The 71,207-nt window shown below is 45.0% G+C and overlaps 4 protein-coding genes across 6 annotated transcripts in view; 3 read left to right on the top strand and 1 right to left on the bottom strand.

The window, feature by feature from the left end:
• The window catches only part of LOC106843495 (olfactory receptor 2H1), a 939-nt gene extending 437 nt beyond the window's left edge, over positions 1-502 (top strand). Inside the window, exon 1 of the mRNA XM_014860528.3 lies at positions 1-502. This exon is cut by the window's left edge and continues 437 nt beyond it. Coding sequence (XP_014716014.3) covers positions 1-502 — 502 coding nt within the window.
• A 15,517-nt stretch (positions 503-16,019) lies between these two features.
• LOC106843494 (olfactory receptor 2H1) lies at positions 16,020-16,973 on the top strand. The gene has a single exon (XM_014860527.2). It carries the CDS (start codon positions 16,020-16,022, stop codon positions 16,971-16,973), a length of 954 nt encoding a protein of 317 aa, XP_014716013.2.
• A 17,434-nt stretch (positions 16,974-34,407) lies between these two features.
• LOC106843493 (olfactory receptor 2H1-like) lies at positions 34,408-35,361 on the top strand. The gene has a single exon (XM_014860526.3). The coding sequence runs from the start codon at positions 34,408-34,410 to the stop codon at positions 35,359-35,361; it is 954 nt and encodes a 317-aa protein (XP_014716012.3).
• A 6,221-nt stretch (positions 35,362-41,582) lies between these two features.
• Positions 41,583-69,967, bottom strand: GABBR1 (gamma-aminobutyric acid type B receptor subunit 1). 3 transcript variants are annotated; one of them, XR_011505124.1, is made up of 24 exons: positions 69,636-69,967; positions 69,111-69,195; positions 68,201-68,404; positions 67,253-67,438; positions 65,885-65,905; positions 64,254-64,414; positions 60,710-60,844; positions 60,133-60,303; positions 58,918-59,019; positions 58,424-58,489; positions 57,782-57,973; positions 52,025-52,267; positions 51,332-51,395; positions 49,991-50,068; positions 48,492-48,642; positions 47,865-47,997; positions 46,402-46,518; positions 46,202-46,309; positions 45,677-45,770; positions 44,789-44,916; positions 44,466-44,530; positions 44,102-44,230; positions 43,739-43,882; positions 41,583-43,075 (listed from the first exon to the last, which is right to left on the bottom strand). XR_011505124.1 is itself a non-coding variant. In XM_044776200.2 (23 exons), the coding sequence occupies exons 2-23, from the start codon at positions 69,193-69,195 to the stop codon at positions 42,902-42,904; spliced, it is 2,886 nt and encodes a 961-aa protein (XP_044632135.2). In that variant the 5' UTR covers positions 69,636-69,961; the 3' UTR covers positions 41,583-42,901. The 3 variants fall into 3 exon arrangements, 2 of the variants coding, with proteins under 2 accessions (XP_044632135.2, XP_044632136.1); XM_044776200.2 differs by lacking the exon at positions 44,466-44,530 and having other exon boundaries at positions 69,636-69,961; XM_044776201.2 differs by lacking the exons at positions 44,466-44,530; positions 67,253-67,438 and having other exon boundaries at positions 69,636-69,960.
• Between the last annotated feature and the right edge of the window lie 1,240 nt (positions 69,968-71,207).

The raw sequence follows: 71,207 nt of genomic DNA, 5'->3' as shown, positions 1-71,207 counted from the left end.
CTGGGTTATGGGTCTTGTCCAATCAATAGTACAGACACCACCCACCCTCCGCCTGCCCTTTTGCCCCCACCGGAAGATAGATGACTTTTTATGTGAAGTCCCTTCTCTAATTAGACTATCCTGTGGAGATACCACCTTTAATGAAATCCAGTTAGCTGTGTCCAGTGTCATTATCGTGGTTGTGCCCCTAAGCCTCATCCTTGTCTCTTACTGTGCCATTGCCCGTGCAGTACTAAGGATTAATTCTGCAAAAGGGAGGAAGAAGACTTTTGGGACCTGCTCCTCCCATCTCATGGTTGTCACTATCTTCTACAGTTCAGTCATTGCTGTCTACCTCCAGCCTAAAAATCCCTATGCCCAGAAGAGAGGCAAGTTCTTTGGTCTCTTCTATGCAGTAGGAACTCCTTCACTTAACCCTCTCATATACACCCTGAGGAACAAGGAAGTAAAGAGGGCATTCAGGAGGTTGCTGGGGAAGGATGAGGACTCCAGAGAGAGCTGAAGGAGAAAGCTTCTTAATGTGCTTTCTAAATTATGAAGAGTTTCTTCATGATTTATAAGAGGGGTGAGTTCCTCCATCCACTACTTTTTCCACACACACCTGAGCCACTGCAGTGTATCTCTATGTAGCAATGTGGTATTTAAGAGAGAGAGAGAAACTGAATTAAGAGGAAGTAGGTATCTCTACAAGAAACCTTAAATTCAAACATTGTCAAGCCTGACCATTCTCATTATTTCTTCTGTTATCCTTCCTGTTTTTACTGTCTTGCCTTCTATAGATTCTCTAACTCTGTCATGCTCATTTTTGGCTATATAATCTCTGTCCAAGTGTTATGTCAGTATAGGGAGATAGCTCCATCATGATACTCTGGAGTCCTTACACATATCTACATACATCACACAAGCAAAGGCTTGAAGCACAGCTAATCTGAGACTTGGAAGGATGCCTTTTGATCCTCCTGGAACATGAGAGAATGGTAGACTTGTTAGGACCTGCCTCAAAGCCGTCTCTTACTCTCCTTCTTATATCCTCCAGGAGGCTGTCAGGAGACAATTCCTTATTACCTCCCAGATTTTGATGGGTTATGAGGCTTCTACTCTATACCCCTTAGGATATTAATACAGCATACCAAATCCAGGAACATAAAAAAAGAATTATACTATGACCAAGTAGGATTTATCCCAGGGATGCAAGGTTGGTTTAACATCTGGAAATCAATTAATGTAATTCTTCTTATCAACAAATTGAAAAATAAAAATCACATGATTATCTCAATAGATGCAGAGAAAACATTTGACAAAATCCAAAACCCTTTAGTGATAAAAACATTCAAAACAAAACTTGGCATAAAAGAGAACTTCAACTTGATAAAGGGTGTCTACAAAACCCCCCTAAACAGCTAACATCATACTTAATAGTGAAAGTCTAGATGCTTGCCCCTAAGATCAGGAACAAGAGGAGGATGATGTCTATTTCACTACTTCTATTCAACATTGTACTGCAGGTTTTAGCCAAGAAAATTAGATAAGAAAAAGAAATAAACCATAGAGATTGGAAAGGAAGAACTTAAAATATCTCTGTTTGCAGATGATATGATCTTGTATACAGAAAACCTTACGGAATTATCTTAAAAATGATAAGAACTAATAAATGAGTTTAGCGAAGTTGCCAGATATAAGATGAATATACAATTACCAATTTTGTTTCTATACATTTGCAATGAACAATCCAAAAATAAAATTAATAAATAGTATCAAAAAGAATAAAATAGTTAGCAATAAATTTAACAAAATAAGTACAAAACTTATACCCTGAAAATTAACAAATATTGTCAAAAGAATTGAAGATCTAAATAAATGGAAAAACATCCCATGTTGATGGATCAAAAGGCTTACTATTGTTAAGATGACAGTATACTCCAAACTGATCTATAGATTCAACACAATCTAGATCAGAAAACCACCTGACTTCTTTGTACAAATTGATAGGCTGATTCTAAACATCATGTGGAATTGCAAGGTACCCAAAAGAAGAGTAATGTAAGATTTGTACTTCCCAATTTTAAAACATACTACAAACCAAAAGCAATCAAGACAAAGTGGTTCTGGGACAAGGATAGACCCATAGGTCGGTAGAATAGAACTGAGAGTCCAAAATTAAACCCATATGTCTATGGTCAAGTGACAAAGTTGCTAACAAGGTTGCTAATACCAAGGGAGCCAAGATCATTCAATGGGGAAAGAAAAGCGTCTTCAACGAATGGTGCTGTGACAACTAGATAGCCACATGCAAAAAAATGAAGTTGGACCCTTACCTCACATGACATACAAAAATTATCAAAATGAATCAAAAATCTAAATATTAAAAAAACTACAAAATTTGTAGAATAAAACACAGGGGTAAATTTTCATGACCTGAATTTGGCAAATGTTCACTAGATATGACACCAAAATCACGAGCAACAATAGAAAAATAGATAAATAGCACTTCATCAAACTTTAAAACTTTTGTACTTCAAAGGACACCATCAAGAAAGTGAAAAGAGGGGGCCAGCCCGGTGGCACAGCGATTAAGTTCGCACCTTCCACTTTGGCGGCCTGTGGTTCACCACTTCAGATCCCGGGTGGGGACCTGTGTGCTGCTTGTCAAGCCATGCTGTGGCAGGTGTCCCACATATAAAGTAGAGGCAGATGGGCACAGATGTTAGCTCAGGGCCAGTCTTCCTCAGCAAAAAGAGGAGGATTGGCGGCAGATGTTAGCTCAGGGCTAATCGTCCTCAAAAAAAAAAAAGAAAGTGAAAAGAAAACAAAGAATGAGAGAAAATATTTGCAAATCAAATATTTAATAAGGGACTTGTATCTAAAATGTATAAAGAACTCTTACAACCCAATAATAAAAAGACAACCCAATTTTTTAAATGGTCAATAAGCATGAAAAAAATGCTCAATATGATTAGTCATCAAGGAAGTGCGAATGAAAACCACATGAGATGCCACTCACGCTAATGTGAGTGGAAACCACATTTTTCACTAATTTGAAAAAAGAAGGAAAGAAGGAAGGAAGGAAAAGAAAGTGCTGGCAAGGATGTGAGGAATTTAAAATGTTACAACTGCTTGGAAAACAGTTTGGCACTTCCTCAAAAGGTTAAATATAGAGTTACCATATGATCTAGCAATTTCACTCCTGGGTTTATACCCAAGAGAATTAAAAACATATGTCCATACAAAACTTGCACATGAATATTCATAGCAGCATTATTCATAATAGTCAAAAAGTGGAAATAACCCAAAAGTCCATCAACTGATGAATCGATAAACAAAATGTGCTATATCCACAAAATGGAAGATTATTCAGTCATAAAAGGAATGAACTTCTGATTCATGCTATGACACGAATGAATCTTGAAAACATTATGCTAAGTGAAAGAAGCCAGACATGAAAGGCCACATATTGTATGATTCCATTTATATGAAATTGCCAGAATAGGTAAATCCATAGAGACAGAAAATAGATCAATGATTGTTAGGTACTGGAGGTTGGAAGATAAGCGGAGTGACTACTAATGACAATGAGGTTTTTCTTTGGGCTAATAAAAATATTCTGGATTTATACAGTCATGTTGGTTGCACAGCTTTGTAAATATGCAAAAACCAAAAAATTGTACACTTTAAATGGGTGACTTTTACAGTGTGCAAAATAAGAAAGTTTTAGAGATCTGTTGCACAACGAAGTGCATATAGTTATCACAACTGACCGAAATACTTAAAAATGCTTAAGATGGTAAATTTTGTTATGTGTTTTTTACCACAAAAATAAATAAATAAAGTTCAGGCTCAGATGATTTCACAGGCAAGTTCTACCAAATGTTTAAGGAAGAAATAACACCAATTCCACAACTCTCTTCCAGAAAATAGAAGAGGAAAGGAGCTGTCCAACTCATTTTATGAGGCCAGCATTGTCCTGATACCAAAACCTGAAAAACACAGTACAAGGAAAGAAAACTACATACCAATATTCTACGTGAAAAATAGACACAAAAATCTACAAAAAAATTTTAGTAAGTCAAATTCAGCAATATATTCAAAAAGGTAATACAGCATGACCAAGTAGGCTACAGGGAATGCAAGCTTAGTTCAGTACTCAAAACTCAATCAATGTAATCCTTCATATAAATGATTAAAGAAGAAAAATCACATAAACATATCAATAGACGCAGAAAAAGCACTTAACAGAATTCAATATATATTCATAACAAACAAAAAAATCTCACTAAACTAGGAATAGAATGAAACTTTCTTCTCTTGATTAAAGGCATCTGTAAAACACCTACAGTTAACATCATACTTAATGGTGAAAACCTGAAAGTTCTTCCCCTAAGATCAGGAACAAGCAAAGATGTCCACTCTCACCAGTCCTATTCAACATCATACTGGAAGTTTTAGCTAGTGCAATAAGGCAAGAAAATGAAACAAAAGGCAGCAGCATTTGTATAGTTTTTTACAAGCTGATTCCAAAATTTATGTGGAAAGAGAAAGGAACTAGAATAGCCAAAGAGATAAAGCTGGAGGACTCACACTAACTAATTTTTAAAATCACTATGAAGCTGCAGTAATCAAGATATTGTAAGTATTGGTTAAAAGTACATACAAGACCAAAAGCCAATGGATTTTTGACAAAATTTTTAAATTGACTCAATAGAAAAAAACAGTCCTTTGAAGAAATTGTATTGAAACAATTGGATATCCATATGCAAATAAATTAACCTCCACCTAACATTCATCTCTTATACCAAAAAAACAACTCAAAATGGATCACAGATTTAGATCTAAAATGTAAAAATATAGAACTTTTAGAAGAAAATATAGGAGAAGAATCTTTGTGGTTTGGGATTAAGCAAAGAATTCTTAGACAAACTCCAAAACCATGACCCATAAAAGAAAATATTGATAAATTAGACTTTATAAATTTAAAAATTTTTGCTCTGGAAGAAACAGTTACAAAATGGGGCTGGCCCCGTGGCTGAGTGGTTAAGTTCGCATGCTCTGCTGCAGGTGGCCCAGTGTTTCATCGGTTCGAATCCTAAGCACGGACATGGCACTGCCCATCAAACCACGCTGAGGGAGCGTCCCACATGCCACTACTAGAGGGACCCACAATGAAGAATATGCAACTATGTACCGGGGGGCTTTGGGGAGAAAAAGGAAAAAAATAAAATCTTTAAAAAAAAAAAACAGTTATAAAATGACAAGACAATTTATACCTGGGAGAAAATACTCACAAATCACATATCTGACTGTCATAAACTGAATGTTTGTGTCCTCCCCCACTTTTTTATATGTTGAAGTTCTAACTCCCAATGTAGAGGCATTAGGAGATGAGGCCTCTAAGGAAGTAATTAAGGTTAAATGAGATCAAAGAATTAGTGTCCATATAAGAAGAAACATCAGAGAGCTCACTCTCTCTCCATGTACCAAGGAAAGGCCATATGAGCACAGAGCGAGAAGGCAGCTATCTACAAGCCAGGAAGAGAACTCTCACCAGAAACCAACAATGCTGGCACTCTGATCTCAGATTTCCAGCCTTTAGAATTGTGAGAAAATAAATTTCTGTTAAGATACTCAGTTTGTAGTATTCTATTATGACAGTTTGAGCTAAGATACTGACAAAGGACTTGTACCCAAAATTTACAAGGAACTCTCAAAACTCAACGGTAAGAAAACAAACTTCCCAATTAAAAAAACTAGGCAAAAAAATTTAACAGACAATTCACCAAAGAGGATACAGGGATGGAAAAAAGAACATGAAAAAAAAAAACAGAAGAAAAACTTGAAAAGATGCTCAGCATCATTAACTATTAGGGTAATGTAGATTAAAACCAAGAGATACCACCTCACACCTATTACAACAGCTAATATTTTTAAATATGAAAAACTTGACATTGGCAAGTGTGAGTAAGGATGCAGAGCAACTGGAACTCTCACCCATTGCTGGTTGGAATGCAAAATGGTGCAGCGATTCTGGAACACGATGTGGCACTTTCTTAAAAGTTTAAATACACCCTTACAATATGTTTTCAATCCTACACTCCAGAAAAATGAAAACTTGAGTTCACACAAAAACTTATACACAAATGTTTATGGTATCTCTATTCATAACCACCAAAAACTAAAACGAGACCAAATGTCTTTCAATAGGTAAATAGATCAACAAATTGTGGTATGTCCAATACAATCAAATACTACTCAACAATAAAGAGAAACAAACTGCTGATACATTCATTGAGTATTCAATGAATACTCAATACACATTGAATATAATACAGATGAGTCTCAAAAGCATTACGGTGAGTGAAAGTAGCCAGACGCAGAAAGTTACATACTGTATGATCCCATTTGTATGACATTCTGTAAAAGGCAATATTATAGCGATGGAGGACAGTTTTGTGATTGCCAGGAGTTAGTGGTGGAAGAAGGATATGACCACAAAGGGAGTGATTGGGAACAGGACAGAAAGAATGAGGGAATGGGAACAGGGTATTAGGGATGAAGGGGGGGACATTTTCCTGCATATACATTTTTGTATAGCTCTGACTCTTCAAACCATAGTAATGTTTTACATACTCAAAAAAAAACCAATTAATTAGTTAATTGATTAATTAAATCAATGAGAATGGAATTTCCAGGAGACAAACATGAATCTAACTGTATTACAAATGAACATAGCCACACTGAATAGGATAAAGAAATGAACGAACCTAAGTAACTTTGGAAAACAGTATTTTGACTGGATACTAGGAGGTCAAAGACAAAAGGTACTGTTCACAAACATCGCAATCTAATTAGAAAACTTGGTTTTCACAGAATATGGGTTAGCAATTCTAAAATTACTTTATTTACAACCTAGGATTTATCAAATAATTAAATATATTGTGAATAATGAGATCCATGTTTCTCACTGTGAGAGAAAAGAGCTATGAATATAAATTGATGAGACTACAGTAAAGCTTGTGATGTTAAACTGGAATTGGAGGCATCAGTGTGAACTCATAGTTTTTAGTACATATATAGATGGACATAGATATAGATATAGCAATAATATATATACAAATGGATAAAATATATGTACATATGATGTATTGTATGTATACATTCTAGCTGTCCACTGAAAAACCTGGAAGCAATGACACCCCAGTAACAGTAAGCATACCTAGCCCCCAGATCTTGCTTTCTAAATGCCATTCTCCAAGAAAAGGAACCAAGAGTCCTTGGAGAGATAGTTGATCTCGGAGATAGGAAAGGGACAATAAAAAATAAGTCTGAAATATGGTATGGTGCCAGAAAGTAAGTCAGTCCTCAAAAAATGATGGAGATATGTCCAAAATTCACAGAAATCAACTTAAAGGAGTTCCCAATCATCAAATATCAGACTATGTGTGTAACAAAATAAATGAGAATGGTGAAGACAGAATAAATGAATATCCAGGAGTCAGTACTGATACGCATTAGCAAAATAAACAACAGTGAATAAGAGGAAAGGAAAAATTTTTCCCTACAGTAGAATTGACAATAATAAATATAGAAGGAATGGTGTAAATACAAATTTATCATTAGGCAAACATCCCAGAAATAATTGTTGCAGTCACGAATCACCTGCAGATGCTACAATGAGTGGGCAAAAGTAAACTGAGAATAAGATTTGCATAATCTCAATGTATCTCCTACAGGATACTTATTTATTACAAATAATAACTTTACAGTGGAGAACTGTGACAGGAACCACCTTAACTCAGTGACCAAAGTGATCATCTTCAGTTATAAGACATATAAAAATCATGTATGTCCTGATTTGATATACTGAGAAGGGCAGAACTAGTAATAGAAAGGAACTTTCTCAATCTGATACAATGTATCTACAAAAAAACCCACAAGCCAGCATCATACTTAATGGAGAAATATTAGAAAACTGCCCCACAAGATCAGGAAGAATCAAGGTCTTGGCCAGTGAAATAAACAAAGCAGAAATAAGACACATAAAGATTTGAAAGAAAAAAGCAAAAGTATCTTATTCACAGATGAAATGACTGTTTATATAGAAAATCATAATTGTTTGCAGAAAACACCCTAATGAATCTATAAACACCTATTAGCATAATAAGTACATTTAGCAAGATTGCAAGATATGAGGTCAAAATAGAAAAAAAAATCCATTGTATTTTATATACCAGTGGCAAACGACTGGAAAATGAAACATTTCAATGCAATATGCAATAATATCAAAAATAAAGCTTAAGAATAAATTTAAACAAGACGTGCAAGCCCATTACACTGAAAACTATAAAACATTGGTGAGAGAATTTAAAGAAGCAGTTTTAAAAAATGGAAAGATAACTTTGTTCACGATTAGAAGTCTTAATATTAAGATGTCAAATTGATATTTGCAAATTGATACCTGCAAATTGATCTACAGATTCATTGCCATACTTATAAAATTACAGCAGGCTTTTTGCAGAAATGTGTAGGGTGATTCTAAAATTTATATGGAAATTCAAAAGTCTAAAAGGAGGGGCTGGCCCCGTGGCCGAGTGGTTAAGTTCGCGCGCTCCGCTGCAGGTGGCCCAGTGTTTTGTTGGTTCGAATCCTGCGTGCAGACATGGCACTGCTCATCCAGCCATTCTGAGGCAGCGTCCCACATGCCACAACTAGAAAGACCCACAACGAAGAATATACAACTATGTACCGGGGGGCTTTGGGGAGAAAAAGGAAAAAAATTAAAAAAAAATCTTTAAAAGAAAAAACAAAAAAAAACAAAAGTTTAAAAGGAGCCTAACAACCCTGAAAAGGAAGAACAAAGAACTCAGACTACTGCATTTCAAGACTTCCTATAAGGCTATTGCTTTCAAGACAGTGGTACTGGCCCGTGAACAGACAAAAACAACAGCAAAGAGAAGACTAGGACTTGGGTGAGGTGAGTGAGACACTTGCCTCAGGTGCAAAATTTAGAGGCATGTCAAAAAACAGTAATCAAGATAAATAATAATTTAATGCAATATCTTAAAAAAAGGAAATCAATGCAAAAAAATCCATGATTAACAAGATAGCAAAATTTTAAATAAAAACAGAATCTTGCATTTACACAATCCTACTTCACATGCCTCACCCTAACCTCGCTACTATGGGAACAGAATAAAGATTCCAAAAATAGATCCACACATTCAATAGTCAATTGAATTTCATTAAAAATGTTAAGGTAATTTAACAAGAAAATTAGTCTTTTCAACAAATGCTGTTGCAGCTACTAGATACGTGTATGAAACAAAAAATAAGCCTTAACTCCTATCTTACAACATACACAAAAATTAATTTGACATAGATTATAGAAGTAAACGTAAAATAGATAAATATGAAACTTCCAAAAGAAAACACAAGAATATCTTGTGACCATAAGGTAGGTAAAGATTTCTTAGATAAGACAAGAAAAGCATTACCCCTTGATAAACCGGAGTTTATCAAAATTGAAAAAGTCTTCTCTTTAAAAGACACTGTTAAGAAAATGAAAATGCAAGGCACAGTCTGAGAGAAAATTTTACATATTTATATGTGTGCAGGTATATGCATATCTGCATTTATACATATATCCCACAAATTAATACCTACAACTTATAATAAGACAAATATCAGTGAAAAATGACAAAAGACTTGAATTAAAAACATCTAAGCCTGCTGGTGGAAATGCAAACTCATGCAGCCACTGTGGAAAACAGTATGGAGAGTTCTCAAACAATTAAAAATAGAAATACCGTTTGATCTAGCTATCTCACTACTGGGTATTTATCAAAAGAATGTGAAATCAATAGTTCAAAGAGATTTATGCACCCCTATGTTCATCACAGCATTATTCACACTAGCCAAGACATGGAAACAACCCAAGTGCCCATCAACAGATGAATGGATAAAAATGATGTGGTATATATATATATATATATATACATACATACATACATACATACACAATGGAATACTACTCAGCCAGAAAAAAGAGAAAATCATCCCATTTACAACAACATGAAGGGACCTTGAGAGTATTATGCTAAGCAAAATAAGTCAGACAGAGAAAGACAAATACTGTATGATTTCACTCATATGTGTAAGATAAACAAACACATAGATAAGGACAACAGATTAGTGGCCACCAGAGGAGAACAGGGTGGGGGGAGGGTGAATGGTATAAAGGGGCACATCTGTATGGTGATGGATAAAAACTAGACTATTGGTGGTGAGCACGATGCAATCTATACAGAAACTGAAACATAATAATGTACACCTGAAATTTACACAATGTTATAAGCCAATATGACCTCAAAAAAATAAATGAAATGAAATAAAAAATTTTTTAAATGTTTTCAAGATCCTCAAAAAAAAAAACCATGTAAGGACCAATAGACATGTGACAAGATGCTCAACATTATTAATCATCACAGAGCAAATCAAAACTACCATGAGAGAGAACTTCATATCCAACAGAAGGCCTAAAGCCAAAATACTTGGTGTTACGTAATACCGTGTATTACTGAGGACGTGGAACAAGTGGAACTCTCATACACTGCTGAGAGTTCAAATGGCACAACCACTTTGGGAAACAGTTCAGCGGTTTCTTATGACCATACACTTATCATCTAACCCTAAAATCCCACTCCTAAGTGTCCACATAAAGAACTGTGTGCAAATGTTATAGCAGCTTTTTTCATAGCAGCCAAAAACTGGAAACAACCTGAATGTCCATCAACAGGCGAACAAGATAAACAAATTGTGGTATATTCATACAATGGAACACTGTTAGCAATAAAAAGGAGCAGACTACTAATATATGACACACCATGAATAAATTTCAACAACATGCTGAGCAAAAGAAGCCAGAAACAAAGAGTACATATTATCTGATTACATTTACATAAAGTTTCCACGACAGGAAACACTAACCTAGCATGCCAGAGATCAGATAATTGGTTGCCTGGGAGAGAGCATGGGAGAAATTCCTAGAGTAATGGAAATGCCCTGTATCTTCAATGGAGTGGTGGTTATCCAGGCATACACACTCGTCAAAACTTATTGAACTATGTACTCAAACTGTGCGCATTTTATTATATGTTAATTGTACTTCAATTAAGTTGCTTTATAAAAAGAAATGAGCTACTGATACATGAAAGACATGGATGAATCTCAAAAGAATTATGCTGAGGGAAAGAAGCCTAACAGGAGGGAGTACATATTATATTATTCCATTTGTATGAAGTTCTAGAAAAGGCAAAACTGGACTATGGTGATAGAAATCATAATAGCAGTTACCTCTGGGCAGCAGTGGCTGGGCAAGCATCAAAGAAATAGGCAAGGCGAAGGTTGTAGGGTGATAGAAGTATTCTGCATCTTGATTGAGGTCATCAAGATTCATCACACTATAGGGGCTGGCCCTGTGGCCTGGTGGTTAAGCTCGTGCGCTCTGCTGCAGGTGGCCCAGTGTTTCATTGGTTCGAATCCTGGGCGTGGACATGGCGCTGCTCATCAAACCATGCTGAGGTGGCATCTCTCATGCCACAACTAGAAGGACCCACAACTAAGAATATACAACTACGCACCGGGGGGAGCGGGGAGAAAAAGGAAAAACATAAAATCTTTAAAAAAAATCATCACACTATACATTTAAAATTTGTGCATTATATTTTATGTAAATTATCTCTCCATTTCAACAAAGAGAGAAGAAACAAAAAATAATGGAGTATCAAATGGGTTCAAAAGAGGCTTGAGAGGAAAGGATGGAACCTTCATGAGGTGGTAGCAAGAAGAAAACAATACCCTCATGCTCCCCAATGACACAGGGGACCTTGCATTTAACACAAGGGGCACTGTCGCTGTCCCGTTTCCTCAGGATCCTCCCCTCCCTTCTTAACCATCAGGAGTGCCAGTGGCTAATTAATTGTCTGTGGGCTGTGCGGCCCCAGAGTCTTGGCAGAATTAATGAGCTGTTTCTCTCTATGGGATGGGAGCCTTGGGATCCCTCCCTCCGTCACCTCACCACAACCCCGTTTCTACATCCAGTGCCACTAATAGAGAGGCTAACTTCCTGGACGGAGGAGGAGAGGTTGTTGGCAAAGAGTTACCTCTGGCCTCACATGTCCAGCACAGTGATAGAAGTGGGATATGGTTAGTGCACAGCGCTAGAGCCAGCCCACCTGGGCTCAAGTCTCAGCTCTGGCTACATTATTCTAAGCAAGTTATTCAACCTGCTTGTGTTTCAGAGTCTTCATCTGAAAACAAAGATAGAATATAGTAATAGTATCCAGCTCATGTGGTTGTTGTGAAGTGCTTTGAAAAGTGTGGAAGCAGCATTAGCAATCACCACTGTTACCACAGACCTGACCTCCAGTGCCTTCAGGAGGGCCATCTCTCCTCAATGAACTTTTAGTTCTCAGTGTGAGGATCAAGTGGAGAACCAGTCCAGAAGCTCCTAGTCATGCAGAAGCTCTGGCAGCAAGGCAATGAGGAGATTCTGACTTGATTGTGGGTAAGTTACAAGTTTATTCTTCTCCCACAGCCCATCCATTTAAACATATCGTCAATAGTGGAGCACAAGATTTGGAATCAAACAGGATCTAGAATCCTGCCCTTGATCCTTATTAGCTGTGCAGCCTTGGACAAGTTACATAACCTCTCTGAGATTGTTTCTTCTTCTGTAAAGGAAGAATAATACAAACTACTTTGAAGGTGGTGAAAATATCCATGAGAATCAGCCATTCAGGAAATGTTTAGCACAGTGCCTGGTATAGAGGAAGCACTCAATAGATGATAACTGCTAAAAGAATAACCTGATTATCATTACTGGATTGGAAAGCAGAATTCATATCTCTTTCCCCTGTAGCACCTAGTACACAACTAGCTCTTTGGTGATCAATAAAGAAATAAATGCATCCAGGAATATGGAATGAATGGGAAGGGAGTAAAGTAGTGCTTGAATTTTGTTAGTGTCAGAGGAAAAAAACAGACAAGAGAAAAAAGGTGAGAGAAAAGATGTTCTCAAACGCTGAGAACAAGAGAGAACAAAAACAGAGTTAGAGGACAATGTACATTCAAGAGACTGAGAACATAGACAGATGGAAATTTACCCAGAGAATAAGAGAGGAAGGAATGCAGAAAGGGTGTTAGGACGACAGCTGACACATGAATAAGAAGCAGTTGACTATTTTTTAGCGACGCAAAGGATGTGATGTTGTAAGACAACATAGGAATGAGTTATGCAAAATAATAATAATCAGAATAATAGTGATCGCCTCTTCAAGGGAAAGAAGTGGGTGTGATCAGGCAGAGGCATAGAGAAGCCTTCTAAGATTTAAATAGTCTTTTGTTCAAATACTTGGTATAAAAAATTAAAGAAAAAAATAGTTATCCCTCAGAGCGAGAAGGAGCAATGAGAGGAAGTAAAGGAAAAGAGAGAGACAAAAAGAGGTAGTCTGGACAAATAAAGAGACACGATGGGCTTTTAAACAAAAAGAAGAGACTCTGTAATGGCGAGATACTGCCGTCTTAGTGTCTCTCCAGTCATCTCCCCGTCAACTTGCCTGGTTCCTATCTCTCAATTGCCAGAGTGGCTGCCACCACTGAACAGGCCTCCTGTGCTCCACCTCTTCTCTCTTTCACAACAATAGTCACCTCCTTCAGGAAGCATTCCTTGGTTCACCCACCCACACTGCTCCTTTTCTCTAAAGATCTCTGTCTCTCACCCACCCAATATTTTGCTTTATTTGCCTTCGATTCTTAGGATCTTCTGATAACGTTCGTGTACTCGCCAGGGTTTTTTAAGAACATGAACCCATTTTCCCTTCTAGCCTATGAGCTTCTCAGGCATGGACTGACCACATTGTCTAATATTTTGAGCAGATTCTTGAGTTCAGTGGCTTAAACAGGCTGCTGAAGACACCAGAGCTAGACGTGAAATCTAAGTACAATATGTGAATCTTGACTGGATCCTATATGAAAAAAATATTCTTACAAAAGACATTATTGGGACGGCTGACAAAATTAGAATATGGACTGTACGTTAGAGAATAGTATTGTATCAATGTTAAGTTTCCTGAATTTGATTACCATAGAGAATTATTTAAGAGATCATCTTTCTCAGGAAATACATACTGAAATATTGAAGGATTTAAGAGGCATGACGTATACAACCCACCTTGAAATGTCTCTGAATAAAAATTATTATATACTGGGGCCAGCCCTGGTGGCCTTGTGGTTAAGTCTGGCCCTCTCTGCTTTGGCGGCCGGGGTTTGGTTCCCAGGTGGGGACCTACACTACTCGTCTGTCAGTGGCAATGCTGGGGTGGCAGCTCACACACAAAAAGAAGAGGAAGATTGACAACAGATGTTAGCTCAGGGCAAATCTTCCTCAGCAAGAATATATATATATATATATACTTATATTATTATATGTGAACATGTTGAAGGAAACTGATAATGCAAACGAATAAAAATACTGAAAATTGGTGACTATTGATAAAGTTTATATAGGAGTCCTTAAAACGACTCCTGCACTTTTTCTGTAAGTTTAAACTTATTTTAAAATAAAAAATGTTTCTAGACTTTTGGTGGTGAACGTGATGCAGCCTATTCAGAAGTTGAAGTATGATAATGTACACCTTAAATTTATATAATTTTATAAACCAATGTGACCTCAATAAAATTTTAAGAAGTTCCCCTATATATATATATATATAAATAAACAAAAAAGGAAAAGAAACTAGGGTGTGGTGGTTCCCAACCTCTGCCTGGTGGCCACTCCCCTCTTTCCTTTCTGGAATTCAATTCCTGTAAATGATAAAATCTTATTTAAAAAAATAAACAAATAAAAAGTTTTTAATCACATAGGAGTGAAGTTAACCAAGCATTGTGCAAAATCAAAACTCTATTTAAACGTCCCAAACTCAAATGTATTTCAGCCTTTCATTTCGAAGCCTCAATTCTTCAGGAATTTTTGCTGTATAGAACCAGATAAAAATCGTTTTTTGACTGACACTATATTTTTTCTTATTTTCCACATTACACGAAATGGAAAGTTGAGGTTAGGGATTTTCTTTTTTTAAATTTTTTTTTTCTCCTCAAGTCCCCCCATTGCATAGTTGTATATTTTAGCTGTGGGTCCTTTCAGTTGTGGCATGTGGGATGCCGCCTCAGTGGTGCCATGTCCTCACCCAGGATCCGAACCTGCGAATCCTGGGCCATGGAAGCCCAGCACGTGAACTTAACCACTCGGTCATGGGGGCCAGACCCTGAGGTTCGGGATTTTCATTTGCAGGTTTCTTTTAAGTTTGATAAATCATAATCATTTTTTTAAAGACCACGATCTGTCAGTCGATCTCTCTGAGGACTGGGTCACTACATATAGGAAAGAAATCTCCGCAGTCTACAATTCTGTCTCTAGGTGAATCCCCTGCAAAAGTGTAAAGTAGGTGGAACGTGAATGATTCTAGGAAAGTCATGCCCACCACTAGAAAGTAAGATCAGTTCTACAGAAATGTTTATGATAAAGAAGTTCACTCAACACGCATTTCTTTGTAATTCCTCCACACATAACAAAGGGAAAATTCAATAGTAGCACAGTGTTCAAAATATAATAGGTATACTCAGTAAATGTTTGCTGAATAATCAAAATTAATTAGTTAATCCATGTTCTACATCAGCCTCCTTTACACTCAACCAGTAAGTAGGGAGTACCAGTGTGAGGCTCCATCTGTTTTCCAGCACACCCATGGTTTCCTCACACCCACTATACAATGTCTGACCAGGAGGAACAGGGTGAGAGAAGGAGCTGCTGGATGATGATGTGCCTAGAGAGAGAGGTTGAGTGAGAGGAAGAGGACGGGAAACATCCACGTGCTATAACCTGACAAGTCCCAGGGTGAGTTTTGATAAGATAGGTTGGAACACACTGCTCTGACATCTCTCATCCCTGTAGGTCCAAACAGGAGCAGGCCATGGTCAACCAAAGCTCCCCAGTGGGCTTCCTCCTTCTGGGCTTCTCTGAATACCCAGGACTTGAAAGAACCCTCTTCATCATTGTCTTAACTTCCTACCTCCTGTCTCTGGTGGGCAACACACTCATCATCCTGCTGTCTGTGCTGGACCCCAGGCTCCACTCTCCTATGTACTTTTTCCTCTCCAACCTCTCCTTCCTGGATCTCTGCATCACTACCAGTTTTGTCCCCCAGATGCTGGTCAACCTCTGGGGCCCAAAGAAGACCATCAGCTTCCTTGGCTGCTCTGTCCAGCTCTTCACCTTCCTGTTCCTGGGGACCACTGAGTGCATCCTCCTGACAGTGATGGCCTTTGACCGCTACGTGGCTGTCTGCCAGCCCCTCCACTATACTGTCATCATCCACTCCCGCCTGTGTTGGCAACTGGCATCTGTGGCCTGGGTAATGGGTCTGATCCAATCAGTAGTCCAGACACCACCCACCCTCCGCCTGCCCTTCTGCCCCCACCGGCAGATAGATGACTTTGTATGTGAGGTCCCTTCTCTAATTCGACTCTCTTGTGGAGACACCACCTTTAATGAGATCCAGTTAGCTGTGTCCAGTGTCATCTTCCTGGTCATGCCACTCACCCTCATTCTTATCTCTTATGGTGTCATTGCGCAGGCAGTGCTGAGGATTAACTCTGCCATAGCATGGAGAAAGGCTTCTGGGACCTGCTCCTCCCATCTCCTTGTGGTCACTCTCTTCTATAGCTTAGTCATTTCTGTCTACCTCCAGCCCAAAAATCCCTATGCTCAGAAGAGGGGCAAGTTCTTTGGTCTCTTCTATGCAGTGGGCACTCCTTCACTTAACCCTCTCATATACACCCTGAGGAACAAGGAAGTCAAGAGGGCGTTCAGGAGGTTGCTGGGGAAGGACAGGGACTCTAGGGAAAGTGGAGGGAGAGCTGCTTGATGTGCTTTCAAACTGAGAGGAGATTCTTTAAGCTTTTGTGCACAAGTTTGAGCTCCCTAGTCCACTGCCTTCCCTACACCCATCTAAGCCACTACAATAGGTCACAGTGTGTGTGTGTGTGTGTGTGTGTGTGTGTGTGTGTGAGAAAGAGAGAGAGAGAGAGACAGGGAGACAGAGACAGAGAGACTAAGACTCAAGTAAGAGGAGGTAAGTATCTAATTCACAGCTGACATTCAAAAACAGTATTATAACTGCTAATTTTCAGTATTTAATCTCTATATGAATATTTTCTTTTCCATTCTGTTTTTAACTATCTTAATCTCTATAATAGATTCTCCAACTCCACCATGCTCTTTTCTGGTTATATAATCTCTCTCCAACTGGCCACATGATCACTACCTCTTTATCATTATTTTTGGTTCCTACCATGTCTTCTTTTTTTCTTTATCAGGTGCTTTCTCGCCACTTGCTTGAGGAGGGCTGAGAGGGAGCTGATGTTCAGAGAATTTAATGATTTCACCCAAGAACACACAGCAATGTGTTAGATCAAACCTGAGATGCTTAATCTGGCAACTCCTGAAGTGCACACTGTTGCTTTCACACCATCATCAAATATACATCCTTGGGATTTATATCCAAATGCTTAGCAGGCAGAAAGCTTTACTACTTCAGTCTTAGTAGTTCCCTACCATGCAGCTTTCTAGGGATCACAGCACTCATCCCTTCTCAATTCCTGAAGACCTCTTACCATGTACAGAGTTGATTTTCCTCTCCCCTCTCTCAACCTCTTCATAGACAGTGACCATTGGGAATCACAAGTCCACTCTTCAGCTGCTACACAGTGGATAACAGCTATCCTGCATCCATCTTCCAATGAGATTCTGGGATCTGACCCACCTCCAATGGCCAGGCACAAAAATGAAATCAGGTTGCAGGTGACAAAGCTCTGCAGTGGAGTGTGGATGAAAGAAGAGCCTAGAAAGGAATAACGGAGCATAAGTACAAGCTTCAGCTTCTACGAACTCTTATTCCCTTCTCAACATTTATCTACACCCATTACCTTCTTAGATCCTCACATGAATGGAATGGAGAATTAATGGGGGATAGAAAGGAAACCTGCTCAAATTGAACTGTTGTCTCCTCTTTCCATAACCGTCTCCCCTCAATAGCCCACCGAGTCTTGATAACAATGCCGGCTTCACAGAGGGAGAGCAGAGAATCTTGACCTTGAGGCTCATTGGAAGAGGAATCAGGAATGATGTTTATCTACCGACGCTTCTCTAATCTTTATCTCTACCTGAACTTCTCCTGCATTCCGGTCACCACATCTGGTCAATTTATCTTATTAACAGCTTTTACATTCGTCCATTTCTCTCCATTCCCACTGCTTCTACTTTACTTGGGTACTGAATGTTACTCATTTTTACTGTAATAGCCTCATCATTGGTGTATCAGTCAGGATAGAGTAGCTTATGCTACAATAACAATATCAAAATCTCAGTGACTTAAACAACATAAGTTTATTTCCTGCTGGTGCTATATGCCACATTCCCAGACACCCAAGTGGCTCTGCCATTTCTTTCTCACTCCAGTATGCAGACCGACAGAACAGCCACCATTTTTAACACTGCTAGTTGCTGGGACAGAAGGAAAGAATAAGTGTGACAAATGGCAAACCAGCCTTAAAGCTTCCATCCAGAAGTGACATGACACCTCGCTTCACCTTTCATTTACCAAAGCTAGTCTTATGGCAACATTTAACTTTAACAGGAAAAAGAAACCTACAATGAGCCAAGACAGAGAACCAGAAATATTTGATGGATGATATGAATGACTACTAACCACATCCCTGCCTCCAGTCTTGCCCAGTTCCAATTGCTTCTCCATACTGACACCAGAGTAATTGTTCTAAAATACAAATTTGACCATATTAGTTCCTTAGCTAAAAATAATAAATGGATCTCCCTGTTATTAAACATAGATCCCAAACTCCTAGATCAGGCCGCTACTTTCCTGACTTGACCAGCCCCATCTGCCATGACTCAGCCACCTGGAATCATGAAAGTTCACTGAACCACCTGCAAGTCCTTGAACCACATCAAGCCTTGAATCACCTCTAGCCTTTGAACACACTATTTCCTCTGCTTGGGAGATTCTTCCCACCAACTCTCCACCACCACCAAAACAAGAAACATGGATTTGTAAGAACTCATTCTGAACATCACCTCCTCCAAGGAGCCGTACCTAACCCTCTTCCACCCAGCTGTAGGGTAGGTGCTCCTCTCTCTTCTCCCAAGAGCTCCCTTGCAAGCACTTCTCATGAAGTAAGAGAATCCTTTTTTTTTTTTTTTTTGGTGAGGAAGATTGGCCCTGAGCTAACATCTGTTGCAAATCTTCCTCTTTTTGCTTGAGGAAGATTGTAGGTGAGCTAACATCTGTGCCGGTCTTCCTCTATTTTGTATGTGGTATGCTGCCACAGCATGGCTTGACGAGTGGTGTGTAGGTCCATGCCTAGGATCCAAACCCACGAAACCCAGGCCACCAAAGCAGAGAGCATGAACTTAACCACTATGCCACCTGACTGGCCCCTAGAATCATCTTTTAATTATATACCTCCCCAGCAGCCAATAGGATCTTAAGTGTTGGGATTTTGTTAAACTTATCTTTATATTCTCAATGCCTGGCACAGTATCTGGTATAGCAAGTACTTAATGAATATTTATTGTATGTATAAATGAATCCATGAGTGAATAAACAACTAAATGAAGCCAGAAAAATGAAAGTAACAATTAGTGAGCATCTGTTCCATCCTACTGTAGAAGATATTTTCAAGTATGTTGCCTCATTTAGTCCTCCCAATATTCTTATGGGGTAAGTATCAATATCCATGTCATGTGTGTGTGTGTGTGTGTGTTACAGGAGAGATGTATGTTGGAAGAAGGTAGGCAGGCAGACAGGCAAAGAAAAGTAGAGAAGAGGGAACTTCAAGGAAGCTTTATATAAGTGAGAGCAAGAGAGGTTTCGGGTCTAAATGTAGGCAGGAGTATCCCTGGATGGCAGGCCTTGCCTGGATCCCTCCACCATATGCTTTTCCCCTACTTTGCAGAGGTGAGAAAACAGCCCAATAGTGCAGGAGTCACAGCCTGAAAGAAGATTGCAGCCTGATGGAAAGGTAGACCAGGGCCGTCCTCCCAGGAGTGTGCGTGTTCCAGGGCTCCATCATCATGTACCTGTAGATGATACTAACACCCATCAGCTGATGCCCACCAAATCCTACAGCCACTCTCTGGACTTCCAGGGTCTCAACAGTTGGGCAAAGCAAAGACCAAAGCAGTGAGAGCTCTACTCCCAGGCAGAATGCATTCACTCTTTTGTTTTCTGTATTCTGATGCTTGGACATTTGGGGTCTTGCTGACCTGGAGAGACTGCCCCCTCACCCAGGGCTAGCTCATTCCTAAAGATAGTAAAAAGATCGCCCTGAGCACACTTTCCAAATGCAAACCAACCAATTCAGAGCTCATACTTCCAACTACCTCCTTCTTCAAGCTGTCACACTCCAGGCTACTGTCCACCTACTCTAATTTCTTTGGAGTCAAGTGCCAGGCAACTAGTGACAGTCCCTATGCCTCAGAGTCCACTGAAACTATTCAAACCAGACAGTCTTAAACCTGCTTACCCTGCCTCACCCATTGCTTCCCGCTGAAACCATAATAAAAGGTCTAGCCCATAGTTCCTTCCTCCTCTCTCTGCCTGTGAAAAACTTTGGTGCTTCATCCTATGGCCTTGCATGGCATGGTATACCACTTCCCCTGAGGATCTGTGGGTAGTAAACTACCTTTTCAATGGCAATCATTTTCTGATCTATTAGCCTTACTGAGGCTCAAATTTTTTTCTATTATTAATACACTATACTTTAAAACAGAGTCTTAGAGGTTGGTCAATTACCACTTCCAGTCAGTTAAAGTAAGCTTCCTTCTCCCTTACGAGCTTCACAGATCAGAAATAGAAATCCTCACCCCCAAACTCACTGAACATCATGTTGTTCCTGACTGGTCAGACATGGGGGTGGCAACAGAGAATCCACCCACGGGAGTTGGGGATTTTCAGCAGGCAGCTACTGCAGTAGGAAGCCTGGCATCCTTCCAGGAAAAAATTCACTCAGGGTTTCCCTTCCAGTAAAGACCTAAGTTCAGAGAAATGGTGCCCTTTAAAGAACATGAACAACAAATCAGGACTCTGGTCATTCCTCTCTTTTCTGCCCCCCTTCCTATGGGAAATAACCTCCTTGTCCAAGGCAAGGGAAAGAATTGTCCCACACTCCCTGGGTATCCTCATTCCTGATCAAAAAAAGGATTTTTTTCTTGGGAGTTTCACTTTCTCGCCTCTGAATATAATATCAGAATGGATTCTCTTGCTCCGTGTCATAACAAATTTTCTCAGAGACAGAATAGTCTCACCTTATTTGTCCTCTGGCAAAATTGGTAAATCAGACTAGGAGCAGAATTAGGCTGTGGTAATTCTGATAGGTTGAGGAGATGGAGTAAGTGGCACAGAAGTCCATGAACCTCCCATCTTGCCCCAGGCTGCTGGGGTGGCCCTGATCAAGTCAGTCCACCTGATGAGGATTTTTAGGCTGCTTAATTTTAAAACTTCAGATGAGAAGCAGGCTCCGAGGATTGGAATTTTGCTTGCCCTTTTGAGAGACATTTGCACTTGTGAAGGAAGGGAGGATGACCTTGTAGGGACCTGAAATTGGCCACCCCAGGATATGTCTCTTTGGCATCAGGATTGTTTTGGGCTGATTGCTTTCGATGGGCTGGGACAGGGATGGAGGCTCTGGGGAATGGAACTTGCCCTTGTTGGGACACATTTACATTTGTAAGGTAAATCTCTATCTGTAAAAGGTGCCTCCCTCTCTGTACCAGGAAGAAGAGGAGAGATGACCTTGTCCCTAGAAACTCTTAATGGGGAAGGCAAGAACTTAAGTTGGTTGCTGTCTGGCAATCTCATGTAACTGGTTTAGGGTGGTGGCGTCTAACCTTTCTAACCTTTACTTAATCCGATTTGATTCTTGTCTAAAAGTCATGGGATCACCCAATGAACAGACCCCACCTGCACTGATGCCATTTTAACTTCTTTTTCATGTTCTTTCCTTTGTCTTGTAAAGAGATGACTCACATACCTATGCCTTAAATTTAGTCCTAACCCTCAACTCCGGGCAGCAGCAGGAGCTCTGACTGCCCGTGGGTCCTGTCCCCACGCACCAGCTCTGCCTGCCCATGGGTCCTGTCCCCATGCCAGCGGGGGCAGCAGCAGCAGCAGCAGCAGCAGCAGGAGCTCTGACTGCCCGTGGGTCCTGTCCCCACACACCAGCTCTGCCTGCCCATGGGCCCTGTCCCCATGCCAGCGGGGGCAGCAGAAGCGGCAGCAGCGGAAGATCTGACTGCCCATGGGTCCTGTCCCCATGCTACACTATTCTCTAAATAAAAGAGCACTACTGCCAGATCTTAAGAGTCTAAGAAATCTTTCTTTCGACTCCTCGGCTCACCGACCCCGCATCACACCCATCGAGTCCTGCCTGGTGAAGAGGCCTCCTTCCCTCTAGGATTAAAGTCTCATGAGAGAATGTGTGAAAGTGCTTTGAGAATGAATAACACTTTGGAAATGCAAGCCAAGCTCAATCCAAAACCTACTTTGGATTCCTATTTACCGATGGTTAGAGTAGAAATTCAACGGAGGCGGAATGGCTGAGTGAGAGGTTTGGCAAATCCTCTCTGCAAAAGTGATCAATGTATCTGGACAAAACTAAAACAGGGGCCAGACAAGTGGCTGAGTGGTTAAGTTTGCATGCTGTGCTTCGGTGGCCCAGGGTTTCACAGGTTCGGATCCTGGGCATGGACATGGCACTGCTCATCAGGCCAGGCTGAGGCAGCATCCCACATAGCACAACTAGAAGGACCTACAACTAGAATATACAACTATGTACTGGCAGGCTTTGGGGAGAAGGAAAAAAAGAAAAAGTGGGCAACAGATGTTAGCTCAGGTGTCAATCTTTAAAAAGAAAAAAATTAAAACAACCATTTCAGAATACTAGGAACTAACAAAAGGCATATAAAAAATTGAGAAGAGTTCATTCAAGGTAATCTACTGAACCTCAGTAGCAACGTGGAATCTGAGACATTTTAGCCTGAGGCTGTTCCCACCCACTCTCCAGTTCCTTGGGATGGGAGTAGGAACAGCTCAGGGCAAGCGAGAAGGATCAGTAGCTCTGCTGAGGGCGGGGCTGGCTTTATTTGGAGTAGAGCACAGAAAATTCCATAGCTGGAACATTATCAAAAACAATAACAATCTCAGTGGCAAAATGTTAGGAAAGGCCAACATCACAGTTGGTCTGAGGTTGCAACATTGATTGGGGCAAGCAATAGACCAGCAGACCAGTCAGAAATTTAATTGGGAGGTCCAAGTAACAACACAACCAAAGTGAGCCTGGATAAGACTCTCCCTATCTATTGTGGTCTGGAATGCCATGAACACGTGCAACACTGCACATATGCAGAAGGCCCTAGTGTGTTATTTGTCCCTGAATAAATATGAGGCCTTGAAAATGCAGAAAATAAAAGCCAGTGCAAACTTGTAAACTGCTTGAACTTTAAAAGAATTTCCCAAGTCACACACAGATCCATCAACAAAGGGTGGAAACCTTACTAGCTCAAAATGTTTAAGCATAATCTCTTACCAATCACTGGCTGACCAGTAAGCTAGCTTTCCCAGGGGATATCTGTAGGAAGTCAAGCTCAAAGATAAAAACAAGAACTAAGACGATAGTGGTCCCACACAGCAAGGAAAATAGATTGCACAGAATTTGTCCATGAAAATAACTAAACAAGTAAATAAACAAATAAAAAACAGCAATAATCACACCACTTAAGGGGTGATCAAAATTGGGAGTTGCTACAATATGTTTTTAACAAATTATCTTTTTGAAAAATGATTATGAAATATGCAAAGAAACGGAAAAGTGTGACCCATACACAATGGGGGGTGGGGTGAGGAGAAGCTGTCAATAAAAACTGTCTCTGGAGGGGCCGAGACGTCAGATTTGGCAGAAAAGACCTCAATCTAAAGCTCAATGATAAGAACCTAAAGGTTAGTACAAAACAAGTTATTGTATGAAACTGAGTTCTATTACTCAGTACTTTGTTACCACAAAGACCATTACCTCATTACTTAGTAAAGATAAAATTTGGCATACTATTACTCACCTGCAACACATTGATTATAAAGGATAGAAAAAAGCTGAATAACATGCTTTTTATATATCTCTATGTATGTGATAAAACTGTTAAAACAAAAACCAAGAGGGGCCAACCCCATGGCCGAGAGGTTAATTTCACGTGCTCCAGCTTTGGCCGCCCAGGGTTTCCCTGGTTCAGATCCTGGGCACGGACCTAGCACTGCTCATCAAGCCATGCTGAGGAGGCATCTCATACAGCAGAACTAGAAGGACCTACAACTAGCATATACAACTATGTACTGGGGGGCTTGGGGGAAAAGGAAAAAAAAAGATTGGAAACAGATGTTGGCTCAGCTGCCAATCTTTAAAAAGAATTAAAAAGCTCTTTGGAAAAAAAAAAAACAAGAAAATGATAAACCCAAGATTCAGGGTAGTGAATATCTCTAGCAGGGAAGCAGTTGAGTAGGATGGAGACAAGGACATAGGAAGATGTAAGTTAGTGGTAGTGTTCTAATTCTTGGGTTAGGTGGTGGGTCAATGAGTATCTTTTGGGTTATTAATGTTATAACCTACATCTATGTAACATTTATCCTTTTTATGTATCAAATTTTGTCTAAAGTATAATTTAAAAAATATTCATGCACATATCACTGACCCAGAAATTACACTTGGAGAATTTTATCTCAATAAATTCATGTGGATGTAAAATAATATATATACAAGGGCCCAGTGGTTACACTCTCAGTCCATGGAGGAGGTATGAGGACATCCGGTGGTGCTCTGCCCTAGTCATATGCCCAGAATACATGGTCCCTTGGCAATCTCACAGACCCAACCCAGCCTGGTGATGGCCATCTCTCACAGCCCTCCAACATGGATACTCCGCACTCCAGATCTCCCACCAACACTGACACCCTGACTGCCTCTGATCACCAGCCCTCCTGAAAGTTTTTCTTCTGCAGCTCTCCCAACTCAGACACTGGGCCCACGAGCCCTCCTGCCTATGTGACGTCCAACTCCCTCTGAACACCCACACATCCATTCACCAACTGTGCCTTGCCTGTGCACCAAAGAGTTGCTTCAGCAATTGTGGACTAGCTCTGGATGAGGCAAACCAGTGAACTTCTCTGCCATCCAGTGGGCTGCAATCACCCTTTCTCCAGTGAAGCTGGAATCCCAAAGTTGGGGAAGAAGCCCAACTTCATTCTTCCTTGGGTACCCTACAGAATTCTCTTTACATCTTACAGTTACTCTTTTATCATAGCTTAATAATGCTTTACATTGAACTTCCCATGTTTGAATCACTGTGTAGTTTCTGTCTCCTGATTGAACTCACACCAATATTGTATGCATATAATATTGCTGGAAAGACACATAAGAAACTGGTCACAACTGTTACCTCTGGGAAGAGGAAAGAGGTAGCTTGAAGAAGAACAGACATGGCAGGGAAATCTGATTTTTACTGTCTTTGCCTGTCTTTTGAATGTTACAGCTATGCCTGCTTCACCTATTCAAACAAACTGTGGATTGTTATTATTGTTGTTGTGCTTGTAAATGTGTATTTTAAGGTGATATGGGCTCAGGACAGACGTAGCTACAAATTTATGCCCCTGTAGGAATTAGTTCCAGCGCTCATCATTAGTTGCCAGGCAAAATGGCCATAATAAAGTGGCAGCTGGAATGAAAACTAAACCGGGTTAATTATAAACACCCTGCTCCTTATCCACTTCCAAGCTGACTCATCCATGAAGTGTTTATGTGCCAGAACACTATCAGAGGTTGCTAATATATCCCACCATATAATCTGAAACCAAAAGAATTTCAGAAAGCTAAACTTGGGAGTGAATCATAGGTAAAGGACATATAATTCTGAGATCATCACTGAGCTTTGTACTTGGGTCTGTGGCCACATGTGAAAAACATCTGAGTATAATCAGAAAAGATAATCCAGCCATGGGCGGCAGGATATTGTGGTGGTCAAGGGCCCTTATCCATTTTGCACAGTCAGATTGTCTTGGATTTGAATCATGGATCTGCAAACTCACAGCCAGAGCATGGTGCCATATCAGGGACACCACATCTGTGTATTTCTGGCAGGGTGAACATTCAGCAGCAACAGTAGTTACATGGCTCTTGGTGAGTGGAAGCCCATGCTATTGGACCCATGCATACCTCCATCCTACAACCATAGCTAATGCCTTTATAACCCATTGTGCCAGCACTAGGCTGGCCTATGCCAGAGACTGATTGATGTGAACTGCCCACTAGTCATTCTGTTAACTTGGTTGTTCCGTGCCTCTCCTATTTTTGGCGCTCTCCGGTAGGTGCTAACATGCAGTGCAAAGATATTCACACTTCTTTCCCATTCCCACAGACCCATCCACCTGCCTTTTCCCCAGATTTCATTGTCTTTGCTCTTCCAACCTTCTCCTTCCAGGCCCTTAACCAACCAGCCAAGTAAGCTGCCACTGCCTGTGTGTTTATATGTATTCTTCCATTGGGCCACTTTTCTTTTCACACAAAATGGATGACCAGGTACAACACCCAAAGCTCTGCCCACTGGGAGGATTTACTATCAGTACTGTTCTCTAGGGCCACCCTTGGGAGGAACGATAGTGGAGCAGCAGTCCATTTTCATCTCTCACTCACATATTGAGTTGATCCATCATGGACCAAGGTCAGTCTTTTCTTTCCTCCATCAGCTTATCATAAGGTATCCCTCTTCTCAAATCCCTCCCAGATTAAAGATGACTATAAACTCTTCAATAATTCTCCCACCGGAAGGGGCTCTATTTCCCTTCCCCTTGAATCTGGGTTTGTCTATGACTGTGTTGACCAAAACAGTGTGTCAGAAGTGGCACCATGCCATCTCTGGGCCTAGATTGTAGGAGAACTGGCTGTTCCACATCCCTTATAGCCCTGAGTCACCAATGTAAGAAGTTTGACTACCATGTTGGATAGACTGTGTGGAGAGGCCCTAAGATAGAATGTAGAAGGAAAAAGGTCCAGAAGGACCTAGACTTATAGTTGAAAAAAGCAAAGAACAGAGCATGGGAGTAAAGCTGTCTTTGACTTTTTGGAGCAGTCCATTTACCAGCTGAAGGCTCCAGGTGATCCCAGCCGGTGCTCCCTGGAACATAAGAATTACCGAGCCAAGCTCTTCTCGAATTCCTGGCTCACAACATTGTGAGAGACAATTAAATGATGATTGGTTTAAGCCACCAAGTTTGAGGTATTTGGTTACACAGCAATACCCAACACAGCCACTGGTATGAGCAAGGGGAGAGGCACTGAGCCACAATGTGGATGATATGGATGATACGAGCCACCTATTCATGCACCTTGCTTCTGCACTCTAGTTCCGCTCGTGCTCCATCCAGGATGTACTACTTCTATCTCACAATTGATTCATGGTGTAACCTGACCTTATCACTTTATTGGTTGACAAAACCAGTCATGATGGGAAGTTCTCCCCTCATGCTCATTTGACGTCCCATGTCAGGAGCTCTTTCTCTAATAAGGCCCAGTAGCAGGCAAGGGGCTGTGTCCTAAGAGGGCATACTTCTCTGCAGCAGATGGCAAGGCCCTGATCAAAAACCCCAGGGGGCTCTAAGCTGTCATTCTCCTTTTTTGCTTTACACTGCATCTTTTCCCACCACCCATACCTCCGTTGCCCGAGGGTCTGTTGGGTCAGATGGCCAAAGCAGCAAAGTTGCTGGTACAACAGCCTGGAACTGATGCAGAGCCCTTTTCCTCTCCGGGCTCCAGTTAGTCACTAAAAAAATGGTTCCGTGCAGTATTCCCATGAGTGTGGAATATGCTGCCTCTAGAACTGAAAGGGAACTGCCAAGCATTAGTGGTGTTACCAGTAGTGGTATTAAATGTGAAATGCAATAATTTGTCCTTTACTTTAGAGAGATGTCCTGGCATGACACAGAATACTGGACCTCTAAAAAATTCAATGATGTGGAGGGCCCTGAATCTTCAGAGTTTATCTCCCACCCTCTGGAGTGCATTTGTCTTACCAATGTGACCTGTTTGATAAATAGGCAGTACATCCTGTTTGATTAATAAGATATCATTAATATAGTGGGACAATGTGATGTTTGTGGAATGTCCAGAAGGTCCATGTCCAGTGATGTGCTGGAGCTAGCTCATACTATTTCATGAGAGCTGATTGTTAAATCTTTAGGAATTTTACAAACCAGTTGCGACACAGCCATTATTAAAAAGTAAGTTATATAAACATAATATAATAAAATACATTATACCATTATATCAAAAGCAAAGGTAATAAATAGTTGAAACTGATCTTTCCTAGTTATTTTACCATATTTTAGTATTATCTCTGCTCTTGTTTACATCTATTGTGTCGGTATGAGAAAAATACCACAAAATGTATTGCATAATAGTATGTTATTGTGCATCTCTTACCAAGGCTGCATTTCAACGATGTCACATTGGCAGCTTAAAATTGGCTGTGGTGGGAATATGTACACTATGGAAATCGGCAAGTGCTACAAATCAAGGCTTTTTTGTCCATGTCCTTTTGGACCGTATTATGACATGAATTAAAACACAGTCCTGGGGCAAAGCTGTATATGTATACTTGTAACCCTTCCATGGAAATGCAAACTCCTTCTTGTCCTCCTTCTTAATAGTATTGGCAAAGAACACACTTACCTGAAGCCAATAGCCACATAACATGGACCTGAAGCCATGTTAATCAGGCACAACAGCTGCAATTTGTCTACCACATGGTTGAGTTTGTGGTAGTCCACTGTCGTCTTCCAAGATCCATCTGGTTTTTGTAGTGACCAGACTGGTGAATTAAGTGGGGGATATTATAGGGACGACCACCTCTGCATCCTTTAAAGTGGCATCAATCTCCGCCATTTCCTTTGTGATATTGTTCTTGACTTCCTGTCTTTCTTGGGAACAGGGGTGCAGATTTAAGGATTCTGCTGGGCCTCCGCCTACCATCTCTTAGTCCACAGACCAAAAAACCAAAGAGGGGATTCTGCCAACTACCAAGTATTTGCATTCCAATTATACATTTGAGGACTGCAGAAATGACTAGCGGATGGGTCCATGGACTCAGTGGATTCACTGCGATCTGGCCCTGGGCTAGGATGCCATTTATTAGCTGACCCCTTGTGCCCTCACTCTGATGAGGGAGGGGCATGGCAATGGTTCAGCTACATCATATGAGGGTTAGACTAAATGCCCTAAATGCTCTTCCTAGGGTTTTATAATTCTGTGTTACTACAGTGTAGGCCAACTCAGAGAGAAAAATTAAACGGAAAAGGAGGAAGTTGAGAATTTTTAAAAGTGAGACCCTGGGGGGGGGGGGTGGGAGGTGGGCAAAACGGATGAAAGAGGTCGAAAGAATAAACTTTCCACTAGAGAATAAATAAGTCCTAGGGCTGTAATGCACAGCATGGTGACTATAATTAACAACACTCTATTGCATACTTGAAAGTTGCTCAGACAGTAGACCTCAAAAGTTCTCACCACAAGAAAAAATTTGTAACCATGTGTGGTGATGGATGCTAACTAGACTCATTGTGGTGATCCTCTCACACATACATCAAATCATTACGTTGTACACTTGAAACTACTATAACATTATATGTCGATTATCTGCTAGTTTTTAAAAATGAAATGAATAAATAAAAGTAAGTGTTAGAAATGTCTTCACTCTTAAGAAAACAGTTTGAAGACAAAATCCAGACTCTGGGGCCCCCAATGTCTCGGAATTCCAACATGTAAACCTGAAAGCGCCCTCTGCTGGCAGCCAGTATTAAGCACCACTCGTCAATAACTACAAAATAATGCAGACCTCATTGGTACATATTAAGTTTTAATCTGGTGATCACACGTAGTGAGTTATATTTATATTTACTATTAGGTTCCCCAACTGTAAAAATGCAATTGAAACACCATAAGTTACAATCACTTTAAATTATACAGAATCTACAGATAAAAGACGTTCTTTGTTTTACAAGATTTCAAGTATTATAAACAAATTTAAATACTATTTGAAAATGAAATGGACTAGTTATTGAGGATAACTGTTATATTAAATAACTTTTTGGACATTTCATATTATAATAGTGTCAATATTTCTGGGATAAACATATGTCAAAAGTCTATGCTTCTAACTACTTTTTCCCCTGATCAAGACCAAACAAATCCATGACTATCCTATTTCAGTCATTATGTAAAATTTTGAACTGCCTAAAAAAAGATGGCCATAAGAAAGAATAAAAAACAAGTTTTATAGAATTATGACCTTTGGGGGCGGGTCACCAGGAAGATTGGCCCTGAGCTAACATCTATCGCCAATCTTCCTCTTTTTGCTTGAGGAAGATTGTCGCTGGGCTAACACCTGTGCCAATCTTCCTCTATTTTATGTGGGACTCCACCACAGCACTTGATGAGCAGTGCTAGGTCCACACCTGAGACCTGAACCTGCAAACCTGGGCCGCTGAAGCAGAGCACGCAAAATTAACCACTATGCCAGCAGGCCAGCCCCATGACTTTTTTAAAAATAATAATGAAAATTATAAGTGGGGTCCTGAATGGATGAATCAGAGGCTTGAAAGGAATATCTGGAAGCCTGGGGGGACTCTCTGGCAGTGGGGGGAGGAGAGACCACCTTATTCTTCCTATTGACAGAAAGAAGCAGTGGGTGACCTTTTTACCCACCACAGTGATGACTGTTGCTAGCATGTTTCCTCTAGATGCTCCCCTGGCCCCTTGCCGCCCCCCCAACCCCTGCCACAATGATTCATGCCTAATTAATTGTCTATGGGCTGTATGACCCCAGGGCCTTAACAGAATTAATGAGCTCTTCCTCTCCATGGGATGGGAGCCCTGGGATCCCTCCTTCTACCACCACATCATGTCAACCTTTCCACCTCCAGTGCCACTAAAACAGGCTAAGTTCTCTCCAGACTAAGGGGAAAGGTTGTTCGCAATGAGCGCCATTCCAAAAAGGTGACTCTGACTTCCTTTGGCCTCATCTTACCTGCAGAGATTTCGTGGGCCATGGTTGGTGTGCAGCCTCTGCAGCCAGTCCACTTAGGTTCAAGTATCAGCTCGGCTGCTTACTAACTATACTGTCTTGAGAAAGTTATTTAAACTTTCTTTGCTTCAATTTCTTAACATTAAAAGGAAGATAACACATGGAATTGTTGTGAGGGATAATCAGAGATGTGCTGATAAATGCTTAACAACCAGCTTGGTTGGAGGGAGGCAGAGCTCTAATCCGAAGGGTTTGCCAATTTCTACAGTGTAAATAGTCCTGCCATGGCTGATTCAAGCTACCAATGGTTTAATACTTGTCTCAGAAAATTCCTGAAAATTAGACAGTTAAGAGCTAATATGAGCCAGCTCCAGCACGTCACATGTATGTGTGCCTAGAAAAGTACCTGGTAGGAAGTATTAGCAATCCTTATTATGACTAGAAACATAACTGCCCATTCTTCTTGATTTTGTTGTTTTCCTCTTGATGTCCAAATGGAGGCTAGGCACTAGTTGGGTTTCATCATCGCTGGGAGCAGAAGAGATTTTTATTTGATTGAGGGTAAGTAGAAACTCATTCTTCTCCAATGAGACATCAGTTTCCACATGTCCTCAATAGTGGAACACCAGATTTGGAGTTAAACAGGGTCTAGAATCCTGACCCTGGCACCTACTGGCTAGGTGACCTTAGCCAAGTTACTTAACCTCTCTGAGACTGTTCCTTTCTTGGTAAAATTGATGTAACAATATTTTTTTTTGCAGGGTTGCGATGAGAACCAGTTGATCAGGGAGATGATGGGCACGACGTTTGGCACATAAGAAGCACCCAACAAATGGTAGCTACTGAGAGCAATAGGAGGTAAAGATCACTGGATTATCATAAACGACTTTAAGTATCATAAACACTCGCCCAACCCCTGCCCCCTCTCCTAGCACAATGCTGGCACTTTTGAGCCTCAAAAAATTAATAAATGCATAAACCAATGAATGAATGTGTCAGAGGGCAAAGGACTAGGAGAAAAATGGTAAATGAAAGAAAGAGTGGAAAAGACAGAGAGTAAAAGAGAGAAAAGGGGGAGAGTCATTAAGGAAGACGGAATCTAAAGAGATTCAAAAATAAGGCAGAGAAAGAGAAAGAGCGAAATGTCAAGAGAACGAGAAAGTTAGAAATGCAAAAAATTGATTAGGATGACAGTTGGCGGAAGAATAAAAAACAGCTGGCTGTTGTTTAGAGTTACAAAGAATTTTATATTAAAGAAAAAAAAGAAGTGGTAACTGCTAATGAGCACGAGGTTTCTTTTTGGGGTGATGAAATGTCCTGAAAGTTGATAGCACTGGTTGCACAACTTGTGAATATAGTAAAAACTACTAAATTATACACTTTAAAAAAGTGAATTAAAAAAAGAGTGAATGTTATGGTATGTGAAATATATCACAAAAAAAGAAGAGAAAGGAATAATTAATTAAAAATTCAGAACGGTGAGAGGGGTGGGAAATTGAGCAGTCAGGGAGGGGCGCCCAAAGATTCTAAGCTACTTGAAACGTTTGCTCAGTTCCTTAACCTGGTTGGTGGGCATACCAGGGGGTGACTTTATTATTCATTAAACTATAGAGATTTGCTTTACTCACACTTTTTTTGAATATATAAAAATATGAAAAATTTCTTTAAATATATCCCATAAGGGAGAAAAAAAAAACAATGGGAGAAAAATAAAGAACAAACCAAGACACAAAAGCCGAAATCTCTGGCACAAAGGAGACGTGGGAGAGCTTAAACACAAAATGGGAACCCTGCGATGGGAGATGCTCATGCCGCCCTATAAGCTCCCAGGGCACTGTGGTCAGCTGTCCCACCCTCTCGCCTATCACCACCCCCCCAATGGCCTTCCTAAGATCTCCTGGGACCACAGAACCCAAGTCCTTATCTCCCAACTGCCAGAGAGGCTGCAGCCTCTCACCCTATCTCTGAGTTGGCCTTCTATGCCCCAATACCTCTCTCCTTTATAGAAAAAAATCCAGTCACCTCCTCTAGGAAGCTTTCCCTGATATATCCACCTAAATTGGTCCTTCATCTGACAGACCCTTTTCTCTCATTCCCTCAGTATGTTGAAATTACTGACCTTTAAATCTCAGAGTCTTTGATAATGTTCCTGTGAGTTTCTCGGTGATTTTAATGTGCATGGGGCCACACTTACCTCTTGCCTGTAAACTTCTCATGGCAGGAAATGAGCATGTGGACCAATTCCCCCAACCAGGACACCTGGTTCAGAGACTTAGGCAACCAAACTGATCTGTGTGGGAACAGTGTCGCTAGACATCAAGGGAAAATCTCTCTCAGAGATATAACAAGTGTCTCTGATAAGCTCCCTTGCAAATAAAGAAGCATAAATAAATGGAATAAAAATAGCTCTACAAAATTCGTATGACCAATAGAAAAATGATCAATGCTATAGAGATAATTCATAGTCAGAAAATCCATTCAAAATATATTGCTTTCCTGGGCCGGCCCAGTGGTGCAGCGGTTAAGTTAGCACGTTCCGCTTCTCTGCGGCCCGGGGTTCGCTGGTTCGGATCCCGGGTGCGGACATGGCACTGCTTGGCAGCCATACTGTGGTAGGCGTCCCACGTATAAACTAGAGGAAGATGGGCATGGATGTTAGCTCAGAGCCAGGCTTCCTCAGCAAAAAGAGGAGGACTGGCAGTAGTTAGCTGAGGGCTAATCTTCCTCCAAAAACAAACAAACAAAAAAAAAAAAATATATATATTGCTTTGCTAGTTCTTCCACAAACACACAGGGACAATGCAACACATAGAACAGTGCTCAAAACATAGTGGCACTCAATAAAGGTGTGCTGAATTAGTTAAAGTTAATTAATCTATGTTTTACATCACCTCCTTTACTCTAAACCAGTAAGTCTGAGGTGCCAGTGTGAGGCTCCATCTGTTTTCCAGCACATCCACGATTTCCTTACTCCCACTAGTCAACGTCTGACCGGGAGGAACTGGGCGGGAGAAGGAGCTGCTGGATGGTGATGTGCCTGGAGAGAGAGGAAGGGAAGAGAAATGTCCACCTGCTATAACCTGACAAGTACCCAGGGTGATTTGATAAGACAGGTTGGAACACACTGCTCTGACATCACTTATCCTTCTGGGTCTGGACAGGAGCAGGCCATGGTCAACCAAAGCTCCCCAGTGGGCTTCCTCCTTCTGGGCTTCGCTGAATACCCAGGACTTGAAAGAACCCTCTTCATCATTGTCTTAACTTCCTACCTCCTGTCTCTGGTGGGCAACACACTCATCATCCTGCTGTCTGTGCCGGACCCCAGGCTCCACTCTCCTATGTACTTTTTCCTCTCTAACCTCTCCTTCTTGGACCTCTGCTTCACCACAAGTTGTGTCCCCCAGATGCTGGTCAATCTCTGGGGCCCAAAGAAGACCATCAGCTTCCTTGGCTGCTCTGTCCAGCTCTTCACCTTTCTGTTCCTGGGGACCACTGAGTGCATCCTCCTGACAGTGATGGCCTTTGACCGCTACGTGGCTGTCTGCCAGCCCCTCCACTATGCGACCGTCATCCACCCCCGCCTATGCTGGCAGCTGGCAGCTGTGGCCTGGGTCATTGGGTTGGTGGAGTCAGTGATCCAGACACCACCCACCCTCAGCCTGCCCTTCTGCCCCCACCAGCAGGTGGATGATTTTGTGTGTGAGGTCCCAGCTTTAATTAGACTCTCCTGTGGGGACACCACCTACAATGAGATCCAGATGGCTGTTGCCAGTGTATTCATCTTGGTTGTGCCCCTCAGCCTCATCCTTGCTTCTTACAGTGCTATTGCTCAGGCAGTGCTGAGGATTAACTCTGCCATAGCATGGAGAAAGGCTTTGGGGACCTGCTCCTCCCATCTCATTGTGGTCACTCTTTTCTACAGCTCAGCCATTGTTGTCTACCTCCAGCCCAAAGATCCGTATGCTCAGAAGAGGGGCAAATTCTTTGGTCTCTTCTATGCAGTGGGCACTCCTTCACTTAACCCTCTCATATACACCCTGAGGAACAAGGAAGTCAAGAGGGCGTTCAGGAGGTTGCTGGGGAAGGACGGGGTCTCCAGGGAGAGCCGAGGGAGAGCTGCTTGATGTGCTTTCACACCGACAGGAGATTCTTCGTGCTTTTGTCAGGAAGTTTGTGTTCCCCACACTCTTGCCCTTCCACATCCGTCAAGCCACAGTAATTGGTGATAGCCACGTGTGTGTGCATATGTGTGAGTGTGTGTACGCACGTGTAAGAGACAGAAGCTGAAAATGTGGTAAGAGGAGGCACGTATCTCCATATGAAACCTTATATGAATCAAATTTAATATTTTCTCTTTTCTCTATTTCATTATTAACAGTCTTCACCTCCATGAGGTCCCTAATTTTATCATTTCCATTTTTAATTCATCTTCCTGGTCATACATCATTATTTCTTCACCTCCATTTCTAATTCCTACCATATCTTCTTTGCTTCTCCCTCAAGTTTTTTCCATTTCCTTATGTGTCTGTTTTGCATGCTTATTCTATTTTACCCCCCAAATGACAGCAAGGGAGAGGGGAAGCTGAAACCCAGGTAGGTTCAGAAACTCACCCAAGAACCCACAGTATTAGAACTAAAATCCAGGCCCCCCTGCTTTCAGTCAACCTCTCAAATACATACTGTTGCTTTTATACTGTAATCAAACATCCGAGTGTCCTCAGGCTGGAAGCCAGAACAGAGCCTTAGGGAGAAAGCTTAACTTTCCAGTCCTAGTATTTCTTGTTTTACAGCGCCCGCAAATCACAGGCAAACAGCTCAGAGCGGAAACATCTTAATGTTTAGGCTGGCAGGACAATTCTGACAATGCAGACTTTGTTGTCATCTACTGGCAAAATGTGGAATTGCATGTGGCCATCCCAGACTCCTGACCTAAGACCTCTCTAAAGGTCATCAGTTCTGTACTCTGCTCAGAAAGATCATAATTATGGAATTGTTATTATTAAGTATTTACATATTGATTATGATATTCCAGGTACCATTTAAAGCGATTGACACATATTGACTCATGTAATCCCTATAACAACACTAGGAAGCAGATATTATTATCCTTTTTCAGATGCAGAAACTAAGACACTGTGTTTAAGTAGCAGATTTAAAATGCAGAGATTTGGACCCAGGAGGGCTGACTCAAGTCTCCGTGCTCTTTTGGTACAAACGGTGCCTCCCCAGCCCAGGTGAGAAGCTTCAATCTCTCGGTAAACTTTGAGGAAATCATCCCAACCTAAAAATACATCTAACTCAATCCCCCAGCTGGAGGTTTGCTTCCCTGGAATAAGAGTTTTATCAAGTGCCTCCTAGCACCTCATGGGAACAAGAAACAATAGCATGCTTGGGAAGAAGTTTTTTTACAGCTCATGGTGTGTGTTCCTGGCTTAGGTCCCCCACTCGAATTCAGACTGCAGGAAGGCAAGGACCAGAATATTGCAGAAAATTGGCACTCGTTTAATTCTATAAATCAATGAATGGGTGAATGAAGGAATGAATGAATCTCTCCAAATAACGTGTAAAGGGCTCTGCAGGTACCTTATCTCACAGATGCTGTTTCCAAGCTTTTCCACGGTCATAGCAACAGTACCAAATTCTCTTTGGGTACATGCTGATAAAATAAGAAAAAGGGAAATCCTACCTTTTTTCTAGTTCCAACACAAAATGGCTTTGACTCAACATTTACCCTGGCATCAGCACAGAACAGCAGCATTAACCTATTTTAATCCTAATCTTCATTTTAGCCATTTGTGTACTAATCTTATTGTCTCCTCAGCCTCATTATTAAACTGTGTCCTAATCTTAATGTAGATCCCTCATTTATATTTAATAATCCTAATCTCAGCCCTACAAGAAATGTTAACGTTAATTCCACTTTTCAAATCACTTACGTAATTTTTTTTCTCATGACCACCTCCATCCTCTTTCTCTCACTGGCACTTGGAAACCTCTATTCTTTTTTGCCTGTTTATCAACTCTCTATGCTCAGAGGCACTGATATTCATGAACAGTAAAATCCTCTTTAGACAAACTCTAGAGAAAATACAACAGAGAATTAAATGAAGCAATCTAAAAGAATCTGTTTTAATGAAACCTCATTTGTTCAATAAATGGTTTAACATAGGCTTTAGAACCAACATCTTATTCTGAATTAATTCTACATGGACAGCTGTCTATCAGATACTCCAGAAGAAAATCCAACATAAGTTTACTCAGTCACAACCCTCAAAGTGTCCAAAGAAGATAGAGGTGGTCAGAGACATATTTCCAGCATAAGTAACCGAGACACAACTGAGTTGGAGGCAAATTAGAGGCCAAAGGAATACAAAATAAAAGGATGAAGTGTATGAGTGCTTAGGTGGTGTGGGGAGCAGAGAATTCTTCCTAGAGGTTTGAACCACAGCAGAGGGAACAAAATTAATACGAAATATTTGCTGATTTACAATATGGAAAGAGTTAAGCAAGTTGCGCATTAAGCTGGGAAGATATGAGGGAAGGAGTTACACCAGGGAGATAAATGATTAAGGAGAAAGGTATGGATTATTTTAGAAATTTATAGAAACTACTGAATTGGATAGAACTGGAAAAAGGGATCTCTTAAAGACACTGTAAGATGACAAGATTTAGGTCCCAAGATGGCGGCCACTTACCTAACCACCTAATACAATACGGTCCTGAGTTGGAAGCATTTAATGGACATTATTCAAAAACCTCAGGGTTTTAGTTGCCTATTCAAGTATGGTCACCATCTGAAGCTCTCACTGAATCAAGGATAAGTACTGATGCGTAGGGCCCAGCTTCTGTTACATCCCTCCAGCCCTCAGTGAAGCCAGCCTTCCTGGTTTCCCTTAGGCGGAATTAATCACTCAGCCTTGAAGGGTACCAGAATATGCCACCCCAAAATAGGCCTCTTCAGAATATGAATTATTTTGAGCTAAAGGCTATTGAGAACCAGCAGGTGCAGAAAAAGCTCTAAAAACAGGACACAAGTTTTCCATTTGTAAAGGAAATTTACATTTATAAAGGTGCCTCCCTCTCCTGTAGCAGGAAGAGGACTCAGCAATTTTTATGAAGAAGGCGAGACTTAAATCTGCATAACAAACCTCACTAAACAACCCTTGTTTACACTTTTCCTGAGTAGCTTCCCATAACCTTCCTCCCCCACCCAGAAGCCCAAACCCCTTTTCCTTTGCTTAGCCAATGATGGAATACAAGCCCCAGTTCTAACCACCCCTGGGTTACTCATCACTAGGTGCCCACATGTATATAAGCGATGCACATATTAATAAACTTGTTTGTTTTTCTCCTGTTCATCTGGTTTTTTGCCAGTCTAATTTACAGGGCCCCAGATGAAGAACCTAAGATGAATAGAGGAAAAAGATTATTTTTCCTGCCCTCCACCCCTCTACACACACCTGGAGGGGGCACTCTGCATGCTGTATTACTTCCACATATGTCTCCTCTCTACACTATTGGTCCCCAGCACAGTGTCTGGCCTATGCAGACCTCAATGCATTCCGCCGCTATGGCCACTTGTGCTGGTTATCTTCGTGAGAAAGTCTCTAGCATTTCCTTCTGTGCTCCAGAGCACCATATAAGTGGATACCATATTGATAAAGTATTTTGAATATCACCACTTTTGGGGGATAAGCCATCAGTAAGTCCATACTCTGATTTCCCTCAAGTCCATGGACCATGAAGTGCAAAGGAACAGAACTCTCTGCTTCAAAAGCCTGAGTGAATAAACAAAAAGGTGCCTGTCCAGAGTGACTAAAATTACGGTGGACCGTGGGAGGAGCCACAATTGGCAGAAAGGACTAGGTATGGGACTACTGCTGGCCCTGAAGCGTCCAGCAAGAACCAAAGGCTGGTCAGAGGCAGAAAGCTAGCAAATAGACAGGACTGGGTGATCAGCTTGGGAGAGCAGACGGTGTGTGAAGTGGAGTGAACACTGGCTTTGAAGTCTGTAGACCAGATGTGACATATTGTTCTTTCCAAAGAAGTCTGCAACAGCATATTGATCCCATCCCACATGCTTTTTACAGTGTGTCTGATACTCATCCCACCAAGAGTTGGGGACTATGTTTGCTCCCCTTGAATCTGGGCAAGGCGTTGTCTGCCTGGACGATTGGGATACAGCAGAGGTGATGCTATGTGACTTCAAAGGCTACACCAGAAAAATGATACAGCTTCAACCTAGCTGGATTTCTCGTTCTGTCTGTCTGTCTCTCTCTCGACTCACCTTTGGAACATAGTCACCACATCATGAGGAATCCCACGCCACATGGAAAGGCCATGTGTAGGGGTTCCAGCTCTCAGCCCACACCCACTTTAGACCCTTTAGATAACTCCAGGCCCCAGCCTTCAAATCTCCCCAGTCCTCTGAGTTCCTGACCCACAAAAACCATGAGATAATAAATGATTATTCTTTTAAGCCACTGTTTTAGGGTAACAAGTTATGCAACAATAGTAATAATAATACAGGCAGCTTGAATGCTTGCTCTACTCCTTGCTAGCTCTGTGACCCTGGACAAATCTTCCTCTCGCAGAGTTGTAGTCTCCTTGCCAGACAGCAGATATGAGCACAAAACACCTTCCCCACAGGGCTGGCTGTCCTGAGCATCAGAGCTAATAACTGAGATGTCTATCACTCCTGGTTGCTCTCTCAATCTGTCTTATTTATTTCCCCTGCTTACTTACTAACTTCATCTTCCCACTTTTGAGAATGTACATCCCATTAAAGCTCATCTTGCTCACGGCTCTACCCCGAGTGCCTAGAGAAACACCTGCCGCAACTTTCCCAATCAGAACATGTTGAATGATTGAAAAGATAACAAAACTAACATAGCAGCAAACTGCTCACAAAATGTTCTGTGTTAGTAAGTGACTAAGGCAGGGACGCAAGAGGCCGTCAGGGCAGAGCAGGGGCCACCGAGGTCTGGCAGGCAGTCTAGCCCAGGGTACTCCAAAGTCAGAGAGATCTGTGAAGCCCATCCTGACCAGGGCAGGGCTGGAGATGCCAAGGGAGCTACTCCTCCCAGAACTGCTGAGTGGTGGTCTCATCACCTGGCAACACATCCCCCTTTCCACCAGCAGCCTCTGCTAGCCCTATCATTGGCTTGTTTCCTGCAGTCCTGCTAGCAAAGGATGGCCTGCTCACCCTTGGCCACAGCAGAACTTCTGACCCCTTTGTTTGTAATTGACCACCCACCTAAGTGCAAAGAAAGTGTGAGGTGGTAATTCTCGTCTTTTACGTTCTACCTGGGGCTGGTACATGGATCCTGCTGCTGCTTCTAAAGCCAACTGCTCATTTTCCACACTCCGGGCTTACCTATTCCATAGGCTTCTTCCCCCTTCCTTGAGAATAGTCCACAGTGGGAAGAGGGGAGACTCAAATTAAGTCCAATTGGTCCAAGGTGGATAATCACAGTGGACTGGTTTCCAAGTACTGGTCTCAGGTTTAACCCACCCAAGTTCTCGTGGAATTTCATAAACTGGTTCTTACACAGGATGGTGAAATAACAGGGCCCAGCCAACCCTTGCTGTTCTTTGGCAAAAATGTGAGAATTGCTTAAAAAATCAGTGCCAAAGGGAAAGAGAAAAGTCGAGCTTCAAAAGAGCACTTCTCCAAGAGGACACAAAAGCACTGGGCAAGTTTTTTTGTTTCCTCTTGGCCATTCAATACTTTCTTTCATTTGGATAGCAATTTCCTTCCAAGATGCTCAGGGTTCTTAGACAAAGACTTTTAAAGGTGTAAGCACTCAGGGGCCATCTCATCCACTATCTTCGTGCAGTCATCTTTTTGCTGTTCTTAGTTCCTAGGAAGGACCCTGCTCACATCAGCTGTTCAGCCACATGCTCCAGACTCCCAGTATGTGCCCATCACTGTCAGAGAACCCATTAAACAGCAGTGACGGTGGCTAGCATTTACCCAACAGACTCCATTGGCCAAGAACCATCCTAAGCACTAGTCTCTGTATTCACTCTATGGAGGACTAGATGATGATGATGATGATCTTCACAAATGAGGGCATGGAGAATAGAGATTAAGGAACATTTTTGCATGTGGTGGAAACTGACGCTCTGGTAGTCTGACTCCAGAACCCATATTTTTAATGGATAATGTCATCACTCACTAATCTCAACCCTAATCGTGTCCTGCTTTGCTCTGCTAAGCCCTCAGTGGATCAATAAAACACCTCTTTCCACCCTTCCACGTCAATGCCTTTTCATTAACAGGGAGCCCTCTGAACCTCCCTCCTTGGACTGAAGCCCACTCTGTTCACAATAAGGGACAAGGTGCTGAGTCACACTGTTCACTGCTTTATTGAGATTCGGGAAGATCCTTCCCTAAGAGACACCGCAGTGTGAATGGGACACCACCTCCCACCCATAAGTCCATCTGTCCATCTCAACAGTGAAGGGTGCCTTCCTTTGGTCAGGATTCTTACCAACTATCCACTAGAAGCAGCTCCCCAAACCTGCCCCTATTTCTTCTCCCTTAATCATCCTCCCAGATAAACACAAAGCCAAAGGGAGCAATCTTGGGAGAAGATGATTGTGAATGTGGACTGAGGGTGGTACATGAGCACAAAGGAGAGGGCGGAAAGTTCTAGCAGAAGCCAAGTGTGATGAGGAGAGGGTGTGCATGGCCCCATGCACATGAATTGGGGAAAAGTGCATAACGATGTGCAGGGTGGGCACATATGGCTCTGTTGGAAGAATACAATGATTTTAAGGTGCAAAGGGTAAGGGTACACAAGGTACCGTGAGTACACACAGGGAAAATGTGTAGATGAATGTGGATGTGTGAAAGTACGCAAGACACAACTCAGCATGCCAGACAAATGGCATACGCCTACCCACACACTCACAAGGGCACACCCATGACCACGAGAGGGGCATGTGGTAACTACGAGTAAAGGGAATACAGAGGAGCACATGTGACCACAAGAGGGGGGAAGAAACCACATGTGAGAAGCATGTGTGCACATGAGCATGTCCAATTGGAACAAACAGGGGAGGGGAGGATACACATATGTTGGGAAGCATGAGCACACACAGGGCAGAGGCGAAGAGCATGTGAGCCTTGGCAAGAAGAATGAGTGCCCTTAAGAAGCGAAATTCCGGAGGGACAAAACTTGTGGATGTTGTGGATGGAAGGAGATTATGATGGCGAGAGAAATGGAGAGGCCCCTGTTGAGGCAGAAAGGGCACTTTGGGGAGACCTCTGCTGGATGGGAGCAGAGCACAAAAGCAAGGGAGATAGCTGCAGGGTTGCTGTGGCAACGAGACAGAGGGTGTTGTAGAGAAGAGAAAGGTGTATGTGGTGAGGCTGCCAATGAGCCAGTGAGTGAGAAGCTTCAAGCGAGGTACAAACTAAATTATGAAGTAGTAATATACAATTGTATGAATAAATAAGAGAGAAAAGGGTCTGGTTCCCAGAGTATTGGAGACCCAGATAACCCCAGCCTCACAGAGGGGCCCATATTTACAAGAGATGGGATGGGGTGGCATGTTCTTCCCATCTAGGGGTAGAGATCCCCTGCCTCCTCCCAAGCGCCCCCTTCCCCTGCTCCCTTTCCCTCCCCCTCCTGGCCTGTCCTCCCTCAAACTCCCTCACTTGTAAAGCAAATGGACTCGACTCCCATCACAGCTAAGCCGGTCAGGGGGCTCAGCAGGCCCCCTGGGTAGGCCCCCAGAGGGGTCTGGGGGTGTCGGAGGGTGGCGCCGCGAGCGGAGCTGCTGCCGAGACTGGAGCTGATGGCGCAGTTCAGAGACACGTTCCTCTTTCTGGAGGAAGAAAAATAATGGGAGAGTGGGTGGGGAGGAGGGAAAGGGAGGAACGGCAGAGAAAAATGCGGGGGGATTAAAATGAGGACTCAGGGAAAGAACAAGGGGAGCCAAAAGGGCATAGTGGGGCACCAGTGGAAAAAGAGAGATCAGGGAAACAAAGAATGGGGGAGGGGGAGAAGTCAGTGCACATAGCTTCCAATATCTCACACACAGATGTATCAACCCAGTTTTCATATCCCCTACTCTGGCTCCCCACCAGCCCCTAACTACAGCCTGGGGCTCAAAGGGCACCGTGGGTACCTGCCTAGATTCCCTTCACTGGGGGTATGTTCAAAATCCAGCTGCCCCTACAACCTGGCCCCGACAGCCCATGGCCGCCTCCATCTCCTCCTATTGTGGGGGCGGGGGGGTCAAGTCCACAGTGCAGTTCATGCCCCACAGCTCCCTCCACCTGATGAGTCCAACCATCAGATGGAATCCTTGATCAACCTTTCCCCTTCCCTACCCTCCTCCACTCACTCCCTGCAGCTTTTCTCCTGAGACCTTCCCTCAAAAGACCACACACACACCCCAACCCCTATCTCAGGATCTGGTTCAGAAAACTCGACCTGAGACTTGGGCCTCCTGGACCCCGCCACCAGCCCTGCCACCACCACACACCTCAGCAATGATCTTCTCCAGTTCGCGGTTCTCCTTCTCCAACAGCCGGGACTTCTCCTCCTCGTTGTTGTTGGTAGATGACCCTGTCTTCATGGTGTCCTGTGCCTCCGACTGCCACTCCCCTCGGGTGATCAGCCTGCGCATCTGCGGGGAACATTTGGGGCATGGGATGCCAAGCAGGGACTGCGTCAGCGATTAGCTGACGGTAACTTGGAATTAGAAAGGAATGAAAATAAGAAGGAAGCTGGGCCCCAAACAAGGGAAGAGTTGGGAGGAGGGGGCAGGGAAAGGCAGGGGAGAGGTCTGGGAAGAAGGGCTGGAGGGCATGGGGTAGGCAGGGCGAAAGAAGACCCCGAACCTCACCTTGGGCACGAAGAGCACAACCAGAGTGATATAGGAGGAGAAAACTATGGCAAGAGAGGCAAAGGCGAAGGCTGCATCCTGTTGGCTGGACAGGATCATGGTGACAGGCGCAGTGATGAGGCACAGGACCTGGGGGCAGAGCATTTTGGGGAGGGTCTTAGATCTGCAGGCTCAGACAACACCCAGGGTTTTCTTCCCCCCAGGAGAGAGTCTATGAGGATAGGTTCCTGGTGAACTTTCCATTTGAAAAAGATCATCCTCAACTCTAGACTGAGAAGGATCCCAAATAAACTGTCCCAAACCAGTTCCAGCTCTAGGTCAACCCCTCCCTCAAGGCAGGAACTCCCATGATCTCTGTACACACATTCAGGGTCCTCGAGAGCCAGTCCCTGGGCAAATCTGGCAGGAAATCTTGATTCAGACTCCAGCCTGTAAACCACACACAAGTAATTTAACCTCTCTCTTTCTGCCTCCTCATCTTTATAGTGGAGATATTAATATCCACTTCATTGGGTGGTTGCATGAAGATTAATAAGATAGTGTCTGCAGTGTGCTTTATAAACTGTAAAGTGCTTTACATATCTGAGGCATTAAAAACTTTTTAAGACTTCCACCCAACTGATTCCAGATCTAGCGCCTGATTCTTCCCAGACCGCCCCATCAATGCCAGGTGTCCAGGGAACTCACCGCCACATTGTAGATGGCCATGCCCACAGCCCGGTGGTCATTGATCTTCTCAGTGGATACACTCTTGGTCTCATAAGCAAGAAAAATGCCCAGTAGCAGCAGCAGCCCCTTATAACCATAGAAAATGCCTAGGGTGGCAGGAAACGGTCACCTGGGCAACAAGACCTCCATGCTCCCATGCATCCCCATCCTCTCTATGCACTACACCTACCACTGCTCCTTCTTACAGCTCCACAGTAAGAAGGGGGCCTCCTCTCCAATCCAGCCCCTCTGACCTAGCACACCCCTCCCTGTCCACTCCTCTCAATGTCCACCCAACTCGGCCAGATTTCAGCTCTTCCTCCTTGGACTAGAAGCCACATCACACAGGAAGGTGAGGGTCATGAGCAGCTGTCAGTCAGGCAAAGGCCTGGGTCACACACAGTAGCTCACCCTCTTACCTCCAGGTAGGAAGACAGCTTTCCAGGCTCAGGGTAGGTTTGCCATTTATGGTCATAGATCAATAGATAGATTATAACAATAGACAGATTGTTAAAAAGGCCAAAGGGGACCTAAACCCTCACAGCCCTGGTCTTACTTTAGGGAGCTGACCAGACACAGATGGCATCAGGTCTAGAGATGAGGATGAGGCCATCCCCACCGGTCCTTCTGCTGAACACAAGTATTGCCTCATCCCTGCTTTAGACCCTAAGCTCCTCACAGCAAAAAGAATCTCCTTCATTCTCAGAGAAGAGTAGCGCAATGACAAAGAGGAGAACATTTAAACTGTGTTGACATTAGCTCTCTGTCTCTTTTTCCAAAGACCCTTCTCCCTCCAAACCTGCTGTCCTTGCTCCATCCCCCTGCCTTTGCTGCATCATTCCCCTCCTTCCCCCACATCCCACACACCAAGCCACGTATTCATCTTCCTGGAGCTGCAGTGCTCCAGCTGGGGCAGAATCGACACGTCAATATCTTCCTTCGGTTCCTCCTTGGCAAAAGTCTAAGGGGGAAACAGGGCCACAGGAAAGATGGTTGCCATTCTCCCCTCCCCTCCCTACCCCTGCTCAGTTCCTGACACCAACCCTGCCCCCTCTTTCCTATGAGATCCTCAATAGTGAGGCCAAATTCCACTCAGGCCTGGGGATGTTTGCCTAAACACCTTGGAAATGCTTGTTCCCCCTCCCTCCATGATGCCTCGAAAGTCTACACATTTCCCGGATCCCCACCACATCCTTTCTTCAGATGAACCCAGAGGCCTCTGATGGGGCTCCTTCTAGGAAGGAGAGGAAAAGCTACTGATATGCAGAGGGCTAGAAAGCACTCTCCTACTGGGTGGCTTTGCTCCTCAGGACCACATGCAGCCCTGGAGGTCCTGAGCACTAGTGAGCCCTGCTCAGCCTCCTGACCGCAGTGCCTCCTCTCATGCGGTACCTCAATGGTCCGGTGCAAGGGGTCTACAATCTGCCAGATGGCAAGAGTGAGGACATCCATGCCCACCAGCAGGCCCACCGTGGCATACAGCTTCCAGGGCTCCAGGGTCTGGGTAAACATGGAGCACAGGCATGTTGGGGAAAGTCCTCTAGGCCCCAAGAGCCAAGGAGCTAGGGGCTGAGGAACAGGAAGCAGCTCACCTTCCTCCACTCCTTCTTTTCCTCCTTCTTTGTAAAGACTGTGTGGACCCACCAGATCTTGGTGAACATGGAGCCATAGCCCAGACTAAAGCCCAGACCCAGGAGCCAGAGGCGGGCCTAGGAAAGGAAAGAGGGCAGGGCAGAATACATTGGGGCAGTAGGCGGGACTGTGGTGAGGATGGGGCAGGGCTGTAGGAGGGAACAGATGACAAGGCAGGCAGGATGCAGCCAGTAGGGGACAGTGAGGGGGAGGGGAGAGACAGCAGGGGATGGTCTCCCTACCTTTAACAAATTCCTCCCATCCATTTTCTATTTTGCCTCCAAGGTGATCTTGCTAAAACCTCCTGGTTTTAATGGCCAATCACTTCTGACTGCTCCCCAGTGCCTACAGGTTGCAGCCTGAACACCAGCTGTGGCACAAAGCACTTCACAACACAATCCCAGCCACCTTGCCAGGCTCATCTCCCAGGAGCTCACCTACTTCAAGCTCCAGCCATGCTGAACTGCTCGCTCTCCCTTGATCTACCTTCTTTTGTGTCTTCGCTAGCCACATGATGTTCCCTCTGCCCCAGTGTAACCGCCCTTTATTTCTCCAGCTGACAAAATTCCATGCATCCTTCAATATTCAAATGCCACCTCTTGTGAGGTCCACCCAGCTACTCTATGAGCTGCTTTCTCTTCTTTGCTCCCACAGCACTTTGCACAGATCCCTACTCTGATACCTCTCATATTGCACTGCAGATAACCGTCTGCCTCTCCCACTGCATTGTGGTCTCCCTGGGAACAGACATCTCCTGATGAATTGTATGTGCATGTATGTGCAAATGCCATGTGCACAGATGCATGATCAGAGCAGGCACAGTGCAGATGAAAGAGAAGGAGTGAGGAGGAGCAGGAAGAAGGGTGAGTATTTCCCATCAGCATTACAGAGAACTACACAAATATCACTGTTGAAGCCAGTCTTTCCCCACAGCCCCAGAACTTTCCACGTACCAAAAGTCCCGTAGGCCCTCCCCCTGAGTAACAGTGATCCCTTCCCCCTAACTCTTCCTGCTGTCAGTTCAGATCTCTGGCTCCGTCCTTCCAAACCCCAACTAAGGCTCCCACGGGAAGTCCACAGTTTTTGTTCTCAGCCCCCACACCACACACAAGCCACCATTGTTCAGAGTTCTTTGTACAGACCCCCTTCCTTTGCCTTCACTGCCTCCCTCCTCTTGTCTGCAAGGCCTGCCATGGCAACCTCGGAACTGGCAAGTGAACTACGGAGTGAAAAGGCTGGAGGCGCAGAAAGAAGGGACAGGGTCAGACAGAGACCAGAGGGGTGAAGTTAGGAGAAGGAACAGGGACAAGAGTCGGGGAAAGACAAGAAGAAGGAAAGGCAGGAAACTATATACATCGCAGAAGGTGCTCCTGAGTAGGTGAGAGAGCCACGTCCCGCAGGGGATCTGCCCCCCACTCCTCACCTGGCAGACGAAGGGGAACTGGTTTCTCCCGATGTGGTACCCATCCAGCCCCAGAGGGAAGACGGCAGCTAACGCCAGCGAGCAGCCCACAGCAGTCAGGTTATTCAGGTTGGGCTGTGAGTTCTGGATGTAACTAGGGCAGAGGTGGGAAGGGTGGGAGAGGAAGAGCAGGATTACCCCTCTACTCCAGGGAGACTCAGCTCTCCAAATGCCACACGACAGCCTGACCCAACCTCTGGGCCACAGGACAAAGGGAGACAAGCTCGGAGCTGGCAGCAGAGCCTTGAGAGACAAAGCCGATGGGTCATAGGGCTAGAGACAGGGCTGCATGGGTTTCCCCCACAGGATCCCCTGGCACACACTCTATTTAGAGCCCTGCACCATGTTACCTGGCCCCAAAGCTCTTTTACGTTCAGTTAGCTGCTTTGGGGCAGAGATGGGAGTTATATCTGGCTCTCCCCTTTCTTTCTCAGTGGCCACTGGGAAGCAGGAAGTCCGAGTGGAAACCTTGATGAATCGTGGCCTCAGGAGTCACACAGCTTTTACTCATACTCCCCTCAAGGGACAAGATTGATCATTATCTTGAAAGGCAGACAGGACAAGGAAAATGTCAGAAGAGAAACTTACCGGACATGGGAGTTGTAGATGTTAAAGGACAGACAGACAACAGCTAGGACAATGCCCAGGCTGGAGAGAACCGAGACGGAGATAAAGAGTTTCTGTGACAGGAAGCGGAACGTCTTGATGACCAGAGTCTGGTCAGCTGGGGGGGACCCTCCTGCATGACACAGGGGAGGGTGAGGAAAGGGGGAAGAGAAAGGAAGGAGGACAAAGGATGAAGGTGGGACAGGAGAAGGGGTGAAGAACAAGGGCGCTGACGGACAGTCAGTCTTTGGCTCTGAGGACATGAGGCCCTAACTGCCCTGAATAGGGGTTGTTGCAGTTGGAGTCCTCACTGACGCTGGGGCTTTGGAAACAACTGGAAATGAGATGAGAGAATGGAGCGAATGTCCTATCTAGAGGTTGAGAAAGGCTGAGGTCTATCACCAAAGTTGTAGAGTCTTTTTTTGTGTTGTTTGTTTTCTGTGTTTTTCTGTCTTTCTTCCAGCAAAGGAAAATGGGAGGAGAAAGATGGGGACAGCTAGAAATAATTTTTATGAGGTGTCTCAAAATTCAGATCAAAAACTGCAAAAGACAGTTGTAGAATCATAAAGCTGAAGAGCCTCAAAATATCTAGTCTGGCCTCCTAACCTTAGGGAGAAAAAAAAAAAAAACTAATCTGTGAGTTTAACACTGGAAGGGTGATAGTCCCAAAGGGAAGCTCAAATTTGTCAGAGTTCACCAAAAAAAAAATTAATTTCAATTTGCTTAGTTTAAAAAAAAAAAAGTGTAATTTAGGCCATGCAGCATTTATAGCAGTACAGAACGCTGTCCTAAATTCAAATCAAAAAAAATTTCAAAACTCCAGCATTTCTGGGAACTACTAGATTTCAGCTGGGCAGGGCAGATGGCAGCTATCATCAGTCAATGACTGTGCCTCCTCTCCACCTTTAAGATGCCAAGCCTTTATTTTATCAGTAGGTCCTTCCTTTTGCCCACCTTTAGTATCTTTCCTATTTCCTATTATTTAGCCCACCAAGTACATGAAGAAATAATTGCTTCCTTTCCCTCTTTTTAAGCACATTTTAGCAGAAGACAGTTATATGAGCTTTGTATCCTCTCCTATAGTTTAAGCAACGGTTTTCTTGGCAGAGATGAAGAAGCAACTCTAGGCTTGAAGTAGCTGGTTCAGATACATCAAGGCACCAGAACATCTGGGAAACCCAAATGGAGTTTCCATTTCCACTCCCTGCCCACCTCCTGCCTCTAACCCCCAGTTACCCCAGCAATGTACTATTTTTAATAGTGCATTGCTACCAACTGCGTATTCCCTCTCCAAATACACCAGTCTCTCCTACCTACGTATTGGAGGTATTATTCCCTTTCTCTTAATCCCTACCCTGGGCCCATCTCCCCAGCACATTTCAACCTAATGGCGCCTACCACCCCACCCTCATTCAAATGCATGACCCTTTTCCTTGATCCTTTGGAGGGGCTGAAGGAAAATATAAACAGAATCCACTTACCAATCCACTTATCTGTTTTGGACCAGGAGAGATCATCCTTGGTGCTGTCATAGTAGCCAATCTTCTTGTAGCTGCCACCTGGGGAGATGACAATAGAAGGAGTGACCGTGGGTAGGTGAAAAGCCGATTCTAGGCATTTTCAACTTCCCACTTCCCTAAAGTAGCTTTCTAAGGTTGTATCTGATTTTCCCTTCACCTGAGCCCCTGAAGGATACGTGGAAGGACCTGAGGAGTCGTTTGAATCAGCAATCTGACTTAAAAACAATATAAGGTGGATCCCAAGGCAATTCCTATACGAATATCTTATATGTTTAAAGCCCTTCAGTGAAGAAGGCTCGACAGTCTGTCTGCCACCCATTCCACAGCCTCACACCTCTCTCGGCAAGATGTCTCTCACTTTGATTCTGGCTTCTAAAACTTTAACATATTTCTGCTTATTCTTCCTCTCATGATAGAATCACAAGATCTATTTTCCCAGTGGCTTTTATTTTAATTTTAGAAATTTCTCTTCCGTTGGCTTGGGTTCTAATTCCTTAGACAAGTTGCATCTGCCTCTTAAAGAGCCACCAAGTGAAATTCAGTCCCTTCTAAGATTTCTGTCCTAGAACTGCCCTAGTTACCATAACTTTTCTTTCAAAAGCCAACTCACACCCCTTTGACCATGGCTGAAGTCCACTTCTCTTGTCCCGGTTACAAAGAAGATCTGAGAGGATGTGGGAGGTGGGGAGAAGGAAAGAAAGAAACTTTTCACGGAAGGCCAAGAAATGGCTCTCTTGGCCATGCTGTAAGAGGCTGAGAGTGGGGTGGGTTGAAAAATTAACTCATAAAAGTTTTGCACATATATAAGTATGCTGAGTTATAAGGAAATACAATCTAAGAAAGCCAAACTACACATACTACAGAAAAATTAGGAACGCTTGTTTACATAGCAAGGAAATTCAATGGATTCCCTTTAAAAATAGCAGATTTCCCAGATTCAGCTTTCCTTGAGGCCATGGGTATGCAACTGGTAGGTCATTAACCCCTCAATCCAAGCTACCCAAAGGAAATTTCTGAAACTAAAATGGGAAGCCAGTGGGAAAGAGAGTAGCTGTTTTCAATTGCCCCTTTTCAAGAACACAACCACTGCAACCCAAGGAAACCCACCCACACCTAAGCTTTTTGTTATTACTGCTGGTATTTAACAGCTTGATGAACACAGTTAAATGAGAAGGGCAGGAAGTGGGGAGGCACCAAGGCAATCTTGTGATGTCTCCCAGTGTTCTTCTCCCAGATGGCATCCTAGCTCAGCCCCAGCCTGGTCCCCCTGACATCCTCGTCCCCTCCTGCCCCTGCACTCACCCTGTAGCTGCTCGATCAGTGTCCACGCCATCCGAGAGCCGCTGGCATCAAACACCACATGGCCCTGAGGGAGAGGAACATGTGGAGAAAGGCAAAGGGGATAAAAGCAAGAGTGAAAAGAGAACATTAGGGACTTTTTGAATCCTTATGTTTTTGATGTAACTGAGCTTCTGAATGAATTCTATTTATGGCATTTGCCTGCATATAGGACATACCCCAGATGCCCATACCCTAGATTCTAGAAACATTATTCCTTTGAGAAGAAGCTTCACCCATGAGACTTGAATGGGAAAAATCCCCAGATAGAGCACCAGGAGACCTTGCTTCTGGCTGTGTGACCTGAGCAAGTCACCAAATCCCTCTGGACACTAATTTCCCCACTTTAAAAAGAATAAGGAGAATGACCTTTCACACTGTTTCCTCTTTTAAAATTCTATGATTCTCGTCTGACTCACAAATATCGAACTGAAAAGAAATGAGGGGAAGGGTTGAAAGAAATGGAATATACCATTTTTCTCTTCTAGTCTCTGGTGGGTTTTTCTGCTTTGGGGTCCCTACTTCCCCGATCTGAGACTGATTATTGCAGAGGTAACCGGGAGAGGGAGAATGAATGTTCCCAGGAGAAGGAGCCTCTGAGAGATCTCTCTCTCGATGGGAGGACAGGGGAGTATGAAGGAGGCTGCCGTAACTCACGGAGACACCCTCGAAGGATGAGGAGTTCATCGCCCGGTAGATTTGGTCAGTAATGGTCTGGTTGTTGTAGTTGAAGTCTTCCAGACGCACACCCGAATGGCCGCCCCCTCCAGATGTCTTGTTCAGGGCCAATGCCAAGGCCCAGATGGCATCATAGGCCAGGGGTGCCTCCTGGAAGCCACCTGTCTCCTCAGGGTGTCTTTTTAGTCTCTTGGTCAGTTTCTCCACAAACTCCTGGGATGTCTGGAGAGGGAGAACAGGAGGAAAGGATTGGAGTAGAGGAAAAGGGGGGACAGGCATCTGATTCTGACTCCGACACTTCAACTTGAATGGATGGTTTGTGTTCATGTTGTCAGATTGAACATATGTACATTCAAAATCTGTAACTATACCCATATGTCTGTCTTAGATCAGAAGCTACCAGACTAGAACAGGGATTAACTGGGTCCCATGGCCTTAGTGTGTACAGCTGCTAGCTCAGAACTACAAACAGAGAACTTTAATGAATAAACACTGCATAATGAATGGCAAAGGACAGAAAACAGAGAGAGAGAAAAGTAAGAGACATGGATATTCCAATGAAGAGCTGCAATGTTGATGTTCTCTCTTCCTTCAGACTTTCTTAACAGAATTCACCCAGGACCTAACAGCTCCTCCAATTCTGAAAGATCCCAGAAAAGGTGACACCACAGCCTTCCTCACTCTGCTTGTCAATCAGGAAGAATTTTTTTTTGAGGAAGACTAGCTCTGAGCTAACTGCTGCCAATCCTCCTTTTTGCTGAGGAAGATTGGCCCTGAGCTAACACCCATGCCTATCTTCCTCTACTTTCTATGTGCAACGCCTACCACAGCATGGTGTGCCAAGCCCGCACCCGGGATCCGAACTGGTGAACCCCAGGCCGCACAAGTGGAATGTGCGCACTTAACCGCTGCGCCACCAGGCCGGCCCCAGGAAGATTTTTCTTTAGTGTGCTAACTTCTTGCCATCCTCCTCTGCTTTCAGTTCACTCTTAGAGGGGTTTCAGAAGACTGAGGATAGCAGAAATAGCTTTCACATTTTTTTTAAGATTTTATTTTTTTTTTCCTTTTTCTCCCCAAAGCCCCCAGTACACAGTTGTATATTCTTAGTTGTGGGTCCTTCTAGTTGTGGCATGTGGGACGCCGCCTCAGCGTGGCTGGATGAGCAGTGCCATGTCCGCGCCCAGGATTCGAACCGACGAAACACTGGGCCGCCTGCAGTGGAGCACACGAACTTAACCACTCGGCCACGGGGCTGCCCTCACCTTTCACATTTTTGAAGTCCATTATTCAATTTCTACCCAAAGCCCTCCCAAACCTCAATTTTCTTTTTCCAAGAAAGCTGAGAAAATGATAGTTTCTTTGACTCAGCCATGAAACAGGTCGAGAGACCTGAATTTCTACAGCTGGCAGTAACTTTGTTTGGCTAATTGCTTCAGTTTTGGGAAATGTTTTCCATATTATGGAGAAAATTACATCTGCCCTTCCTTCCCTCCCAGAAACCATACAAAGGAAGGCTCAGTGGCCATCTCCTGGCAAGGCACAAATAATAGACAGGGGCACTATATAACTCTGTTTAGATTTGCAATGTATTAACATATACACACTCTAACAAAGGAATGAATAGGTGAATGAAGAAGAAAGAATCTTTGTTCCCCATGCCCTGCCCACTTTTCTTTATACTTAACTTTCTGGAGGTGGGGGGAGTGGGGAGTGGAAACGATGTATGCAGTGTGGTGCAGGGGAAACAGCCTGAGCTTTAAAGACAGACAGGCCTCTGCTCTACTACGCTTGAGATCAGAACCAAGTTCCATTCTGCTCTTAATCTTCAGTATCCAGCACTGCACCCATCCCATGATGGACAAAGAATAAACATCCATTGGATTAGAGCAGTGAAAATGCTTTGTATGATAGTATAATGGTGGATACATGTCATTATACATTTGTCCAAAACTATAGAATGTACACCACCAACAGTGAGCCCTCATGTAAACTATGGACTTTGGGTGATAATGATGTGTCAATGTAGGTTTATCAATTGTAACTGCTCTGGTGGGGGATGTTGATAATGGGACAGGTTATGCATGTGTGAGGGCAGGGGGCATATGGGAAATCTCCGTATCTTCCTCTCAATTTTGTTGTGAACCTAAAACTGCTCTAAAAAGAAAAGTATTTTTAAAAAATGTCCATTGAATGAATAAACAGATGGATGGATGGATGGATTCCAATTCTAACTAATCCATCTCAACTTCTTGTAATCTCAAACAAGTTATTAAACCTCACTAATTTGTTACTCAGCTTTAAAATGGGAATAATACTAACTTCCTTGAAGAGTTATTATAAGGATGAATAATAGCATGTATAAAATGCTGGTTTTAAAGTAAGCTACATTTTCTCTTTGGGAATTTCTCTGTCTCTCAACCTCATCTTTGTTACTGATACTCGGCTCTATAATATTTCAAGTCCTATATCTCCAACTGTCTCTAAGTTATTTGTAACTATATGATCAGTGATCTCAAATTCAAAATATCTAAGACTAAGCTCGGTCTTTCCTCCTCCCCAACACTCCCCAATACATGAGACTGAAACTGGAATCACCTTAGACTCTTTCAAATCACCAAGTCCTCTTAACTCTTTTGTTGAAATGTTTCATTAATATTATCCCTCACTACACAGAATAATGTTAATAATAATAATAATACCCAACATTTATATTGTCCTTACTATCTACTGGGCTCTTTCATAAGATACATATATCAATTTATTTAATCTTCAGATAACCCAATGAGGTAGATCCTATTTTTATACCCATTTTAGAGATAAGAAAACTGAGGCACAGAAAGGCTTAACTTTCCTGAAGTTATACTGCTAGTGCACGGCAGAGCTGGGATTCAAACCCAGGCAGCCTGGCCTCAAGTCCATACTCTTCCTAACGATCCTACACTGCCTCTGTAAGCACAAATGCCCCTCTCCAAGAGCACCTGCTCGACAGACAGCTAGGCTGACATTTTCTGAACAGTCCTTCAGCCTCCAAGTCTACCCAACCTTCAGTTCAAAGTAAATACTGCATCATAAAATCACCCAAATGGGGAGGGAATCATCTGCTCTGCATGATGCCGCCTCCTGCCCAGAGCCTCATCCTCTCTGCTGGCTCCAGGTCACTACCACTAACACGCTTGGCCACTGGGAGCACCACTGCCCCTCCATGACTAAAGTTACAAAACACATTTTTCCCCCTTGACTCAGCAAAGATATGGTTATAAATTTTCTAATGGAAATGTTACTAGGCAACTTAAGGAAAACTGAACAACAACAAAAATTCTACAACCCACGGAAATCAGTGACATAACCTAGTACAAATTGATGATCCTAATTTTTTAATAGCGTTATATGGCTGTCTCTATATGTGAGAATGGATGCTCAACAGTGACCTAAAATGCGTATCCTCAGGTAGCTTTTTATTTTGTATTGTACCCAGGGCTGATGGGGCCTCTATCCCGACCGGAATTTACTCACAATCTTTTCCCCAGGTATGCCATCTCCATCTTCCCCTCTAGCCCAGAGCTATAATGTTTCTCCAAAACCACTACAGCCCCCTCTCCTGTAATTGGCTCCTAAAGACTCTCTAAACCAGACTTTCTCAATCTCTGTGCTACTGACATTGTGAGCAGGATAATTCTTTGTTGTGGGGAACTGTCCTGTGTACTGTAGGATGTTTAGAAGCATCCCTGGCCTACCCACTAGATACCAGAAACAAGAATGAAAATTGTCCCTAGACATTGCAACCTCTGGTTGAAAACCACTTGCTGTAAAAGGAGGTCCACAGACCAGTAGCATCAACATTCCCAGGAAACTTGTTAGAAATGTAAATTCCCAGCCCCCTCCTGCCCCCAGACCTACTAAATCAGAACTTCCAAGAGAAGAGCCCAGAAATCTGTGCACTAACTAACCTTCCAGGGGGTTCTGAAGGAAACTGAAGTCTGAGAACTACTGATCTAAACTCAAGGCCTTCCTTACAGAGTGAAGGCCACTCTGTTTCTTTTCTAAATCTCCATGGCTCTGGGCCCTAGGCCCAACCCTTGCTTCTGATCCGCTTCTCTTGGTCCTGGTTGAGTCTGCTATAATCCCTTCCCTAGTCAGTTGTAGAGACTGCTTCTACCCTCTGGAAAATCTTGGCTTCTCCACCAGGCATTTTAAGGCTACCAAATGGGCCTAGTGACACCTCTAAGCCTGGAAGGCGCGCACCATCTTTCTCTAGAGACCAAGAGCCAGAAAGAGACTCTCCAACTCATCCTGCTCCAGAGCCCAGACATCCGTCTATACCCCAGCCAAATCCCCGCTTCCTGGCAGGGGCTCCTCCAGCTCCCTGCTGTGGAGCAGAAGCCACGATTGGCAGCTCCTGGGCTCAGGGCCTCACAAGCCTTTCTGGCTTCAGTTACCAGCTCTGCTACTTCCCCAGGTTCTCAAGGACGACTCACCTCTTAGGTGCTCTACAGGGAAGTGACATTGCAGAATTTTTCCATCATATTTTTCAACCAAGATACCTTAAACACAGAATCTCTTAGAATGTCCCAGGACAGTGTCCATGACCAGAATCCACATGGCAACGGACTCTTCCATAACAATCCACTGCCAGAATAAATGTCCTGAATCTTCTTTCTCCCTTGCTCAAAAATTTCCATCAGCTAAACAGTGTCAGCCAATTAAAGTACAAACTTTTTAGCCAGATTTTATGATTTTCCATGGTAGGTGATGGAACAGAGTGGTTTGAAGTTAGATTAAACTCGTATTCAGATCCAGTGTGACCACTCAGTAGCTGCACGACCTGGAACAAGTCACTTAACCTCTCTGAGTCTCAATTTCCTGGTCTATAAAATGAAAATGATAAATGTACATCAGAGTATTGCCATGAGGATCACTGAAATCATGTATCTAAGCTCCCAGTTTACTGCAAAAAACAATTTTTTACTACAACTTTTATTTTAATAAGATATTTGGGGGCTTTACGTTCAAAGCAAGTATTCCAGACCTGGGGCTACCCTTGGTGTGATAAGCAGACATATAGGTTGCCCAAGATTCTTGCACTCGTTAAGATGTAGTGCTGAGCAAGAAGCAGCCTCTCCCCACCACGCCCTGCTCACTTGTGCGCCTCACCTGCAGGGCTGCCCCAGGCTTCCCAAATCAGAGAATGTGTCTTCTAGCTCCAGGTCTGTCACTAACCAGCTATCTGGGGCCAAGTGATTTCAAAAGTCCCTTTTACATCTAAAATTCTAAAAGAGAATCATAAAAAAGCCTCAGGAGCCAAGCTAATCGTGTATCAATCAGGAGTGAATATTAAACAACTCTAAAGTGTTCTGAAGTCACCAAGAAAATAAAATGCATTTCTGCCCAGGAACAGCGTTCTCGGAAAGGTATGCTTGCATATACAGCACCTATATTATCATTAACGCCTCGCTCTTATTTGACTTCTTGCCAACTGCTCCTCGTTTCCATGGTAACAGCCCTTCTACTCATCAGGGGCCTACTAAACATACCACTCTCATTTCTTTCTTCTTCCTGGCCAAGGAAGTCACAGCAGAGGTGGACTCCACAGGAAACACGATGCAAACAAGTTCAGGGTGGGCAGAGGCCCCCGCCCTCCTGCACCTCCAAACTCTACGCTTGCTCCCCTCCCCTGAGAGGCTGCCTCAGTCCCCTCCAACTGCCCAGATGCCAGCCTCTAAGTCCTCACACTCTCACCATGTTGGAAATGCTGCGGGTGTTGGCAGGGTTCAGCATGACAATCTCAGTGGTGATGTGGCCCTCCACCGCCTCAGTCATCTCGTCCACTGTGCAGTTGATGGATGGGTCATAGATCTTGAACCAATTGTCGGCATACCACCCAATGAGGAACCAGACATACTTCTTCCCGAAGAGCCGCTCCTTGTACACCTAAAAGCAGGGGAGGAGGAGGGATGGATCTTTGTTTTGTCTTTTGTCTTATCTTACTTGACACTATCCAGTCTCTTGGGAATCAGAGAGCAGAGAATTAAAAAGAGAATTCTTTAAGTCTTGGGAGTAGTAGGAAAGGCTCAACTACTCCTCATTCAAATTTCCTCCCCAGGTCTGTCTCTGAGTGGCCTTTTCCAGCCAGTTAGAAAAGATGGGCTTCATGAGCCCCTCCAGAAACACAAAATGATAGGAAAATGAGATCTAGAGAAAGTGTCATGTGCGTGAGAAGCCAAGAGACGGAGTCGGAGCCAACAGACAGGGACATGGTATTAATTATCACCTCGGATCGTTTGCTATCAATTTGAGCAGAGGTACAGAGATGAGATCCCATGAGACACCCAAGGCAAAGAGCCCACCCAGTCCCCCTCCCTCTACAGATTCCAACTCCACCTCACAGAAAACTTTCCGGGCTTCGGTCTCATAGAAAAGTCCCACGATGATTCGGGCATCCTGGCGCTACAGAATAGAGAGAAACAGAGCTCCTGAGGGAGGCATGGAAACACTGGAGGGGCTAAGCCAGCGCTTTCACAGCTTTGATTTCCTGTCCCAAAGAGCTTCGTGCAGGCTTCTGTTCAACGGGTAATGGATAAATGTCAACTGGAAGATGGAGCTAACCTTCCCCAGGAGATGCCACTGCTTCACAGAATCAAAATTATATGACGTGATAGGGGTGTTAGCTAATGCTATAGTGGTAATCATATTGCAATATATAAATGTATCAAATTAACGCATTGTACAGCTTAAACTTACACAATGTTAAACGTCAATTATACCTCAATACCAAAAAAAACAACCTGCCCCCGCCTGACTCTCTTCTCCAACCCACCGCTGTTCCCCTACCCGGTCCTTCTGCAGGCTGAGCCCACCACTCCAGGCCATCCCACCTTAAGGTTTTTGACAGGCACTGCTGGATCTGAGAAGAAACTCTGGCGGAAAGTAATTTCAATTCCAGCCTCCTTCACTCGTTCCTCTAGGTCATCCAGAGTCTTGGTTGGCAATGAGAAACAAATAGAAAAAACATGGAGTGTACAAGGGGGTAAACACTGGAGATGTTACCTGGGGACTGCATACTCAGAGCAAGGGAACAGTAGTTCTGAACCTCCCTTCAACAGCTTCTGTCCCAGGGGAGGGGAGAGTCCAAAGGAAAGCATCTGGAGTATTAGGATGTAGCTTCCAACTGGGAAGGTGCATGGTGAGCCCCTCCCAAGGATCTGTGTCTGGGAAAGTCACCCCATTCACCCTGCTCCTACCAGACAGCAAAAATGGAGGAAAAGGAACAGGAAACAGGAAAAGAACAGGAAAGGTCTGGCATAGACAGGATGATGTCAACCTCAAGAAACAAGGGGGCAAATAGAGGAAAGGATCAGAGAAGAATGTCCTGAGTCACTGAGAGAAAGTAAGGGGAGGATTAAAGGGCCACTGAACATAAGAGTGGATAGAGGATCCAAAGAATAGAACAAAAGCGAGGAGGCAGACCGTCTTCTTCAGGTACGGAGCCTGTATTTCCTCTCCACCTCCACAAATCGCCTCTTCTACCTCTCCTTGTTTGTCCACATCTCTCTCTCAGAGTCAACTACCAGACCCATGTACCTATACTTGTCTGTCTGCCTCGGTGTCTTCTCTCTCTTTCTCTATTTCCATCTCCATCTCTTTCTCTCCCTCTCTCTTTCGCTGTCTCCTTCCCCTCTGTCCCTGTGTCCATTTCTACAGCTCCATTCCCTCTGTTCCTATTCACATCCATCACCACTTGCCTTGAGCGCCTCTGAGATCTGCTACTTTCCTGGGTTCCTATCCCATATGCTCTCTTACCTTGTCTCAACTTTGGCGTGAACCTGCTTTAATAGAACTGGGTTATTTTGGGTCTGTCTGAAAAACAGAGTATTAAAGGGGGAGAAAAAGTCCTAAAACCAAAAAGTTGGACAGGATCCTAAAAACTCAACAGTTCATTCCTCTGGCTACAGAAAGAACATGCACTTAACCCACTCGGAATGCGTTCTCTTTTGATAAAGAAACAAGATCTTCCGCCCAAATGAACCCCGACTCACATCTCTCCGCACTGGAGTTTGAGTGAATGCCCCCTTCACCCCACCCCTCCTCACCGAAGTGAAGACCTCAGTGGTCTGCTGGATGGTGGCGATCTTCTTCCAGCCCCACTTTTCAAAGAGTTTCACACGAGTAGGATTGTGGAGTGTGGCTGATGGATGAGTTCGAAAGAATGTAGGAAAACGCTGCCGGTTTGACAGGGCCGGTGAGCTCGAGCCATAGGAAAGCTAAAAGGGACAGGGGTAGTGCAAAGGGTATGTTCATCCTGGACTCACTAAGAGCTGTAAGAGTTCCTTCAACCCGTCTCCCACCATGGGCTTCTCTCCCTAACTCTCTCCAAACCTCCCTATTTCTGCCTGAGGCAAGTGATTCTCAAAGGCCCACACACCCCCTCACAATCAGAATGCTCTTCCACCGATCTAAATTCCATTCCTTCAAAGAAGAACGAGGTCAGCTGCAGCACTGTCAGGCCACTGTTGCTAGGAGGCCGACTAGCTCAGGTCTGCAAAGAACTCTGAAGCTTGGAAGCAGGTCCTCCGCAGTCCTCTTAAATACAAACCCTCAATACACACCCTCTTTAGTACAGCCCAAAAGGGAACGGCTCCACCTTCTGACCCTCACAGCCCTGCTTACCACAATGAGGTTCCACATCCTGGCAGCCTCAGCCACAAGCGTGGAGACGGAGCTGCAGCCAGGCATGAGGATGATCTTGATAGGGTCATTGTAGAGCAGCTCGTACAGGTACTTGGTGGCTTGGCCTGGGTCACACTGAATGAGGAGGAGGTGATGAGGGCAGGCTCTCCTGGGGCTCATCCCCTCCCTGCAATGCCTACTCTTTTATTTTTTCCAACAGCCTAGTTACTTCCCCAATTACCCATCCCTCTGCTGAAACCCTTTTATCATTATTACCATTGTCTTCTTCTTGAAATTTCTCCCTGTCGAGTCTCTTGTTTTCCCTCATTCGTTAGACACCCTTTTCTGTCTTCCACGTGGCGTCTTACCCGCACTGTCTCCTGCACACCCCTCTGGCAGTATTAATGCATATACCACCTTCCCTCCTTTCAGCTCATCCTCAGACATCCCCCACCCACCTTCTCTCTATCACCCCTGTCACTAACCCCATGTTTCTATGCTCCAAACATCTGCCAGAAGAGTCTGCAGGAATATGAATAAACTCCCCCCAAGTCCCCAGACAGCCTCCTCAAAGCCATATTATGAAAATTCCTCCCTCACCTCTGGCAAATTCCCTCTCCCCACCTTCCATTTTTTGCTCCCTCTTCTCTTTTCAGGGCTAGTGATAAACAAACAAGAGAGAACAGGAACAAGACCACCAGGGGGTCCCAGCCCAGCAGATTCATCCCCACCTGCTGGGCCCTGACATTTGATGGGTCCATTAGAAAAAGAGACACTCGGTAAAAGCAGGGAAGAAACAAGGATGAGGGAAGAACTAGGGAAAATAAATAGAATGGGACTCTCAAGAAACCAGATGCTTTTTGGGGTGCCTGAAAGAGAGGCATGGAGATGGGGAAAGTAAACAATGCAGAAAGCTAGAGAGGAAAGGAATGATGGGAGGAGGGGGAAGAAGAGCCAGCCTCGGGTCTCCCACTGCCTGGTCCCCTCCTGCTGAAATATGACATTTCAGAAGCTGCTGGAGCCCTAAAGGAAGTGGAGAAGAAATGGAAGCCAGCGGGGAGCCAGAGCAGAGGAGACACAGCCAGGAGGCATAGGGGACTGGGGAGGGTGAAAGGGGGGGGCAAGTAGCAAGGAAATAATGAAAGTGCCTTGGAGTCTGCTTGCTTCCCACTGAGGCCTGACATTTGGGACACTGTGGGAAGATGGAGAAGGGGGAGCAGGGGAGGCTGGTGGAATCTAAAGGACCAACACTCATCTGGAACTCTCTGCTGCCCACCTACCCCACCCCCTGCTAAGGCAGTTGAACACTCAAGCTTATTCATCCCCTTTTTACCATTCTCAGGTCCCACCTTCCCGCACTCTCCCAGCATCTATTACTCCAGATCCTGGTACCCCTACCCCACCTTCTCCTAAGGCCCCTCAGGGCCCCTTCCTTTCTTGTCTGAAGAAAAGATTGATAGGAACAATGAGGACATATGAAAACATGTAAGATAGATAATACAGGGCAATGTATGCCACCCTACTGTCTCTTCTTTGGTTTTCTCTTCCTTCCCTAGCTTTTCTAACATCCCTTTCCCCCTTCCACACCCTATTCATCACTGCAGATTCCCTCTACCATGTGATTCTCACCCCCTCCCCAATAGACTTCCTGTGTTCTCCTCCCTCTCTTCTGCTCTTGCAAGGATCCGGATTTGCAGGCAGGAAACGACATATTCCAGTTGACACATTCCAGTTTGTCTGCCTTTCCATCTCCCCCTTGCCGCCTCTGCTATTTTTCTCCTCCATCTCCCTTCTCTCAGGTTCCCCATCTGCTCCCCAACACCTCCAGGGAATCACCTGTTATGGTGGATGAGTTTGAGCTCACACACAGGGCTCCCCTAGCTCCCTGTGATCCCTTATCCTAAAGCCTGCACCCATCTCTCCCTGTCTCTCTCCCATACTCCCATCCCCCATAGCCAATTATCTCTCTTGCTCTCCGAAGTTTGACCCCTCCATCAGATCTCACCCTCTATTTCTCTTCCTGCCTCTCCTACTCTTATACCCAAATCTTTTCCTGTGCCCTGCTGCTCTTCCTATAGGCATCCTGGAGTTAGCTAACATAGGCATTCACCAGGGCAGGATTTTTACTGGTAAAAATGCAGATCCTTGGGACTCACCCCAACCAAGGAGTTAGAATATATATTTTTAGCAAACTCCTCTGGTGATTCTTACGTACACTGAAGTTTGAGAATCACTGTGATGGTGTCAGAAGGGATCTGAAGTTCCCTCTCTAAGCTCCTAACAGTCCCGTGCTCTCTTCTCCCCAAGCACCCTACCTCCAACCCCACTTCTGCCCCATCCTCTCTTCACATAGCTATTTCCAGGTATAGATTTCTGTTCTAAAGAATGAATATAAATCCTCAGTCCATCGCAGGGATAAGATCACCAAATCCTCACCTCTGTACTCTCTTTCACTCTCCCTCAATCCCTTAAGTCTCTGGGGCCACATATCAGAGAAGATAAATTTGAGGTCCCAAATCTCCCTCCTTCCCTGTGTCACACCCTTCCCCATACTCCCCATACAAGTATACATGTAAGGATAGGGGTGGAAAAGGAATCTTATAAGACCATCCCCTACTACCCCAGACCCAAATTTTCTTACCTTCCCCCTCTCCTTGCCCGCCTCCCTAACCCTACATCCTATTTCCCCTCTCACAGCTTAGAGGCCACAATGCTGTAGGGAAGATAAACTCAGGGCACGGGTTCCACAGGATGCCCCAGGACCTCTCACTGCCCCCTCCCCTCCTCCTTGCCCCCCTCCCCCACTGCCATTCTTTCCTGTTCTCTTTCTCCTCCCTGTATGCTGACTCCTCTCCATCCCCATGCTATTGTGGGGACTCCTTTGTGACCCCCTAATCCAATTCATTTTCCCAATGCCTCTGCCCATCTCCTGACCATTAGCCGTCACCAACCACAATATGCCATCTATTCCCACAGTCTAGGAACCCTCCACAGGGCTGGGATGGAGGGATGAGGAGTCAGGTAGAGCTCACAGTTACCTTGCTGTTTGTTGTGATAAATAAACTAGAGCACTCAAGTCCCTCAAAATTTTCCTCATTCTGTCCCTATTCCTTCCAGCTCCAACCTGCTGCCAAGATTTACCTCGTTACTATGGTAAATATAAACCTCTGATCCAGCTCCCCACCTCTGACATTCCCTCCATCCCCCAACCCACCCCAGGGTTAGTTTACTCCCCAGAGAATCAGGATCAGCTCAGTTCCTACCCTAAATCCATCAGTTTCCCCAAAGCCGGGCACCTTCATGGGCCTCGGAACAGAAGGGTCTGCCTTGCACCGTGATTAACCATCTTGAACCCCAGACCCTCATCTTGACCCTCCAGCCCCTGTGACTCCCCTCAAGCTCCTGCACGCCCAGCCCATCTCCTGCTAGTCACACATGGGAGGAATCTGCCTCGCAATCCCAGAAGCGACTCAGACAGGCGCGTGAAGCTGGCCCCCTGCCCCCCCAGACCCCACTTCCCACCCACTCCCATGTCCCGGGCTACCTTGCTGTCGTGGTGGATGAGCTTGAGCTCATAGTCCGGCAGGATGTCCCTGCGGCTATTCACGTCCTCCAGCGCCATCTCCACCGCGGGCTGGCAGGCCTGGCCCCCTGGCCAGCCCCCGCTCATGGGAAACAGCGCCCCGATGTACACTGCGCGCCGTTCTGAGGAGGGGTGTGGGGGGACCCGCGGGTGAGGCCGCGGGAGATGAGGGGAGTGGGAGGCCCACATCGGAGCCACCTCTGCCGCCATCACCACTAGGAACGGCAGTGGCCACCCTACCCGGGGAGAGGGGGCCCCCGGACCCATGGCGGGGGGCGGGGGTAGCTGCTTGGGGATGGGGAGGAGCTCAGGGGGGACACTTTTCCTGGGGAGGGCTGCTGAGGGGGTGTCGAGGAGGCGCCTCCATCCCTGGTTTTGTGGGGAGGAGGGGGCTAGGGCCTCAGGGAAGCAGGGAAGGTTGGCTTCCTACGGCCCTCACAGCTCTAGCTCTCGCCAGCGCCACCGCCACCGCGGACTCTCCTCGCGGACTGACTGACCGACCGAGGGGAGGAGGAGGAGGAGGAGGGAGATGTAGGGCTGGGAGGGGGCTCTGACGTCACGGGCGGCGCGCGGCAGCGGTGGGGGGCGGGCAGGAGTTGGGGAGGGAGGAAGGGGGCGGGGATGGAGGCGAGCGCCGCTGTGGGAACGACAGTCAGAGGGGAGGGGTGGGGAAGAGAGGGAGGACGCGACCCCTAGGGGGAAAGGAATGGGCAAGGAAGGGAGGGGTCCCACTTAAGCGGACACGAGGGAAGGAGAAAAGAGGGGAAGGGGCGTGCCGGGAGGGCGGGGTGGGCGGAGGGAGCCGCGGGAGGCTGAAGCACAGAGGGGCGGGGGACAGAGAAGGGAAGGACGAGAGTGGGACGCGAAGGAAAAGGGGCTGGCCCCTGAGTGTCTTAATGGGGGTGTGAATAGCTGGGGTGAAGGACTGAGGGTTGTGAGGGAAAGGGCGACAGCAACGGTTTTGGAGAGAGTGTTGGTGGGGAAAAGGACGGTTGGTGTAAAGGGGTGTGATGGGGATCGAGGAAGGGAACTTAAGGCTGGGTAGACAGAAGGCTGAGAAAGGGTGATGGGAGAAGGAACTGAGAGAAAAGAGAAGGGAAAGGGTACAGAGAAGGAAAGGATACGGGGAGTAGCGAAGGAGGGAGAGTGATCCAGGCGGGGGTGAGACAGGAGGGCCGGGCTGATGGAGGCGTCAGGTGAAATCCTAGGAAGGGGGCAGGTGGGAAAAGGTTCCAGAGAAGGTCGGAAGGAACCCCACAGGGGCAGACAAGGTGGTAGCTCAGGGTCTCCCAGCACCCTGCCGCCCCCTGCTGGGGCTCTGCCATTTGGAAGAAGCAGAGTCTGGGAGGAGGCGGAGCCCAGGGATGTGCTGCCAAGCAGGGAGATGGGAGGGACGGCAGCCTCGCAGAAAACCGGGACTGGAGGCAGGAAACAGGTAGGGAAAGAAGGGGCCGGCCGCATACTGGGGTGGGTGGGGGGAGGTGGGAGAAGGAGTGAGACCCCGTAGCCTACAGCAGAATCCCTGGGGGTGAAGGGTGAAGAGTGAGGGGTAAGGAGATCGCAGTGCACACGATAAGGGTTTATGATCTCACCTGAGTGTGGCGTTCGATTCACTGGCAGCAGGAAAGACGGGGATCAGAGAAGAGTTACCACTGGCGCCCAGCTTCCCTGGCCTGATCCCCAGCCCCCTCCCACACCTGTCCATGCCGAAGACCGGGGAGAGCAGAAGCCTGCGTTTCTGAGGGGGAGGGTGCCTGGGGATAAGAGCAAGGTGGGGCTCTGGGTCAGGACATGCTGGTTTTCTTCTTTTATTTTTCATAGGACAACAGAATTTGAGACAGGAGTGCCAACAGCTAAGACATGGGCAGATCCTGGTTTTGTGGAGCCTAAATATTATAAAATTTGGGGGTCTCTCTTTAAGAGAAAAAAATTACAAATTACAAATACAATTAGTTTTAAGCTATTGCTGTTAAAATATCTTACTTTTGACATTTTTACAAAAACCTATGATCATGTGAACCCATTATTAGAGCCCTCTACATTATTAGAGTACAAGAGGCCTGTGTAAACGAATTTAAATCCACCCCAGGATGGGGCTCCCAATTTCCAGAATGCAATGGTACACTACAAGCAGAATAATTAAGTTAAGTGAGGAAAGCCAGGTCCAAGCATCTTGAAAGAGTCTACACGGGTAGAGGAAGCATGAGATATGCCTGCATCCCGGGAGAGAAGACAGCAAAGGGAGAATCTAGGTGCCCAGGAAAGGGAGAAGTTTGCAGAACTAGATGGCAAAAAAGGAGATGGGCACAAGACCAATTCCCTTGAGGAATGATGGAGATTGTCTGGGAGGTATGGAAAAGGACTGTCCTCTTCCCACCCCATCCCTGGGTTGTCCTTAATGCTTTGACAGTTCCACCGCCAATTTTAAGTCTTTTTATTTTCACCCTGGTAATTTTCCACCCCAGATATTCTTTCCAATCTTATTAATTTTTCCAAATATGACACATGATTTATTTCTGAGTCTTTACAATAATTCAGTTATATAATAAATGGAGAGGGATCAATTCTAGAAGAGGGTTATACATAGAAAGTTCTAAGTTTAGAGACAGGGATGGAGGGTAGGGGAAACTAGAGTATTTAAACCCTAAGAAGGGTGATGGTGGGCAAGATTCATAAAGAAAAAGAGAAAATGTGAGACCCAAGAATTGGGAGCAGGGAGGAGATATAAAAAGAAAAAGATAAAGGAAGGAAGCCCCCAACGTAGGTAAAGAGGAAACTGGAGACTGCAGGAGGAGGTTTGAGGCAGGCAGATGGAGGGAAGAGTTGGGCTCTCACCTCTGCCTCCCCAAAGTCCCCTACTATGTATAGCGCCCCATCCTTTCCCACCATCCATTCCCACCCCACTCCCATCCTCTCACAAGCGTCCTCATCAGCTGCATGCAGGCAGCTGTTCCCCTCACCCTGGCAGTGGGGCTTGGGGGTGCTCCACTGGCCCTGACTACAGATGCTCCGGGAGCTGCCCACCAGATGGAAGTCGGGGTCACACCGGAAATCCACCCGGGCTCCGTCCAGAGCTGGGAGGTCCCCACCCGTCAGGAAAACCTTCCCATTTTCCAGGGTCAAATAAGACTTGGAGCAGATTCGGACTGTGGAGAGACAGGAAAATAAAGAGAGAGGAGAGTTGAAGAAGGCTCCTTCCCCTTGGGGGTGCAGGGTGGGGGGGGGCTCAGATTTGGGTCTGGGTCCACAAGCATCCTACTCTGCAGGAACTCAGGTGTAAAAGGATTCCTCCTAGCTTCCACTCCTCCCTTAACCCTGTAAGCATCCACACATTCCTAAAAGAAAAAAGGGAAAAGCATTTCCATTGTTGGAACCCAAGATGGAGCTATAAGCACATAAAATGGGATGTCTTCAAAGTCAGCTACAGTGGGCGGTTCTCTGGCTTTGAGATGTGTGGATGTATGTAACTTTAGACGCACAATCAGATTTGCCTTTCTTATTATAGTCGGCTTATATTAATGTTAAACTGGGTTTTGTTTCTTGGATATATGATCTCTGCATTGGAGAAAGAGGTATTTGAAAATGTGATGAAATCATCTTAGAAGGTTTTTGCATACTCTGCCACTAATAATCCTCAAAGAGAACAACTCACAAGATGAAAATCAAGTTATTTTATCAAATGGTCAATGGCCTAGTGAAGGGAGGATGAAATGAAATGTGCAGACTGCTAACTTTACTGCCCCCAACTGTGCACAGCAAAGTCCCTCTTACACAGTAGTCGTTCAATAAATGTATTTGTGAATTTAATTACACTGGATTTAAAGTGCTGACTTGCAAGTAATGATGCTAAGTTTGAGGCAGGAAGAGGAATGGTCTTGAAGAGGGTAAGGGCTTTGCAGGCTACTCACCACAGCGGCTGGGTGTGTCCATATCTGTCCAGGAGCCATTAGCCAGGCACTTGCGGACCTTGGGCCCCACCACTTCGCGCTCCCCCCGGCACACATACTCAATCTCATAGTCCACTGGCAGGAAGTTGATAGCCTTCACCTGATCCCGAGTCAGGCCCCTGTACCTGATGCCCCCTTCCCAGGGCGGGTGTATGATCTGGCAACCTGAGGGGTGAGTCCCGGAGGCATAAAGAGAGGAATGGTGGGAAAAAAGGAAAAGGCAGAGTCAGCAGTGGGCGACAGGGGAGCGTAGGGTGTGGTCAATGGGCAGGTGGAGGACAGAGGGGTTGGGATGGGATGCTAAAGGTTGGGTGTGGGGATGGGGACAGAACCCTGGGCTAAAAGATGGAAAGCAATGAGCCAGGGTTAAGGCTAACGAGAGAGCCTACAAATCGGAGGGAAGGGTGCTGGCTGGGGGTAACGGAGAAAAGTAATTAAGAAATTGGTGTAGGGGTATGATATGCAAGTGAGATTGGTAAGAAAGGCTAAAGGAGGATATTTGAGTTGAATGAGGATGAGAAGAGCGTGGGTTCTTATAAGGCCACCTGGGCAGCAACGTGAGACCAAGGAAAGGGCAGAACTGAGGTAGTAATGTGGGGCCAGGAAAGGGGTGGGGTGGAGGAAATAATGCAGGGCCACAGGAAGGTGGCCTAGTGTAGTAATGTGGGGCAGGGGAAAAGGGGTGCTAGGTAATAACGTGGGGTGACAGAAAGGAGGTCAGGAGTGGTAAAGTGGGTCCAAGCAGACGGGGTTGCCAGGCCGGGATGCTTTGTCGGGCTGAGGGGTCAGTAATGAGGACCAGAAAAGAGCGGGTGCAAGGAAATGGGGAGTGGGGTGGAGGGGTGCCCGAGGTCGCCGGAGAAGGGTGCACCTTCTGAGGTGGCGTTGGGGGTCTGTGCCCCGCCCGCGCCGGGGGGGCGGAGGAAGAGCGGCGCCAGCAGCAGCAGCAGCAGCATCTGAGTGAGAGGCGGCCGTGAGGACCGGACCGATCCCCGCCGGCGCGGCCCGGATCGGGAGGCGGCCCGGCCTCCCTCCCGTTACCTCCCAGGCTCCGACCCGACTCAGCCCGGGGACGAGGAGTACGCCCCGCGGAGGAGGCGGGGGCGGAGCCCGGCGCGGGGTGGGGGGAGAGGAGGAGAGAAAGCCTGTCCCCACCCTCCTCCTGCCTCCCTCGGCCCCCCCACCCTCCCGGGACTCCACCTCTCACCACCTCCTCTCCCCCGGCCCCCGCGGCTCGCCGGAGCCCGGCTTACCCACGCTCTCCGGCTCAGCCGCCTCATCGCTCCCCTATTTCTTCCCCGCGGTTCCCCGTCTCCCCCAGTCCCCCGGCCCCCCGGCTCGGCCCTCCCCCGCGCGCCCCTCTCCAAGCCCCGTTCCCCCGGGCCCTGGCTCTTACCTCGGCGCGCCGGCCCAGCTCCCCGGCTCTCCCGGGCCTCAAGGCCCCAGGCCCGGCCGCTCCTCCCCGCTCCCCCTTCCTTTCTCCTCCACCTTTCCCCTCCTCCCGTCCCTCCTCCCCTCGAATCCGGGCTCCAGCCCAGCCGGGGTCTCTCCCTCCTCTCTCGCTTCCTCCAAACCCCACCCCCGTCTCTCCTTCCCTGGGGCGGCGGCGGCCGCGGGAGCGGGGAGCCGGGAGGGAAGGAGGCGGCGCCGGGGACCGGGGAAAGCTCCCGGGCGGAGGGAAGAAGGAGGGTGCAGGAGAAGACCGGGAGGGGGGAAGAGAGGGGGAGACCGGGGAGAGGGCACCTCCCACAACCCGAGCCCCAGGAGCCGCCCCGGATCCGGCCCCGCCCTGGACCGCCCACAGCGCCGGGGGGCGGGTGGCGGACGCGAGCTGGGCTGAGAGGTAGGCGAGAGGGAGACTGTGCACACGCACGCATGGGAGGGGATCCGCGGGCAAGACAACTGGAAGTGGGGTGGGGGCGAGGGAAGCCGAGCCAAAGGCAGAGGAGCTGGCGCTGAGACAGGAAATCTGGGATGCAGGTGAAGAAAGACGGTTGCACAAAGAGAAGGCATCCCTGAATGAGGGTGAGAGCAGAAAGGCAGAGGCCGAGGGCCAGGAGGAGAACGAGACCGACGGGGGTGAAAAGAGAAGCCAGGTCAGACAACGGAGGGGCGGGAGGAGAGGGGTGAAGGCCAGGAGCCACCTGAGCGCCACAAGAGTTGTGTGGGGAAGAGAGAGCTAGGAGACCAGAGCGGCTCCATGGGTCCTGCAGCATTGCTACTCGCCTGCATCGGGAAGGGGACGCAGAGGGAGGACTGGAAGCAAAGACCGGGAGTAGAGCATCAAGGAGAGAAATTGAAGTAGAAGAAGAAAAAGAAAAAAGAGCCTCCAAGTGGGCAGGAGCCAGCATGATCTTCTACTCCAAAAGGGCCTAGCAATCAATATTTCTTGACTCAGGGAGAACTGGAAGCTCTGGAGACAGAGTGGGGAAGTACAGGCCTTTTGACAGTTCCAGAGGCTCCTGGCTATTGCCTGGTGGTGTCTGTGTGTGCGTCTGTGTGTGTGTTATTCATAGGAGTGAGTTTGGGCTCGAGACAAGAGGGGGTCTCTTTTGGGGGGGGAGGGGGCAGAGCCAGGGGAAAGCTCCTTTCTGGCTGGTCCTGGGAAAGAGATGGGAAAAAGCCAAGTACTGTGAGACTGATTAGAACTGAGGTTCTCAACCTTCAACCCTTTTTATATCAAGTATTTTATAATGACTCCTTTACTATACTGAATTAAAATTCATAGATGATATAATCTACCTACACACATAACTTTTAAGAAACCAACATGCTTCCCTGTCTGTAAGATAAAGGACAAATGAAAAAAGTAATTTGTAGTAAAATGACATGAACACTGCCTTAAAGTGTGAGTGTGGAGGCCTGACTGCACAAGAAGTCATAATGAAGTAAGCAGATGCTTGCATTTACCCATAGAATCACGGGGATGGAACTGCTACAAACGCAGGCTGATACAGGTGCCGAGCTG

Source organism: Equus asinus, chromosome 8, assembly GCF_041296235.1.
Source record: "Equus asinus isolate D_3611 breed Donkey chromosome 8, EquAss-T2T_v2, whole genome shotgun sequence".
NCBI classification, from domain to species: Eukaryota; Metazoa; Chordata; class Mammalia; order Perissodactyla; family Equidae; genus Equus; species Equus asinus.
The sequence above is the reverse complement of the archived record's forward strand: the minus strand, read 5'-3'. Positions and strand labels throughout refer to the sequence as shown.

Excerpts from the sequence above, each read along its gene's own strand:
- LOC106843493 (XM_014860526.3), top strand. The coding sequence starts at position 34,408 with ATGGTCAACCAAAGCTCCCCAGTGGGCTTCCTCCTTCTGGGCTTCGCT.
- LOC106843494 (XM_014860527.2), top strand. The coding sequence starts at position 16,020 with ATGGTCAACCAAAGCTCCCCAGTGGGCTTCCTCCTTCTGGGCTTCTCT.
- GABBR1 (XM_044776200.2), bottom strand. The coding sequence starts at position 69,195 with ATGCTGCTGCTGCTGCTGCTGGCGCCGCTCTTCCTCCGCCCCCCCGGC. Across the intron at positions 67,439-68,200 it reads GGACACACCCAGCCGCTGTG|TCCGAATCTGCTCCAAGTCT; the intron begins GTGAGTAGCCTG and ends GTCTCTCCACAG. Across the intron at positions 45,771-46,201 it reads CCTTGCACCGGACCATTGAG|ACTTTTGCCAAGGAGGAACC; the intron begins GTACCGCATGAG and ends TTTCCCCCTTAG.